Raw genomic sequence first — 68,948 nt, 5'->3', positions numbered from 1 at the left:
GTTATAAATCAAGGCTGCTTGTCTGTCTCAACGTGACAGTGATCCTTCAGGCAAAAGGAGGATGATTCATTCTTACTGATATGCTTTCAAGAAAGAGCAATGTTTCTTATAGTCTGTGACTTTAGAGAACAAAGTTTCTCAGTAAGAAAGCAGTAGTCACAGAAGAGGGTCGTTACAAACTTTGCTGCTCCATAACTTGGGAGAAATAGTGTTTCTTGTTAACTTTGCTGGCTTTCTGTGTCTGTTATCTCAGCTTGAAGAATGGCAGGGCAGAATTTTACTCTCCCAGTCGGAGCTGAGTTTTACGTTCTCAGGGTGTGTGGGAGACCATATTTTTGAGCGTGGGTGGGAAGCTGTTAACTATAAGGGTCTCTCTAGGATGATCTTGCCAGGGCTTCTCCTGGGGGAACCCCCCAACTTCGGGATCTTTAGATCAGATTCTCTAAAGCAAACAAATTCCAGTCTCCTACTTGGAAAGTGTAGTTCTGATTGCTAGCATTCTGGGTACTGAATTGGGGAAAGGGCTGGGGTTCTCAGAATTTAGGATGTAAATTCTTTTTTTTTTTTTCCTGTCTTTTTCTCCCCAAATCCCCCCAGTACCTAGTTGTATATTTTAGTTGTGGGTCCTTCTAGTTGTGGCATGTGGGACACCGCCTCAGCATGGCCTAATGAGCAGTGCCATGTCCGCGCCCAGGATCTGAACGCTGGGCTGTGGAAGTGGAGTGCTTGGACTTAACCACTCGGCCACGGGGCGGCCCCAGGATGTAAATTCTTTTAGTCCTCCTGTTTTCAGGATATTTCTGCCCTCTCTGGAGCATAAACCTCCAGGTTTCTGCCATGGTCGGGGAGGGGCTGTCGAAGAGCTCCACGGAGTGGAGCAGGGGATCTGGGACATGACCCTCCTTACACTGATTTTCAAATAATTCTCCTATTTTTCCCTCCACCGTTATCAGCCCCTTTGGAGGCACCTGGTGTTGTTGATTCCTGATAATCACGGGGATTCTGCAGTGTAAACAGCTTGCTTTTCAACTTTGCCCATTGACTTAGAATTCCGTTTTCTTGGGTCTATCTAGCGAACATTCATCTGCTTTCTAGCTGCCAAGATTTCACTATTGTTCTCTTTTCCATTTTTTGTTGTGAGCTTATGTCTCTTTAAAAATACCTTTATTGTCATTTCAGTATATTTCAGGAAGGAGCAAAAACAAATGAGTGTATGCAACACACCCTCTGTACCCAAAAGTCTGTCTTGCTTTTGAAACCACATAAATTAGATATTATCATTATTGTCATATACAAGGAGTGCTGATTTAGCTTTATCTACAAGTTTACCGTTTTTTCTCACCAATTCTTGCTTCACAGACCTTCTTTCTGAGATAATTTTTTTTTTAAAGATTTTATTTTTTTCCTTTTTCTCCCCAAAGCCCCTCTGGTACATAGTTGTGTATTCTTCGTTGTGGGTCTTCTAGTTGTGGCATGTGGGACACTGCCTCAGCGTGGTCTGATGAGCAGTGCCATGTCCGCGCCCAGGATTCGAACCAACGAAACACTGGGCCACCTGCAGCGGAGCGCGCGAACTTAACCACTCGGCCACGGGGCCGGCCCCTTTCTGAGATAATTTTTATCTTTCCAGAAGTAAATCCTGTAAAAGTTCTTACAGTGAAGATATGTTGGTGGTAAACTCTCTCAGTTTTTGTTGGTGTGAAAATGGGTTTATTTCACCATTATACATGCCAAAGAATGTGGACTCTCGTGCAGGCGACTGGAGGGGATGAAGGGTTTCAAGCATCTGAATATGATTAGTTTTGTTTTATAGGAAACATTGGGGTGGGGCAAGGATGAGGAGTCTGTTGGAAAGAATATGGTGTTGGCTGGAACAAGAGTTGTGCTCGTGGGCTTGGGGGTGAATTTGAGAGATGTTGGGGAGGTGGAATTGACAGGTCTTGGTTGTCGCGGGTGATAAGGAAGAGGAATGAGTAAAAGACACTCCCAGGTTTCGGTGTGTGGGTTAGTGGTGATAACTTTCCCTGAGATGCAAATCCGAGAAAAAGAGACTGTGTGGTAGAAAGCAGTGAATTTGGTTCTCGTCATGGGGCCTCGCAAGTGTCTGTGGTATTTCTGGGTGGCACTCGAATTCAGGTGGATGATCTGAGTGAGTGACACATGTGCAGAGTTGTTAGGCCAAGGTGATAAATGTCTGTGGATGAGGGCACCCAGGGAGAGGGTGCAGGTTAAAGAGGGAGTGTCGGGGTCCGAGAGTGTGAGGACTTTTAGGTTCTAAAGGGTGAGTCTACTGGATGAGAGTGCTGTGGGGTGGGGAGGACGAGGCTGAGGGGCTTGCGGCCGGACTCTGCATGCTCACATACCGGGTTTCTGCAGCTCACTGTTCCCTTAGGTGACAACAATCTAAAACCACAAGAAAGCTTTTCCCTTCTTTGTCACCACAGTCCCACCTACCCTAGAACAAGGCGGCTGCTGGGAAAGAAGAGAAATTTAAGCTCTAGGCAACAATATATGCCACCAACAGCACTGGGGACAAGCCAGATGAGTTGTAAACACAATAGCGAGGGCTTGATTGGTCAGGGTTCAGTACAAGAAACAAAATCCAATCTAGGTATTTTAAGGAGAAAGGAATTTAATTTGTTGAATCAGACGCTTACAGAGTTATTGGGAGGGCTGGAGGAGAGGGCTCTAGTCTGGGCTTCCAGGAATGATTCTCAGAATGTGGCAGAAGCGGTCTGCCAGGGAGGCTGCTATCCTTGCCACGATCAGGAAGTAGGGAGGATAGCAGGGGCTATTGGTTACTACTGGAACGATCTAGTTTAAAAGCACAATACTGGGGCTGGCCTGGTGGCATAGTGGTTAACTTTGCGCACTCTGCTTTGGCAACCGGGGATTCATGGGTGCGGATCCTGGGCATGGACCTACACAGTGCTCATCAAAGCATGCTGTGGAGGCATCCCACATACAAAATAGAGGAAGATGGGCACAGATGTTAGCTCAGTGACAGTTTTCCTCAAGCAGAAAAAAAGAGGAAGATTGGCAATAGATGTTAGCTCAAGATCAATCTGTAGGGCCAATCTTCCTCACCAAAAAAAAAAAAAAAAAGAACTTTGATCCCAAAACTCACACCATATGCAAACATTAATTCACAGTAGATCATAAACCTAAATGGGAAAAGTTAAACAAATAAGGCTTCTCGAAAAAAAAGAATATCTTCTTGACCTTAACCAGGACACAAAAAGCACTAACCATGAAAGAAAAATTGATAAATTGGACTTTATTAAAATTAAGAACTTCTTGGATGAACTTTGAAAACATTCTGCTAAGTGAAAGAAGCCAGACATAAAAGGTCATATATTGTATGATTTCATTTATATGAAATATCCAGGTAGGTAAATTCACAGAGACAGAACACAGATTGGTGGTTGCCATGGGCTGGGAGGGTGGGGAATGGGAGCAACTGCTTAATGGGTACGGGGTTTCCTTCAGGGGTGATGAAAATGTTTTGGGACTAGATAGATGTGGTGGTTACACAACATTGTGAATATACTAAATGCCACTCAATTGTTAAGTTAAAATGTTAATTTTATGTTACATGAATTTCACCACTAAAAAGAAACAAGGACTTATGTTCACCAAAAAAAAATACCGTTAAAAGAGTGGAAAGGCAAGCATAGACTGGAAGAAAATATCTGGAATTAACATACGTGACAAGGGACTTGTGTCCAGAATATATAAAAAACTACAAATCAATAAGCAAACAAAACAAAACAAAACCCAAAGCAACAAAACAATAAAATTCTGGGCAAAAGACTTGAACAAGCACTTTACAAAAGAGGAGATACAAGTGGCCAATAAGAATAATGAAAAAGTGCTTAACACCATTTTTAATCAGGGAAATACAAATTAAAACCACAATGAAATACCACAACATACCCATGAGAACGCCCCCAACTAAAAGGATTGACAATGCCCAGTGTTAGTGAGGATACTGTAGGGCAACTGAAGCAGTCATAAATTGCCGGTGGGAACATAAACTGGAATGCTTAGGAAAACTGCGCCTATCTACTAAAGCTCAACATACACATCCCCTATGACCCAGCTATACGCTCGAGAAAAAACAGAGCGCTGTCCATCAAAATACAGCTACAAGAATGTTCATAGTAGTTACATTCACAATAGCCAAAAACTGGATACAACCAAAATGTCCATCAACAATAGAATGGATAAATTGTGGTTTATTCATAAAGTGAAATACTCCATAGCATTAGAAAAGAATAAACTATTGCTACAACATGATTAGATCTCACAAACAAAATGTTGACAGAAAGAAGCTAGATACACAAAAATTATATATTGTATGATTTTATTTATGTCAAGTTTAAGAAGAGGCAAAAGAGGGGCCAGCCTTGTGGCCGAGGGGTTAAGTTCGAGCACTCGGCTTCGGTGGCCCAGGGCTTCACCGGTTCAAATCCTGGGCGCAGACATGGCACCGCTTGTCAGGCCATGCTGAGGCGGTGTCCCACATAGCACAACCAGAAGGACCCACGACTAAAATATGCAACTATGTACTGGGGGGATTTGGGGAGAAAAAGCAGAAAAAAAAAGAATAGGCAAAACAATCAATGATGATAAAAGCAGAATAGTAGTAACTATTGCCTCGGAAAGGCTCAGAGGGAGCCTTTGGGGAGCTAGAAATGTACACATACACACACACGCACACACTCATGGAACAGTACCTTCTGATTATACCACCCCTTCTTGCTGCACCCACCTCCGTCACTACTTCTGTACTGCTCCTATCATAATTGATTTCATTATCCTTGTAAATGAGCCTTCCAACCCCCTGGCCTCTCAGTCCCTTGATCTCTCCTGGTCCATTCCTTTCTCCTGAGTGCCTGTTTCCTACCTTCTTTCTCCTCAAATCTCTAGCTCCTCCTTCATCTTCAGTCTTAGGGGATGATCTGGTTTCTTACATTGCGAGCACAGAAGCAAGTGAAGAGATCTACAGCGCTCTCGCCATGTCCTCTTCCTCTGCCTTCTCTCTTGTTATTATGGGTGAACTGTCCTTGTTCCTCCTTTTGTGAGCTAGAGCCCATTCCTCACTTTTTCAAGTGTTTGGCTCCAGGAACTTTTCTCTATCTCTTTGCTGCAACATCAGTTTTTCCTTTTTACAGGATCTTTCCTACCAGTTTACTAACACACTGCAATTTCTTCATCTTGAAATAGTCCTTTCCTGACCCCTTCCCCTCCGGTTACCACTTCATTTCTCTCCTCCTCTCCTTTGAAACAATTGTCTATAGGCACTGTCTCCTTTTTCTCCCTCTCCTCCATTCTTTTGAAACCACTACATGCAAGCTTTTGTTGCCACCAATCCACCAAATCTATCCTTATCATGATCACCCATGACCTCCATTTTGCTTAATCCATTGGTCAATTCTCAGGCTTCATCTTATTTGATCTTTTAGTGGCATCTGACAGTTTATCATTCTTTCCTCCTCCTCCTTGAGACACTTTATTTATTTAGTTTCAAGGACACAACACTCTCCTGATTGCCTCCTTCTTCTCTTTGCTATTCTTTCTCAGTCTCCTTTACTGGTTCCTCTTACCTCCCTGACTTGTAAACTTTGGAGCTCCCCATTGCTCAGTCCTGGGACTTTTCCTCTCTTGTATCCTCATACATTCCCTTGGTGATCTTAGTAATGCTGACCTGGATTTTAAATACTATCTATAAACTGATGACACCCAAATTTATATCTCCACTTAGATGCGTCATATGACTGAACATGCCTGAAATTGAGCTACTGACCTCACCCCGGAACCCGCTTCTCCTGTAGTCTTCCCAGTTCAGGAAATGGCGGCATCATTCTTCTATTTCCTCAGGCCCTAAGCTTTTGAGTTTCTTTTTCTCATACCCCACATCCAATCTTTTGAGACAGTAAGTCAGGCCACCATGTCATCCCACCCTGAGAATAAGCCAAAGTCCTTCCAATAGTCCCCAAAGCATCCCACGACCTGACCCTCTCCTCCCACCCCTTTACCTCTGTGGAACGCACTCCCACCTGTATTTGTTCCCTCTCCCTGGAACCTTCTTGCCCCAGATAGTTGCATAGCTCACTCACCAACTTTTGGCCTTTACTGAAATGCCACCTTCTCATAAAGACCTTTACTGCCCCCCCATCTAAAATTGCAACCTTCCCCACACTTCCTGTCCTCTTTCCCTGCTTTAGGTTTTCACTTTAAAAAAAGAACAATAGACTCTATTTCTTAGAGCAGTTTTAAGTTTATAGAAAAATTGAGCAGAAATTACAGAGTTCCCATATACTTCCCTCCCCCTAGTTTCCCCTCTTATTAACATCTCGTTACAATTAACAAACAAATATTGATTCATTGTTATTAACTAAAGTCCATAGTTCACCTTAGCGCTTTTGACAAATGTATAATGTCATGAATCCACTATTACAGTATCACACAGAACAGTTTCACTGCCCTAAAAATCCCCTGTGCTCCACCTGTTCATCCCTCCTTCCATCTGAATCCTTAGCAACCTCTTTACTTTTTATTTTTATTTATTTATTTTTTTGGAGGAAGATCAGCCCTGAGCTAACTGCTGCCAAGCCTCCTCTTTTTGCTGAGGAAGACTGGCCCTGAGCTAACATCTGTGCCCATCTTCCTCTACTTTATATGTGGGACGCCTACCACAGCATGGCTTGCCAAGCGGTGGCATGTCCACACCCGGGATCCCAACCGGGGAACCCCAGGCAGCCAAAGCTGAGCGTGGGAACTTAACCGCGGCGCCCCCGGGCCGGCCCCCTCTTTCCTTTTTAAACAGAACTTTTTACTGTCACCATAGTTTTGCCTTTTCCAGAATGTCATATAGCTGGAATCATACAGTATATAGCCCTTTCAGATTGGCTTCTTTCACGTAGCAATGTGCATTTAAAGGTCCTCCATGTCTTTTCATTATAGCCCTGCTTTATTTGTCCCTTCAGCAATGCTCGTTTCTAACAGGCTTCCACATGTTTTACTTGTCATATTTATCGTTCACCTTCTTCCCAGGAACACGTTTCATGAGGACGGGGATTCTTGTCTGCTTTGTTCACTACTGTATCCCCAGAGCCCACAACACTGTTTTACTCAAAGATGGTGCTCAAGGGGCCTGCCGGGCGAGGGGTTGAGTTCGCGCGCTCGGCTTCCGCGGCCCGGGGTTTCACCGGTTCGGATCCTGGGCGCGGACATGGCACCGCTCATCAGGCCATGCTGAGGTGGCGTCCCCCATGACACAACTAGAAGGACCCACCACTAAAAATACACAACTAAAAATACACAACAATATTGGTTGAATTAAGTTACTTCTTAAATGAACGAATAGTGCATCTAACTGAAGAACAAACTTCTCTCCAGAGCCCTCCTTGCAACGGAAACTGTGAAATACAATGGTTAACCCTCAGGACTTCAACTCCACTGCCTTTGACCTTGGATAAGTCACCTAACCTAACCTGTCTGTGCCGTAGTTTCCTCCACAGTGAAATGGAGATAATAACAGTACCTCCCTCACAGGATTGTGGTAAAGATTAAACGAATTAATATACATAAAGTTCTTATAATCGGTCCCACACGTGTAGCTGAGTAGTAATTATTCCATACAGAAAGACTTAGAGAAGAAGGCGGGAATGGAACACCGGTTGGCTACACCGAGTACGCGACTCCCGAGTTAGTTGTTTAGAGATGGAAGAGCACTGTGAGCTGGAGTCACTGCGCGCAACCTCGAGAAAGAAGGCGGCGGAGTGGGCAGGCACTACTCTCATTTGCCCATCACTTTACTTTTACATAAACCCTTTTAATCTTCACAAAAACAATCATGTCAGGTGGGTATTATAAGCTCCATTTTACCCATGGGAGTACCGGTTCAGGGAGGTTGAGCGACTTGCCCGATGGAACCTATGGTAAGTGGTGACCCCAAGATTCCCATCCAGAAGTTGATTCACACCTCAATACAGTCGCTAGTAGCCACGCAAACTCTCAGGGCACGCTCGAGTCATGGGTGCAGGGGTCTAGTGACCCTTGGGCAGGGTACAGAACCACCTTAATAACTACATCCAGGTTGTGAGCGGCTGCGCGCGGCAGCTGCGGAAGCTCTCCGGCAGGCGAGAGTGTGCGCAAGGCGGCACACAGAGCTTGCAGATGAACTCCGCACGTGCGTGCTGATTAGAGTACCGGTGCAACTTATTTTCCGAGCAACCGCTCCCCTTCCCCCGCCTCCAGGGGGCGGGGCAACAAAGCGCGGGAAAGTCTGCCTCGACTCCACCCCCACCCCGTGCTGGGGGCGGGGAAAAGGAGAGCTCTTAAATGGGAAATAGATGCGTGCGTAAGGGCGGGGGGCGGGTTTCACCCTCCTCGTGCTTAGGAAGCCTACCGGTGTGCCGCTTTAAGATCCCTTTGGGAATGGCCCAGGCCACGCCAGCACTCCTAACGTCACCTCTCCCCTACTTCCGGTCTGTAAGCCAGTCCCAAGCTTCAGGAGCCGGTTCCCTCTACATTCGAAATCCCGCCCCCACTCCAAGCGTACCCGCAGAGGGAGGAGCTGTGGGTGACGTCACCGCCAGGAGCTGGGACCCGCGGGGACCCCATCCATCCAAATTATATGAAGGTTTAGACTGTGGGAAAAACGCGAGGAAATGGTCACCAGATGACGTAATGTTTTCAGTGACGTCCCATTCTGTGACTTTTGCACCGTATGACTGATATTGGGGTTTAGCTTGAGCAAAAAGCGCAAACCGATCTACCCATCCCAGGTCCACTCAGAGTCGGTGAGCTGCTTCTGCAAGTGTTCACCAAATAGAAGCTGAGAGTTCTTTAAATTTGCATAAGTGCACTGCGAGCTTCAAGGATCACGGCCAATAGGGGGTGAGGGGGCGGAGACGCACCTGGGATAGTCACCGCCTCCAGTAGGAAAGCAGGGAACCAGATTGGCTTCTTTCTAAACGACAGTGGCGGAGGCCAGTCGTTTTAGAGAAGCCCCAATGGGGCAAGTGGGCCCTGGCGCAACCAATGGGGAGAGGCATCTTCAGAAGGACTAGGCTCCTTGCCCAATGAGGCTGGGAAGACTGTGCGGGGCTAGTTGCGAGCGGCAGTACTTAAGGCCAACCCGGTGCGGGGCTGGGAGGGGCGCAGTCCTGAACGACGGGGGTATTGGCCAATGGCGAGTGCGAAAGCGGGCAGCTCAGACCGGGAACGCGGAGGGAGCTGAGGGAGGGGGAGGCTGAACGGGAGAGAAGCAGGAAGTAGCGGCGGCGCGGGGAGGGCGGTGGCGGTGGCGGCGGCGGCGGCAGCGGCTGGAGCAGGGGAGAGAGCGCGGGGTCTCAGCCCGCACCAGGAGCGGAACGAGTAAGCGTGCCGGGGGTAAATACCCGCCCTTGGCCCCGCCCCCTGGGGGGGCGGGTAAATACCCCTGCCCCTCCCCCACTTGGTCAACTACCCCCTTCTCCGCGCCGCCCCCCTGGGGTAGCTTCTAGGGAGGCCCCGACGCCGCCGCCGCCGCCGCCGCCGCCTCCTCCATCCCTTGGGGCGGATGGCCGAAACTCCCCGCCTGTTGAAAGCACAGCCCCTAGCCGGGTAACGTGGAGGGAGGGTCGGAGTCCCCAAGTCCTGGCGCCCCCAGCCCAAGAGGCGTCCGAAGCGCGGCCGGGGTCTGGAGACTGCGGGATGTCGCGACCTAAAATGGTGTCCGTGTCCGGGGGTGGGGGCGGGGGAACTGGGCCAGGCCGGAGCGGAGTCTGCACCCCGACTGGACGCGGGTCAGCGTCCGGGCCCGGGCCGGACTCGGGCTCGCGCCCCGGGCCGCCGCGCGCCTTCTGCTCACTCCCCAGTCTCGAGAGAGCCCGGGAGTCCGCGCGAGGAGGAGGCTGCGCCGCGCGGGGAGGGCAGGGAGGAGGTGGGAGTTGGGACGGCCCCTGGCTGGACCGCTTCGAGTCACGCAGAGCCCGTCCCCTCCCCACTCCTCTTTCCTCGCGCCTCCCCCGCTCCCGCGTAGTCCTGGGCCCGGAGGGGCTGCGCGGCAGCTCCCCGAAGGCCTGGCCTGGCCGAGGCCAGCCCTTCCCTTCGCATGCCGGTGGGAGCGAGAGAAGCGTCGCGCGCCTCAGTTTCCCCTCTGACTGTTCCTGTGTACACCCCGCCCCCTCCCCACAGTCCCGGACGTGCTCCCCGCGCCGGCCCTCGGCAGATGGCAGGGACTTAATTCCGCCCGCTGCCCAGCTTGGCGGCAGCCTAATCGCCCCCGGCCGCCGGCCCCTCGCCCTTCTCTGCGCAGCAGGCCCCAGGCCAGGGAAAGGGCAGTGGGGCCTCCGCCCGACTTAGGCTAGTTCACCCTCTTCCTGTTCAGCCCCTTCCTTCGGCTTGGGGAAGAACAGAGGGAAAGGGAGGGCTGGAGCCCAAGAGACAGGGCGCAGCAGCCGCAGAAAGGCCTGGGCGGCGCGCGGGGGGGGGGGGGGGGGGGGGGGGCCTGGGGGGGGGGGGGGAGCCTCTTCTGCCTTGAGCTCTGCTGCTTGGTTGACTGCCCGCTCCTGGCTATCGGATGACCTCTAAGTCACTTGGACGCCAAAGGGGGAGTTGCTTGGGGGAGGCGAGTTTGCAGATGTTTTCTCATAGTCCCCACTGATCTGTGCTCCGCCAGCCCACTTTTCTGAAGGCCTGAGTGGAAGGTAGCTCAGGCCTCTCCAGGTCTGGAGGGAGCCAGGCAGAGGAGGGCCCTAGTGATCCATTAGGCAGAGGCAAGGAGTGGAGGGCTTTGTTTAAACCCAGAGCCTGCAGAATTAAGTAGGGGGGGGAGGATGAGGGGAGGACTCCCCTTTCTTCCTCTAGTTGGTACCCTCTCCCTCCACCCCCACCTTGGTCCCAGCAATGCCAGCTGCCACCTGCTGGGACTATCTCCAGTTACAGGCTAAAGGCTGGAAAGAGGTGAGAACTGGCCTTGGGAAATGGCTTGCATCCTGGGCAGGGAATGTGTAAGGGCAGAGCCTTCTTCAGTTGCTTTTTCCTAGATAGAGAAGCACTTGTAGCGGGAAGCTGGTAGGGAACAGACCTGAGTCCCCTGCAAGCTCTAGGCTGGCCTTCTTGTTAGTTTAGTGCCACGTAAGTCTTGTGGGATTTTTTTTTTTATACTAGGCCAGGTTGGGGTTGGGCGAGACTTCCTGGGCTCCTGTTGCCAAGGGAGAATTAAAAGGGTGAGGAGTGTGAGTTGGGGGATAAACTGGAATGAAGAGCTCAGAGCAGAAATGACAGGGGTGAGGGGCCTGGGTTTTCCTTATTGTGGCAGCTGTGCTGGATAAGCTGGTACCCTGGAGTTTTAGCCCTGAGAGAGCAAGATGGGGAGGGAGGGAGGGAAGGAGGAGGGGTTGGCTGGGGGAGGGCCCCTGGAGGCCTGAGGCACTCTGGGGAAGGGAGGTGAGGGAGCAGCAGGTGTTTGTGTCGGGAGAGGCCTGGGCTGGGGCCCTTGTGCCCAGGCTGCTGTCATGGTTTTCCCCTCTGTCTCTTCCCTTTGTCTCTTTCTGTTCCTGTGTCTTATTCTTTCCATCTTGGTCTCTTGGGCAATTTCCCTGAGTCCACTTCTCCCTGTTAACTAAGCTAGATCTCCAGGTGCCCGTGATGACCCCAAGTGCCCCAGCCTTGACTGTACATGACCCCTAACTCTTGTCTCTAGTTTTCCAGTGCTTACACCTTCCCAGTTCCTCCTTAACCTGACATGTCCTTGTTTGTCCTAACTGTAATAATAAGTCGTGTCTGGGTTCTGATTCTCACGTTTACAATTCAGATCATGCTTAGAATAACCCTATGATATATGGATTACCTACCCCTTCTTTGAAACAAGAGAAGTAAGGCAGTGGAGTAACTTGCTTATACAGCAGGCCATTGATAAAGCTGGAATTAGAATCATTTCTTACATCTTGGCTTGAGTCACTGCCCCTTTGTACACATGGCTTTTCAGATCTCTGTGGACCCCTAGAAGATCCGTGAAGTATATGAATGGATCTCATGCTGCCATGAATGAGCCCTTAGACCTGACCATTGTGTACATCCTCCTCCTTTTAGTAGTATTGATTGATTCTGTGTTGGGCACAGGAGGGGCTGAGGTGGTTTCAACCAAGATGCTCACTCAACTCCCTCGGTCTCTATTACTCTTCTGTCTTATCTGTATTTCTGAGCAATCTCTCTTCGTCCTCTTTCTCTGGATCTTGATGTCTTCCCTGGAGAGTGCACAGTACCTCCCTTTCAATTTTACGGTTTGGCAAACCAAGCAACAGCTCTTTAGGTAATTTCTAGTATGGTAGAGGTGTACCCAAGTCAGAGTGCACGTGGGTTCTGAGAGGGGGTAGATCTGGAGATCCTGAGGCAGGAGGTCGAGAGGTCTCAGTTTCTCCCTCTTTTTCCTGTTTTCATCAGGTCTGGGACCTGCCATCATGGGGGACATGAAGACCCCTGATTTTGACGACCTTCTTGCTGCCTTTGACATCCCCGACATTGATGCGAATGAAGCCATCCACTCGGGGCCAGAAGAAAATGAGGGGCCAGGAGGTTCAGGGAAGCCAGAACCCAGTGTAGGGGGCGAATCTGGAGAAGCAGCAGTAGCCGCTGCTGGGGATGGCTCTGAGGTTCCAGCCCAGGCCTCTGACCATGGCCTGCCACCGCCAGATATCTCAGCAGTCAGCGTCATTGTCAAGAACACTGTGTGTCCTGAGCAGTCTGAGTCCCTGGCTGGGAGTTCAGGAGGGGAAGGGGCCCGGGCTGGGGGGGTGACTAAGGATGGGCCTCTGGGGCCTCGTCTGTTGCAAAATGGTTTTGGGGGCCCTGAGCCATCCCTTCCAGGAACACCCCACTCCCCAGCTCCTCCTAGTGGGGGTACCTGGAAAGAAAAAGCCATGGAAAGCAAAGCTCCATTGGACCTCTTTGCTCATTTTGGGCCTGAGCCAGGGGAACACCCCGATCCCCTGCCTCCCTCTGCGCCTTCCCCACCTCGGGAAGGGGCCATGACCCCACCTCCTTTCCCCTCTCCCTTTGAGCTGACCCGGGAGAATGGCCCAGCCCTGCTGCCGCCTGGTTCACCCCCTCCACTGGGGTCTTTGAAGCCAGGCAGCTGCAGCCCTCTTAATGCCCAGGGCCTAGCCCGGCTAGGCTCGGGCTGTAGCCCTGAGGCCACAGGCATGCCTGCCAGCACCTCACCTCCTCGGGTTGCGGAGATGCCCTTCTTCAAGCAGTCTCCAGCACACCAGAGCCCTCTTGCCTCCCCCAAAGTGCCCACCTGTCAGCCCCTAAAGGAAGAAGAAGAGGACGAGGGGCCAGTGGACAAGTCTTCCCCAGGAAGTCCCCAGAGTCCCTCTAGTGGAGCCGAGGCTGCAGACGAGGACAGCAATGACTCCCCTGCCTCCTCCAGCTCCTCCAGGCCCCTCAAGGTGCGGATCAAGACCATTAAAACGTCCTGCGGGAATATCACAAGGACTGTAACCCGGGTGCCCTCAGACCCTGATCCCCCTGCCCCCTTGGCCGAGGGGGCCTTCCTGGCCGAGGCCAGCCTCCTGAAGCTGTCTCCTGCAACCCCGACCCCTGAGGGTCCAAAGGTGGTGAGCGTCCAACTAGGTGATGGCACGAGGCTAAAGGGCACTGTGCTGCCTGTGGCCACCATCCAGAATGCGAGTACTGCCATGCTGATGGCGGCCAGCGTGGCCCGCAAAGCTGTGGTTCTGCCCGGGGGCACTGCCACCAGCCCTAAGACAATGGCAAAGAATGTGCTGGGCCTGGTGCCCCAAGCCCTCCCCAAGGCTGAGGGGCGGGCAGGGCTGGGGACAGGGGGGCAGAAGGTGAACGGTGCCTCAGTGGTGATGGTGCAGCCTTCCAAGCCAGCCACCGGGCCAGGTGCAGGGGGTGGCACCGTGATCTCCCGGACCCAGTCCAGCCTGGTGGAGGCCTTCAACAAGATCCTCAATAGCAAGAACCTGCTGCCTGCCTACCGGCCAAACCTGAGTCCCCCGGCTGAGGCTGGGCTGGCCCTGCCTCCAACAGGCTACCGCTGCCTCGAGTGTGGGGATGCCTTCTCTTTGGAGAAGAGCCTGGCACGGCACTATGACCGCCGGAGCATGCGCATCGAGGTCACCTGCAACCACTGCGCCCGCCGCCTGGTCTTCTTCAACAAGTGCAGCCTGCTGCTGCACGCCCGCGAGCACAAGGACAAGGGGCTCGTCATGCAGTGCTCGCACCTGGTCATGAGGCCTGTAGCCCTGGATCAGATGGTGGGGCAGCCGGACATCACGCCCCTGCTGGCTGTCTCACCTGCCCTCGGACCTCCAATCTTGCCTGCCTTGGGCAAGGGTGACGGGGCCATCACCTCCGCCATTACTACAGTTGCTGCTGAGGCCCCTGTGCTGCCACTATCAACCGAGCCGCCTGCTGCCCCTGCCACCTCCGCTTACACGTGCTTTCGCTGCCTGGAGTGCAAGGAGCAGTGCCGGGACAAGGCTGGCATGGCTGCCCACTTCCAGCAGCTTGGGCCCCCTGCCCCTGGGGCCACTAGCAATGTGAGTTGCCTTTCACAGCCCTTCCCTGGGAAGGGGACAGCCAGAAGCAGTGGGCATAAGATCTAGGAATATGTTGCGGGCTTGGTTAGGAGAAGTAATGGGGGACAGGCCACTCCTCACTGACTTACATTGTTTCAACCTCCTTGACAGGTGTGCCCTACCTGCCCCATGATGCTCCCCAATCGCTGCAGCTTCAGTGCCCACCAGCGCATGCATAAGAACCGACCTCCCCACGTCTGCCCTGAGTGCGGGGGCAACTTCCTGCAAGCCAATTTTCAGACCCATCTCCGGGAGGCTTGTCTGCATTTCTCTCGCCGTGTAGGATACAGGTGCCTCACCTCTCCTCCCCAGGGTATCTTGACACTTTTCCCCTGCACTTCATGGTCTCATGGCTCCCAGCACCAGCCTTTTAGATGGCCTCTCAGGGAGAGCCCCCTCTCTCCTGCTGAACCTTTCAGCCTTCGTGTGTTGGCAAATGCAGCGTGAGATGTACCTGCCTTTCCATCATTCCCCACGGAGAGCGGGGAGAGCAGGGCCACCTCTGGAGCTCCAGCTCTGCCTCAACAGGCCTGCATTGGGGAGTTGGGTCTCTGCAGCTCCCTTCTTTTCTCTGCCTTGCTTGTGCTCCCTCACTGATGAACTTCTCGGAGTCCACCCAGTCCCTGAGAATGAGTGTCAGGTGGGAGAGTGGACATGGAGATGCCCTGCACCTCATCACAGCGTCTTCCACTTCCTCCCCAAAGGTGCCCCAGCTGTGCAGTGGTGTTTGGGGGTGTGAACTCCATCAAGTCCCACATCCAGACGTCACACTGTGAGGTTTTCCACAAGTGCCCCATCTGCCCCATGGCCTTCAAGTCTGCGCCCAGCGCCCACGCCCACCTCTACACCCAGCATCCCAGCTTCCACGCGCAGCAGGCCAAGTGAGACATGGGGAAAGAGCATGAGGGCGGGCGGGCGGGGGTTTGGGCCTTGATGGGGCAGGGTGTCTGCACTGTCTTCTCCACCCACACAGGATGATCTACAAGTGCGCCATGTGTGACACGGTCTTCACTCACAAGCCCCTCCTCACCTCACACTTTGACCAGCACTTGCTGCCCCAGCGTGTCAGCGTCTTTAAGTGCCCATCTTGTCCTCTGCTTTTTGCCCAAAAAAGGACCATGCTAGAACATCTCAAGGTACAGGAGTCAAGGGATAGAGGTGGGGTGCTGAGCTTTGTCGACCTGGGGCCAGGGTCACATAACCCGAGGAAGTGGGGGCAGGGGAGAAATGAGGACTCTGGCAAAGCTAGGCCCTCCCCAACAACAGCCATCCCCTTTGTCTCCCTCTCACAGAACACCCATCAGTCTGGGCGCTTGGGGGAGGAGACTGCTGGGAAAGGGGCCGGGGGTGCCCTTCTGACCCCCAAGACTGAGCCCGAGGAGCTGGCTGTGTCTCGGGGAGGAGCAGCTCCCCCTACTGAAGAATCTTCTTCAACCTCAGAAGAGGAAGAACTACCCAGCTCCCCTGAGCCCCCTCGCCCAACCAAACGGCCTCGGCGGGAACTAGGGAGCAAAGGCATCAAGGGCGGGGGTGGGGGCCCTGGAGGCTGGACCTGTGGCCTTTGTCATTCCTGGTTCCCTGAGCGTGATGAGTATGTGGCTCACATGAAGAAGGAGCATGGCAAGGTGAGTGGGCCCCCCCCGGGGGGAGCAAGGGAGGCTGGGGGTGCAGCATTGGGATTGACCTGTGAGGTAGTGGGGTTGGGGTCCTGGAGCCTGGCTCTGAGATTGCCCACCTCCTGCTCTCCTAGTCAGTGAAAAAGTTTCCCTGTCGCCTGTGTGAGCGTTCCTTCTGCTCCGCCCCCAGCCTGAGGCGCCACGTCAGGGTCAATCACGAGGGTATCAAGCGAGTTTACCCATGCAGGTAACCCTTTTCCCCTCACCCCCTTCCTCTTTCTGCCCAGCAGGTGACCCCCTGCCCCTTCTCTGGTCCCCCAGAATACCATCCCACCCGCCTCTTGTCTGAGTGGACTGAAGGTTGAGGCCTCCAGCTGCTCTGGTCACCCCCCTCCTCTCGAGCCATGGGCCTTGGTCTTTGGGCTGTGCCCCTGGCGCCCATCCCGCCCACTCTCCCCCTCTAGGTATTGCACAGAGGGAAAACGCACCTTCAGCAGCCGCCTGATCCTGGAGAAACACGTCCAGGTTCGGCACGGCTTGCCGCTCGGGGCCCAGTCCCCTGGCCGGGGGAATGCCCTGGCTCGGGGCCCCGGTGCCAGAGCCCAGGTAGGCAGAGGCCCAGCCTACTGTGTTAGGGCCGTGGGAGTGGGAACCAGCAGGGTTATAGACCCTGGACTCAGGAAGCTAGGAGGGGATGCCAGGGACAGTGGGGGGTGATGGTGAGGCCCAGTTTCTTCACTCTCTTCTCCAGGGGCCAGGACGGAAACGCCGCCAGTCCTCTGACTCTTGCAGTGAGGAGCCTGACAGTACAACACCTCCAGCCAAGTCCCCCAGGGGCGGACCTGGGTCGGGAGTTCCCCTGCGCTACCGGAGCAGTGGCTCAGCGGAGCAGAGCCTCGTGGTGGGGCTGAGGGTGGATGGCGGTGCCCAGCAGTGCCTCGACTGTGGCTTGTGCTTTGCCTCCCCTGGCTCCCTGAGCCGGCATCGTTTCATCAGCCACAAGAAGAAACGGGGTGTGGGTAATGCCAGTACCCTACGCCTGGGGGATGGGGAGGAAGAGCCCCCGCCTCCCTCAAGGTCTGATCCAGAGGGTGGAGATTCACCCCTGCCTGCTTCTGGAGGCCCACTGACCTGTAAGGTCTGCGGCAAGAGCTGTGACAGCCCTCTCAACCTCAAGACCCATTTCCGCACACATGGCATGGCGTTCATCAGGGCTCGGCAGGGGGGCAGTGGAGACAACTAGGCCCCAGGCCTGGACTGACCTGACCCCTCCCTCTTCCCCAGAAGCCTGGGTCACTGCTGCTGCCTGGTCCCTGGACTGGGGAGTTTCATTGTAATTCACATTTTGTTCAACTCCTCTCCTCCTAACCCCTGAAGACGAAAAGCTTTTGAGGATTATAGTTATTTGCAGTCCCCCCTTTGGGTTTGCTCCTTGGGTCCTAGTAGAGTGGGCCCTCCATTCCTCCTTTCTGAGCCCAACACTAATTCTTCTCCTGCTGCAGACCCTCGTGTGGGACTAGGGGTGGGAGGATGGGACTTTCTTAGGCCTGCTAGACAGGCCCAGGAGGGCCCCCTGCTGGGGCAGTGAGGGACACTCTCCTCAACCCCTGCAGGCACAGACTGTGAGCCTGGCCCTGCCCTCGCACCCCCCCACACCCCACCCTGGCACTCAAGCCCCCAACCCCTGCAGTGCCTTTCACTTGTCTTTTTTTTCCCCCAGGAATCCGTGGGGGGGTTGCTGGGGACGAGTCCTGTCAAGGGGGGCCCGAGGAGAGGAGGAGACAGGCTCTCAGGAATCCTTTATTCTTGTAGTAATAATACTACTAACAACAGTGGGGGAAACGGGAGGGAAAAAAACCAGACCATTAAAACTGCTCGTGGTTTAATCCCCATTCAGGCTCCTCTTTTTATGTGACTTGGACAATGTGGACTTGACAGGGATGGGGTGAGAGTCAAAACTGGGGAGGCCCGTCTCAGGAAAAAGATGGCACTGACAGAGACAGGCAGCGAGAAAGCAGGCTTCACCTGGTTCTGTGTGGTGTCTCTTGTGTCCTGGACACTGAGGCATCTGTTCACTCCTCACCCACCCCCCCACAAAAATACAACTCAGAAATGACACAGATGGCTAACTAAGGACTTTATTTCAAACAAAAATTAAGAATAAAAAGTTGAGAGCTATTTCCCTGGGTGTGGGGAAGGGATCAGGGCAAGGAATTCCCTGTGGCTAGCCCAGTACCCTCATATCCTGGAGGGGCTGTGCTAATTCCCTTCCTCGCCCCTGTGATGGGGAACCTCAGCAAGTGTGGGACCCTATGCCAGAGCCCACCTACCAAGGGGAACTTGGGCTATGGGTCAGTCCCTGGGAAGGGACAGAGTCAGGCAGCAGCATGGCCAAAGGCCAACCACAGGATCAAGTCCTAAGTACCAAGAAACTACTCTTCCCCCCTTCCTGGGACCCAGAACAGATTAAGAGGATGGGCTGTGGAAAGACCCTCTCAGACCCTGGCGAGAAGAACAAAGGTTCCAGTGTCCCTCACGTTTATCACCTGTTCTCTGGAGGGCAGTGAGTCCTGGAGTCTCTCAGGTGGTAATACTGACACAACTGGGCAGGGAGTGCAGGGAAGCCCCAGCAAGTCTGGACCCCATGGCTGGCTCTCCCAACCCCCCAGCAAGCTCCACAGTTACCACATGATCCTTTGTATTTCTTGCCTTCCACTTCCCTTGGGTGGATGGTTGGGTGGGTGGGGTTTCCTGGTTTGGAGTTTCTCTGACAAGGACCCCCCACCACTCCAGGGCCTGAGAAGGAGGGTGTCGTGTCACATGATGCCGTTGGTGAGGTACTGGAAGCCATCATAGAGTTTGGTGGTGATAGACCGCATGCTGCCGTCCACCATCTGCTCCACCAGCAGCTGGAGCTGCTCCTCAGTCATGCTCATGTGAAACCTCTCTTTGAGGTTGCGGATGGTGCTGGAGCCATGGAAGCAAGGAAGCTGAGAACCTGAGGGAGGCAGTGAGGGCAGAGGGTCACGGATGAAAAGGAGGGAGGGGCAATGGCGACTGCACAGCAAATACAGAATCAGGGGTATCTGAAGTGCCCCTTCCCTCCCACCTCAGAGAGATTCCTGACAGTGTGAATGCAATTCTGCCTGTGTGGAGAAGGGAGAATTGGGAGGCCCTGTCTTGAGCCCATCTTCATCCCAAACTCCTAAGTCCCTGTAGGTGAGGGCATGAGGGCAGAGAAGGGAAGAGGGCCACCACATCTCTCCCAGTAAGGGCTGAGGGACCAGAGTCTTAGGACCCAGAGGGAAGGCTGGGAAGACGTTCTAGGAAATGGGCGCTGAGCTGGTCACTTATCTGGTTGCAGGCCTCTGCCTATGCTACGTCTGACACTCACAGATGACCTGGGCCACCGTCATCACGGGGCCGGACGGGGATGCTCCTGAGCAACGGCGACAACCTGCGGGGTAGGGGCAGGGATGGGGAGGAGGAGGAGACTGGCAGCTCAGACTGGGTGTACACTGCAGCCTTGAGGAGGGGGATGGGGACAAGGGCCCAGAGGAGCTGGCAGAGGAAGGATCCTGGACAAAGACTGTAGATGGCAAGGCAGTGAGGAAACAGCACAGTGAGAGTAGACAAGAGGAGAGACAGAGGAAATACTTAGCTCAGAGCAGGAGGGGTGAGTACCAAGACAGGGAAGGGGCCTGAGACAGGGCAATCAGAAGTCAGCCCAATGGGGAGGAAAGTAGTGGCTGGAAACACTGGAGTTGGTAAAGAGACAAATGATGGAAGGAGGAGACTGAAACTCAGAGTTGGACAAGAGATGGGGAGATGCGAAGGGACCAGGAGGCTGGAGATGGGACTGTTCTCTCCCTGAGTGCACCCAGGAGGTAGTTTTTGCTTCCTTTGACCCGTGCTACTCCGTGGACCTAGCTCTGTCAGGTGTCAGGAGGAATGTCCTGAAGGAGAAATGGGGTACTGGATCAGAGCTGGAAACCCTCTGGGAACTCCTGCCCCCAGTCTTGAAGTGGAATCAACTTTTTGGAAGTTCCATGCTCCAGGGCCCCAACATAAGTGGGAATCCTAAGGCACTATGGGCATCGCCCTAGTCCCAAACACCTGGGCTCTCCCCAGCCTCACCTTGCTGCATGATCTCCACGATCTGCACCACTTTATCCATGTGTTTCCGAGCAGCGATCAGCCCCTGCAGCATCAACATCTTGTAGTAGTTGAACATGTCACCATCCAGGCCGCCCATCACCTGGAAGAGGAGAAGAGTTGTGTGCGCAAGGGGGCTTAGCATCCCACAAGCCAGCCAGGACTCCTTCCTCCATGGAGGGCAAAGATGCCAAACTCCATTACTTCCCCACTCTCCTATCAGGCAGGAAGCCTCCCAAGACATCCAGCCTCACCCTGACTTCCTGCCATTTCTGTTCTGTTCATCCCTAATTTGGAAGGAACCCATCAGCTCCCCTCCCACGAGAGAGAAAGAACACAGTGAGGCACCTCTCCCTCCTGACTCACGTCCACAAACTCTGTGGTCAGCTTAAAGGCTGACGTCTCAAAGCCCAGGTTTCGGGGTGAGCTGGACAGGATGAAGCCAAAGTCGATGTGGATGATGTGGCCTTCTGCATCCAAAAGGATGTTCCCATTGTGCCTGAGGAGGGGGCAGAGGAGAGGGAGGCAGTAGAAAATCTGACCGAGGTGGAAGCCTCAGGCTGCAACACACTGACCACCGGACACCAGGCAGGGCAGTCCTCTGCCACGTTTCCTACTGCCTATAACTCTGGGTCCAACCTCCTAGGGCCAAACGCTAGCAGTGGAAAGAGGAAATTAGAAAAGTAAACTGCTAACAAAGGCTCTGGGGTCTGAAATTGCTATTATTAGCAACTTAATAAGAGAGTTTTCCTCTCAATTTCCCAAAATCATACTTGTAGCCCTCAAAACATCCCAATCTAGTAGAGAACCCAGAAGCAAAGAAAGAAGACCTCTACAGCTCAGCCAGCTGTCACGGAGGCTAAGCGCCTGGCTCAGTGGGAGGCTGCAAGTCAGAACATATTTACCTGTGTTTTATTTGTAATTCCTATCAGCCTACCGCAGATCAGAAGCCCCACCAGAAGGGAGCAGCAGGCTGAGCGGAGTTTAATGTAAAATAGTGTGGGGGCTTTGAGGGGTAAGTTTTAACTATCTCAGGAAGGAATTACTGCAGGCTGGTGGCAGGAAGAAGAGCTAAAGGGAGATAAATCCCAGGTCTTTGTGATTCCCACATGAAAGGCCAGTAGAAGGGGGAACAATTAACATGCTAAGCATGTAAGGCCTGGCCCATTCAGCATAACCGACCTCCTCAGCGTCAACAGAGGCTTTGTTAGGCTAAGAGCTCATGCTCTGAGGGCCACCTTCTCTGGGGTTGGTCCGACTGGCCAAAACGGGGGACAGAGAGAACTGAGTCCCACCTGAGTCCTTCCCACTCCAGGAGGGCATTACAAATACAGCAACAGAGGCTCAACCTTGTGAGACAGAAAGATTCTAGGAGATGTCCTAGTCCAACCTCTCCTTTTACAGGTGAGGAAACAAGCCCTAAGAGGAGAAGTGATGACTCGCCCAAAGTTCCAAAGATAGTGAGGGGCAGTGTCCTTGTTTTCTTAACTGTTAGAATTAGTTCCAGCTGCAAAGCTGGTGGGGCCTCGCTCTGAAGCAGTTAAAGAGGCTTCAACCTGCTTCCAGGTTGGAGCCCATGCACTGTTGCCACTTCTTTCTAGGGGCTGATTCCACTGATGGCTTGACTACATCTATTCTTTTTTGAGTTATTATGAAGGGTTTTTCAGCTGCCTGCCCCTCCCCGCCACCCCTTTTAAAGGATGGACTCTAATCTTCCAAACACATCAGGTTCCTAAAGGAAAGCCCAGAGGCCTGCTTAGCACCTGCCTTTCTGCCACCCATCCACTCCACCCTGGGGCCCAGTTCTATGCTCTCTGGGCCCTGGGTTCAAAATCCTGACTCTTCAGGGACAGTCTAAAGCTTGTAACCAAATTCCTTATAATAATTACATTTCCCTTCAGCCCTCAAATGCAGAGCCTCCCCTGGGTTCACTTGTAGGGCTGGCAGCGTGGAATGAGCACAGGTTCTGAAAGCTCCCTAACCCTTATTTCCCTCATGAAGAAGGGAAATAACGCCAAACTCCATTACGTGTCTGACAGGGTTTCCATCTCGTTTCAATATAAGAATGTCAGGCCATAGCAGGGACTTAACAGATACTAGATTTCTGATAAACTGCTCTGTTAGCTCGATCTTAATGTGTCGCCATGTCACTGGGAGCCCTGGAAGCAGAGGCCACTTCCTTCCCAGGGCAGCTGCCCTATGCCCAGTGAGAGGTGCAACTCACAGGAGACAGTGTGGAGACAGTCTTGGAATGCAGGGCCTCGGTGGTGTAATTATCTTTGTACGATATGTTGTTCACCTATATGTGAAGTTGGGCCTCATAAAGGTCATGTGATAGTAGAAGAAATGACAGCTCTGGACAAAACAACAGATACTTAAAAGTTCTGGAAAGCGTTGTTGGAATAAGAAGGACAGTTCAAGACTAGGAGTTTCAACTTTCTCTCTTCCATGTCTCTCTTCTCCATCTTCTCCTTTCTGCTCTAGTAACTACCACTACCCTCAGGCCAGGCCTCAGCACCTCTTGCTTTGTTGCTAAAGGTCCAATAACATCCAACCTCACCCACAGTGCCACAGGCTGCATTCACTAAACATAGACTGGATCATGTCATTCCTCTGCCTGCAAAATAAAACTCCTCAGCCTCATAATGAAGGCCCTTCTAACTGGGCCTCAACTTACCTGTCTGAGGTCACCACCTATTATTCTCCTGCCATGTAGTGCAGCCCAAGTTGTAATCACATCGAGTTGTCTCCTCTGCCTGGAGCACCCTTCTCCCACAACTTTCTCTGTCCTTATTCTCCTTTGTCTTTTAAGACCCTGCTCCCTCAAAGGCTTGCTCCTCTCACAAATCCTTTACTTCTCTGCCCCTTTACCTAGTACTTGTCAGTCTGCCTCCTTGGCTTAATGACATGTGAACACATCTGTCTCTGCTTAAAGCATTCTGTCTGTTTCATCCTTACATCTCGGCAATGGAAGGTGGTGATTAAATGAGAGCTACACATGAAGATACAGAGGGAACCCTGGAGAAAAGATCAAGATGAGGAGCAGGAATTTACCTACCTGTCCTTGACTTGCAGCAGGTAGCAGACCAAGCAGTAGCCAGCGCAACTTTGCACAAAATTGCGCTGGGCACTGAGGAATGCCTCAGTGGTGTAACTGCCATGCTCCTGTAGGAAGTAATCGAGCAAGGAGAGCTGTGACTGTTTCTTCACCTGGTGGATGGACACAGCGTTGACCACTGGTTCAATCATGCCACTGTCAGCCGAAATCACAAGAATCTTGTATGGCTTGATCCAGAGGGGTACTCGCTCCTGTTCCCAAATGGACTGGAAGGAGACACAGAGGCACCGGGACTATCATCTTTCTCTAGACTGCGGGCAGAGGCTCAAATCCCTCTGCCTTCAACTTTGGACAGTGTCCTCCTTGGTAGCCTTGGATTCTATGCCACCAAGTGAGTGAAACCCACTGATCCCACTGAGGGGCAGGAAGTTTTGAAAGGAATTCCAGGGCCTAAAAGAAAACCATACTCAGAGGTGTGTGGGAAAAGGCATCTTATAGACAGAAGTCCGAAAAAGGCAAGAACAGGAAATCACACTGTCACCTCGCAAGCAGGGAGAGTGGGAGCTATTAATCCAAGTTCAAAGAATAGGGAAAAAGACTGAAAAGGAAGCTTCTCTAGAAAATGAAAATATTTATAAAAAGAACTGGATTAAACAAGTGAAGCTGCTTGCAGGTGACCAACCTAGGGGCTCAGGGGACAGACGTCTCAGCACACTGCAACCCACTTGCCGCAGATCAGAAGGGAGTTTTGATCTAAAGGACAAACCCCAGCACCCCCAAGTTCAGTATCAGAGCAGGTGCAGTTCACAGAAGGGCCACAAGAGGTCAATGTGGAGCTGTTCCTGTGCTGTACCTCCTGGAAAGGAGACCAGCTTTAGTTTAATCTACCTTGGATTGAGACCTGGGCAAGAAGCTGGTCTCCAGCAGAGCTCCCTGCAGAACAACCTGTGTGGTCACCTCAGGTGGGCTGGAGCTGGGCTGAGGTCCCCTTCTTTCTCCCTCCCTTCTCTTACCTGCAGTTGCTTCAACACCTGGAAGGCCAGCAGCTCCTGCCGAAGGTCATCCCCACACTTGACAATGACTGACAGGAGCCGCCAGTTGGGGAGATGGCCATAGGGGGAGCCCTCTCTGATCCGCCTGTGAAGAGAGAAGCAAAGCTGTCAAAGGGTGAGAACAGAAACACAGCTCCTACCAAAAATCCAAATCAAACTCCCCACAAGGCAAGACTCAGAAGGCCAGGGAGGCTGATGGACAACATGGGTGGTGGAGTAAGTACCTCCAGTTGCGTCTGAGCTTTGAGAGGGGTATACAGACCACCCCCACCCAACTCACCGCACTTTCTCCTGCCAGGGCTCTTTGAGAGCAACTGCAGAAGGGTCTTCTGGGTCTCGTTTGAAGGCTGTGGGGGTGTGAGCCAGCTGCTCCGAAAGGCGCCGTCTAGCAGGAAGAAACTCTATCATTTGCTTGGAGGAGTTACCCCAGAGCCTCACGTCCCTGTCTATGCCAGCATTTCCTGCACTGTTTCCTTGGTTCTGGGCACACAGAGATAGAAACCTGGGCTGAGAGACACTCATGGATGGAAACACACCACTGATACCTTTTTGCTAAGCTGGTGGTTTGTAAGCATGTTAAAATGAAGACTACCAGGCCTTCCCCATTCCTCTACCAAGATTCTGCTCCAGAACAGGTGTGGCTCTAGTATCTGCATTTCCAACGAGATCTTCTCCCTCTCCCTTGATTCTGACACATGTGATCCTCAGACGCACTCTTGAGAAACTCTGCTAATTCCTTCCTGTGGTGCTTTCATCCCTTTGGCATCCTTTTAAAATTTAATTTCCTTCTGTAGTAGCCCAGTAATTTCTCAACCTGCACTTTCACTGCCTCAAGTCTGGTGACCTCAGGACAAGGAGAGAGAAAAGGGAAAGACCCTGGCTGACAGGAAGGGGACAAAGAGATAACGTGGTCTGGCCATACCGGATGTCCCCTGCTGCAATGAACACAGGCTCCTTGCTCTCCTGGCTGGTGATGCTGTCCACGGAGAACTGGGAGATGTTGTCACAGCTGTTGGTGTGCACTTCAGGGAGCTGGGGAGAGCAGGGGATTGCAGGTCAGAAGAGCTAAGTGCAGGTCTCGCTTCTTCCACCTTCTTAGATCACCTGTGTGCTTGGCATCTCCATGTTATGAACATCCATCCCTTCCAAACTCTGTTCCCAAAAGCCTCCCCTCCCTGGGGCCAGCCTAGTGGCGCAGCGGTTAAGTTCTGCTCTGCTTTGGCAGCCAGGGTTGCAGGTTCGGATCCCCGGTGTGGACTTACACACCGCTTGTCAGGCGTCCCACATATAAAGTAGAGGAAGATGGGCACGGATGTTAGCTCAGGGCCAGTCTTCCTCAGCAAAATGAGGAGGATTGGCAGATGTTAGCTCACGGCTAATCTTCCTCAAAAAAACCCCAAAAAGCCTTATCTGCTTACACACCATCCTGACCACTTGGACTCCAAAATGCCGATGCACTCACATAGACCCTCTAGCAGTGTTTCTCAAAGTGTGAATTTTGCATCAGAATTACCTGGAATGCTGCTAAAATGCACATTCTCATACCTCACCATCAATCTGGATTAGAATTACTAGGAATGGGATCTGAAGTCTAAATTTTCAGCAAGTTCTCCAGAAGACTCCCAAAGCATTCAAGTTTGCCAACCACTGCCATAACCATCACAGAAAGCTGAGCTTTCAGCCTGATACTGAGACCACTCCCCAAGGCTAGGGATGGGGTCTCCCTTAGCGTCCAGGACAGACCCTGTCCAGACTAGGTACCTCTGACCATTTCTTCTAAGTCATTCAATCTTATCTCCCCATCTCTGTCTCACTATAAAATATTTTACCAGACTCGAAGGCCCATATCAAGTCCCTTCTTGTCTCCTTCTTTTGTACCAGAGCATTTCTTCTCAATTCCATTTGTCATTTATTGCACACTGCCTTGTTGTATATCTTATAAATAGATTTTTTCTTTTTTTTTGAGCGAACATGCCACCAATCCTCCTCTTTTGCTGAGGAAGACTGGCCCTGAGCTAACATCCATGCCCATCTTCCTCTACTTTATATGTGGGACGCCTACCACAGCACGGCCTGCCAAGTGGTGCCAAGTCCACACCTGGGATCCGAACCGGCAAACCCCGGGCCACCGAAGCAGAACGTGCGCACTTATCTGCTCCGCCACTGGGCCGGCCCCTAGATTTTTTCTTAAATGTCTGTGTCCACTCTCCCCAGTTGGACTCAGGGACAGAGATTCTGTCTTTTCATAAAGTGAAATCTGGCTGTGTCACAGCCCTACATAAAACGCTGCTCTGGTGCCCTAGACTCCAGAATAAAGTTCAAGTTTCTTTCCACAGCTTATAGGGTCCTTCCTACAGTCTGGCCCATGCTGGCCTCTCTAGCCTCCTTCACCACTTCTTACCTCACACCTACACACGACAGCCATACAAAATTTCTTTCAGTTCCTAAAATGCGCCAAGTTCCCTCATCTTCCAGTCTTTGCACATGCTATTCCCTCTGCCTGGAATACTCTATCCAGCTATTTCCAACCCATCTTCAGGCCTTGGCTGAGATATTACTGCCTCAGAGAAATCTTTTGGGGTGTGTCCAACCCCAAATCTAGAGCAAGTACTATGCCTAACCTCAGGTGCTCCCGTAAGACCCCATCTTCTCCAGCACAACCTGGACCACACCATACTACAACTACCTGCTACCTGGTCTTATTCTCTCTCTCATTAGGTCATAAACTCTTTGCAGGCAGGGGGCTAAGTGCTGTTTACAAGCACACAGCAGTCAGGGCTGGCACCAAGCAGACCGTCAATAAATATTTCTGGAATGAATGAATGAATCTATGACTTATATCCTCTGCTTTCCTGAAACAGCTTTATATGGCAGGTGTTCAACAAATATTTTTACTAAATTTCTTTCACTTCCCTGGGCTTATAAGTTCCTCTTTACAACCTAAATTCCTCCTACAGGAAGACAAGCTCTACCTGAATCTATTCCAGAGCAGAGCTGTTCAGAGCGTTTCCCTCTCATATCCATTTACTACCCACCCCACTCATTTGGGCACTTGCCTCAGCCTGCCTCAGGGTATGTTGCCTTGTCTCAAACACACCGAAAGCTCCAGGAGAACAGGTGCTGTGCCCCAGTATTACCTCCTTGGAGCTCCCTCACCTCCACCTGCAGCTCGCCTATGTCGTCCACCGACCAGGCCTCATCATCGTTGTCATAGTTGGGCACAGTGCTGAAGCTGCCTGCCCGCTGCTCGTGGGTGATACCGCATTCAGGCAGGTTCTCTACAGACCGCGTGCTCCGAATTCGGTTCTCGGGGATCCGGGCGGGGACGTTGGTGGTGTCGAAGTTTTCACATTCAAGGACTTCCACATAGATCAGATAGGGAGCCTGGGGGGACAGTGAGAACAGTATCTGTAACTTCCACCTCTCTTCCCCAAATCTCATCTCTGTTAACATAGTTCTTCCTGCTGCCCACTCCTAGCTCCAACCCTCATCTATCAGTCCTCTGACACTATGAACATCATATTTAGGGCAGGAACTTATCCTATGAACACCTATATAAAGAATTTGGGTAAGAGAATGTATAAGGTTTCAAGATGTTTCACTGAGCTTCAAAATGTATAGATGATGCACTTGGGCAAAAGCATTCTAAACTATCAATTACAACCCATCAGAGGCCTAGAGGCCTCTGGGGGCTTATCCTAAAGACAGACAGAAAGACTGGGAAAAAGCTGGGCACTGTTCCAAGCAGGGTTCTAATCTTCCGTTCTTCTTTTGAAAGAAAAATCTGAACCATTAGTACTCATTCCAACCAGGAGACAAATTCAGCTAATTCTCTCCAGTGTGAATCAGGCAGCCTTCTCTCCTTCTCCCCACCCACTCTGATCAGAAGAGGTCTTAGAAACAAAAGATTTCTCTCCTCTCATTGCTGCTGTACCTGGAAAGCCTAAGCGTTAGAGGAGGGCTGCAGAAGAGCTACCAAAAGCACTGTAAGGACGGGTGGAGAGCAACTCTCTCCTGGGATATGGCAAGAGGCGAGCTGAAACAACCAGGCTCTTTGGTCCAGAAAAACAAAGCCCAAGATGGGGGACAAGAGGGCCCTAGAATCACAGCAGCACTGAGGTAAAGTCAAGGCTGACACACGCACGTGAACTATGCAGGAGTCTAGGATGTTGGTGGGGCACCCTGGGCATATACGCAGACCCCGGACAACCGTGGGAGCGGAGTCAGGTGAAAAGCAGGGTTTGGGCCAGAGTCCACCCACCTTGTCCTTGGAGTTGAGGACAACAGCTTGGGTGTGGGGCACGCGGACCACGTGGTGGTCAAAGCCGGCAGTAGGCAGCCAGACTCGGGCAGGGAGCTTATGGTTGAGCAGGGAGAGCTCTGAGATCAGCCGCTGTGTTTTCTGCTCTTTGGTGGGGAGCGTCGCCAGCCGCTTGCCAATCGCCATCAGGGACTTGATGAATTCTCGCTCAGGAGCTAGTCTGACGGGCTACAGGGAGTTGGGGTGAAGTAAAAGATGGTGAAGAAATCATAGAAAAAAGTGGCCCACCCACTCAGTCACTCCTGGCCACAAAGGCCAGGGATCTCAGTGTCTGGAGAACTCCAGGGAAAGAGCTACCTTTTCGCCCTAGTAGGAGACCCCACCCCACTCCTGTCAACTTGAATTGGGAGCAGGTAGAAGAGCAAGCTCATTCCTTCTCCTCAGGCTGTTTCTTGGGGTTAAGGGGAGTGTGAATCCAAGTCACCGGGAAGCAACCCACTTATCTCGGACCAGAGCTCCTCAGGAACTGTCCCAAGGCTTCAAGATGGGCAGGTGGACAACATCCAGAGAGGTTAGCCAGGGCACCAGAGAGATGAGCTGTTTACACCTGAAGTGCTTCACTCATCTCATGTCCCTCTCTCTACCTGGATCCTCGGCTGGGTCTCTGCCCAGAGGCTCTGCCTGGATCCTCAGCTGGGTTTCTGCCCAGAGGCTCTGCCTGGATCCTCAGCTGGGTCTCTGCCCAGAGGCTCTGCCTGGATCCTCGGCTGGGTTTCTGCCCAGAGGCTCTGCCTGGATCCTCGGCTGGGTCTCTGCTAGGGAGGGGTGCTCTGAGCCAATACCTCCCCTTTCAAAGGAGGAGGACCTACTCTATCCAAATGAGTTTTGCTCCTTTCCACGGCATCCCCCTGTCCACCTGATGATCTCTTACAAGGAAGGGGTCAATGCACATGCAGGGGATGAGAAGAGGATGAGCAGACTTGGCATTAATGAGGGAAAAATCAATGGGGAAAGAAAAAGCTGATGGAGGGAGGCAGGTGTGGGCAGGTGGGTGGAGAAAGCAACAGTTCCTTTCGGCCCTTGAAGATAGCCCTGAAGGCCTGTCTCTTTCAGGGATTCCTCCTTGGATCCTCTTCCCCTACCTCTCAGGGACTGGGCTCCCCATATTAGCTCCCTGCTGTGAGCCTGGCTCCTCTCGCTGGGTACTTCAGGCATTCCCAGAAAGGGCAAAGTCAGTCTGGGGAGTAAGGCAGGGGTGGGAAAAAGATGGACTCAGCTAGACATGAAGATGGGCTCTCTTCCCAGCCTACATCCTCTACCATAGGGGCATTCAGTCAAGACAGCCACCCAGCTCCCTGTCCCATCTCCCCTCAGCTAGATATAGTGTCTCCTCCTTTTACAGACATAGTATTCCACTCACCAGGCTTTTCTCTCCCTCTCTGTGTGTCTTGCTTAGTTTCCTGATTGAGAATTTCTACCCTCACTCCCCTACACTGCAAAAAAGAGCTTATTTTGAAAGCTGTGCAGTACCAGGCCCACTTCTGCATGTACAACAGAGCCAGGGTTCAAAGGAACAGCTCATCTCTCGGCTCCTACCCCAGAGGGGGCTGCCTGGCTGAGGGCCCCACAAAATAATGAAACAGGGTGTCTGAATCAGTCAGGAATGCTTTGGGTGTCAGGGTTGAAAATAAACAAAGATAGGAAGACAACAGAACTAGGCTTCTGTGATCCCTGGAAATACCCAGGGGCCTAATAGAGAAAGCAAGGAAGAGGAAATTTGAGACTCACTCCTTCATTCATTCTGATCCCCTAGTCCATCCACTCAGGTGGCAAATGGTCACTGTCCCAAGGACCCTCCACCCCAACCAATTCATAGTCACCTCAGATTAGAACGGCAGAATTCCTTCCCAACCTCAAATCAGCATTTGGCTGGGAGCCCCTAAGTTATGTGAGCATGGTGGAAATGTGACCCCAGGCCTTGAGCGAGAGGTTCTGCCACATGGGAGGAGATAGGAATCACGACTGAAAGGGGATCAGCACAGAACAGAGAAAACTGATTGGGTAGACAAATAAAAAATAAGATGTTAAAAAATCATCCAAACTCCCAGAGGGTCCAGCATTTCCTCTCACGTCTCTGCCCAGCAACAAGGTCCAAGACTCTGTGGGACCAGAGGGTCGGGGTTAGTCCAGAGGGAACAAGAAAGGAGAATGAGGATTAAGAAACAATCTGGGCAGTGAGCTGGGAAAGGGAAGAACTCAGACCTGGAAGAAATGTGGTTAAAGTTAAAAAAGAAAACTGGCTGCGAGGAGAAAAAACTTTCCTTGAGGCCAAATCCACCCAGCACAGGGCCTAGCATTTAGAAGACACTGAATAAATATTTGATGGTCTGATGGCAGAAGCCATGGGGGAAAGGGTTCTGGGTGGGAGAAACAGGATCCTGGGGGTTTTTGCCAAGCAGTTCTTGACTCCAGCCCAGGGGTAAATTCTACCTCTCTCCCAGCTGTTTGCTGGGACCAAGAGTTGGATGCTGAGTCGCACTGCATCCCAGCTGTCTCTGGGAGAAGGATCAACTGAGCCTGATTCAGCCTGGGCTCAGGGCACTGGCAGCAAAGGGCAGGGGACTCTTCCAGCTCTGAGGGGCCTCATAGGCCTGGGAGGGAGGAGCTGATCTCCCAGGAAGAAAAGGCACCTTTTAACTCCAGCCTTGGCCTGGAGACTCAGAAGACCTGGGGACGGAGAGGAAATGCGGCCATGGGGGGAGCCTGCCACCCCGTCCCAGCCTGGCCCCACTTACGGAACTGAATGAATTATCAATACTCTCGGTGCTGGAGGAGAGCTCCTGGGAAAGGGCCAGAGGGCAAGGGGAGAAGGAGGGGGTGGGAGGGAGGAGAGAGAGACAAAGGCAAAGAATTTAGCTCCAACTTGGATCATAACTGCTTCTCTTGTGCAGCTCTACCTTTCTGCTTTAATAAAAGAAAGTCAACCCAGAAGCACCACTTGCCCAGATTCTTGACACTTGTAGGAAATGCTGGAAGATTAGCTCAGACCTTGAGGTCAGAAGGGTTGAAGAGACAGTAGCCTCTGCTTTTCACTTTCTTCCCTTGTATTCTTGCCTGCATAGGTCTTCCTTCTAGGACAAAACCCTTAAGCTGGGTCCCTTAGGGAAGTAACTCTGCTCTGCCAAGCTTCCCTGCTTTCTCTTTACCCACTCACATGCTCTCAAGCAAACCCTTCTCCGTAGAGACCACCAGAGAGGGACAGAATTTAACAAGTTGCATGGCCCCTATACTGGAAACCCCATGTCCCTCCAGCTTCTTGGAAACGTGAGGGAGGAAGCACAAGAGCTAAACTTTCAGTGCTAGGTATATCTCCTCTCTAATCAGCCTCATTATCACCTGGGGAATCCTAATCCCAACCTTGAATCTGTGTGACAAGGGGTACCCAGACCCATAAGCATGAACCCTCTGGGCTAGATGCTGGTGGGAGTAAAGGATGAATAACTCTCCTATCTACCAAAACTCTGCAGTTTTTCCTAGGAGCCTATTTCACAGGACACTCAATAAACTAGAATTTTTTGACACAAGTTGGGGAGCAAGATCGTAGCTGAATCCATATGAGAAAGCTGAGTAGCTGAGTAGCAGCTGTCTTAGTCCCACCCCAAGGGATCTATCTGAACCTCACCCCATTCTCGTGTCTTACTGGTGTCTGTGAGCAAAGGAGAAGGGCTGGAGGTCAAACTCTCCTTCAGTGGCTCTGCTGCAGCTCATGCACAGGCCCATCCTGGGTTCTGTCCACCAAGGTCTCCCAGGGTGGGGAGAAGGGACAATACGTGTGCACAACCCTCCAGTGGGGGAGGGGCCCGGGACTTAAGGGACAAAGTCCTGGGAGTGTCCAGGATAGAAAGGTAGCATTCACTGAGCTTCTACTCTGCGACCAGCATTTCAAGGATCTACTTAATTCAATTCCATGGTTTAAGTTCTATTCTAGCTGGTGGTCTTAAAGTCAGGTCTTTCCTTGAAGAATCTGGGGAGGGGGGCACTTTGAGGGAGAAGCCAAGCCAAACACTCTCCCGAGGTAATGACTCTTCTGCTTTGAGGCGGGGGCAAGAATTGAGACAGTGAGGATGCCAGAGTCTATTATGACTCAATGGTTCAATTTCTAGCCACGAGCTAGTTTGGGGAGGAACAGCAAGCAGGATACTGGCTCCATGAGCAACACTCCAGCTGATTCTCCCACAGATGGGTCCTGTGTGACTCATTAACAGCCCTGGGGGAGGGGAGGTATATCATAACCTGCTCCTCTCTCCTACTCCATGGACTTGAGTCACTCATACTGAGTCAGCTCCAAGGAGAAAAGCTGAGGCCAAGAAGCTGATATCACACCCTATCAGGCTGGAAGGCCCACTGGGGGCTTCCAGCGTGACATGCAGCAGATTTCACTGCACAAAAGATACGGTCCTGAAAAGACAAAGCTGATCTACTACAAGTGCCATTATGTGAGGCAGGGTGTGGAGTGGGGGTGGTACCCACATCACCCTCTGCTCCCTGTGCCCCAACTCTATGTCAAAATATTTACATTTGGTTACAAACGGGAAGGAAAACTGCCTGAGCAGAGTTCCCTGACTAGGCGGATAAAAAGTGCTTTGAAGGGGTGGGCTCTGGGTAGGTGGGGAGAGTGGTGGGGGTGATGGGAGAACTGGGTGCTAGAGCCCTCTGATTGTAGGGGAGAGTGTAAAGGACTCCTCATTAAAAGAAAACAGATGCCTCTACGAGATCTGGGCAGAGAAAGCTCTGCAGGGAGACTCGAGGGAGAAAGAGAGCCGTACAAGCAGCCCCTGCGCCTCTTCTCTGAAGCCTCACTTCACCCTCCAGAGCTCCTCTACTGGCAGTAAGAGCGCAGGATTAAACTTAGAACCTAAAGGGAAAGCAGGAGATGGGGAGCAGAGTGTCAGGTCTCACCGAGAGACTCTCTTTTAGAGTCTCTGCTCAGACCTTAGACAATTACGTGCTTGTTTTAGTAAGCTGTACACTTCCTCCTTATATGCAGGAAACAACTTTTCATGAGAGTCACAAACTACCAAAACACTGTTAGAACTAATAAATTCAGTAAAGTTTCAGGATACAAAATCGAGAGTCACAAACTCAACAGTTCCCTAGATAATGGGGTCTCCATATACCTTATAAATTCCTGGAGGGAAAGGACAGCATTTTATCCTCCATCCTTCACTGCCTCGAGCACAAGGTTCTGGCACAATGTACAAGCTCAATATCTATCTGTCAAGTGAATGAGTGTTGCATGACTGGGGAGAAAGAGGAAGAGAAGAAGGAAAACCAAATCCCTTGGTATTTGGGGGACACAGGCCTTGACAGATGTTTCCTCAAAATGCCACGGGGGCTGGCAGAGAGACCTCTGTGCTGAGACTCCAAGGCTTAGATGCCTAGTGATATTCATTTTTATTCTCTCTCCTCTGGCTCTCACATTTCCTGAGGAGCCACAGTGGATTCACGTGTCTCATTCTGCCAGCATCAGGTAACCTAGGAGTGCCTGGGGATGTGGCATCTCCTTCCTTACCTGGATCTACTGACCCAAGATAAAGGAGCCAGGTTGGGAAGAACGGCAATTGGACAAGCCACCCTGGAGGATTTAAGGAGTCACAGAACACCTGCCTCTTAGTGTCATCCCTATCCCATCCTGGGCAGGAGTTAGATGCAAGGAAGAGGGACCAAGGACCAGCACAGAGTAAGAAAAGCCCCAAGGCCTCAGCTTTTCTGGCCCTAAGATGAGGACTACAAAATACATCCAGAGAAAAGCCAAGCCCGACAAGAGGCACCAAGGGATTCACTTCCAGCCGCACACACTCATTCCGCTACAGGCTTGACCCCCAGAGGAGGAGCTCCCAAATCCTTCATGACCCTAGTCCACCAGATCTGGATGATTGTTCTTACTCCGCAACAACCTCCCTTCATGACCCTGGGCTTCCCTGTAAGCTCAACAGAAATGAAAACAGTCCATTCTGGTTCAGAGCACAGCCTCGGCTCTGCTTGTGCATGCATGTGAAAGCCTAGAGGGCCAGGGCCTAGGTCATTCTTCCCCAAATGGACTCTGACAGCTGAGGACCTGGGAAAGCAGATGCTAAGAAATAACCAAGACAGCTCAGTTCAATGACTAGGAGCACCAGCTGTGATCTGAGGCCTGGTCTGACATTCATTAGTTGAGAGACCTTGGGCAAATCGTCTAACCTCTCCAAGCCTGTTTCCTCAGTGGGAAAATAATACCTGTCTCTCAGGGTTGCGAGGATGATTTCACACGTAATGTACTTTTCAAATGTAAAGTACTTGACATGACACTTGGTACATAAGTGCTCAATAAACGTTAGCTCTTTTAGCTTCATGATTATTAAATTATCACAACAAAATGTTGAATTTCCAGAGAGAGCAGGCTCTGTGGTCTCCCATCTGCCTGCCTTCCCCCTTCCTTAGTCACTCTGACCTCCTTCTTGAAAGAAGTCCCATTGTATCAAAAATGTGGGTGGGTTATGTGTCCCACAGAGGCAGATGCCAGCACGATGGCTAATATGCATTTCCCAACAAGTGCAAATTCCTCATTCTTTTCACCCTTCCTTCCTAGGCTGGGCTGGCAGCCAGGATGGAGCTGGGCTGGTGGTGAGTCAGAGGTGGAGACTGGGGCACCACGGTCTGGCTGGGACACCAGATCACTGACACTTGGTTGTCCACTGGGCAACTTTCCCTGCTATCTCTCCAGATGTGGAACGGCAGGTGGGTATAACCTAGTGACACGCTCATCTCCTCCCTGCTCGGTATCCTAAATTAGATAGCCCCAACTACTGCTGTAACTTTTTCTTTTTAGCCTTCAGGTCCTTGTCTAGACACTAGGTATGCCTGAGATTTACTCTATACTAAGATTGCTTTCCTCTTCTCTTTGTACTTCTCCCAAATGATATGGGAAAGATACCAGAGGGACATCCCTTCCCCCAAGGAAAGGCAGGCAGGAGGGCATTCTGCAGATGCCGCGTGATAGGGAATGAACTTTACCTTTACATCAACAAAAGCAGGATCTTCAGGGAGTTGGGGAGAGGGATTATGAGAAGGAGTAGCCAGGAGAATGGAGCTGAGGTTCTATTTAACATCTCCCTTCGCCCAGCACACACAAACTTCACACCCATAGTCCCTTTCCCTCCCCACGGTTGCTCTGAGAGGTTCTGGTAGATATTCCAGGACTCAAGTCAGGGTGGGGAGGGTCTCTACCACAGTTCTCAGTAAGTAAGTAGTTAACGGATGGCAGTGCAGTTTAGTAAAAAACATCAGATAGAGTCAGGAGTATCAGCCTTGCTATTAGCTATATGACCTGAGGCAAGTCACTTTATCTCTCTGGGTCCCCAAGTTCTTCCTTTGTAAAATGACGCAGTTGGAATACATGAATTCTAAGGGCTTTTTCCATTCTAACATTCCATGCTTTTATCGGTGAAATGAAACAGAGGGAAGGAAAGAAAAGGATAAAGTGACCCTATGTCAGACATCCTGTCTCCATGCCAACTGGCCCCTCTGTCCCTCCCAGAAACTTTACCTCATCCTCATTCTCCACTTTAGGGTTGCTGGCTGTTCGTTTCAGGTTGCTGCTGAGACTTATGCTGGCGGTGGCATCTGACTTAGAGCGCTGGTGAGTCCTTTTAGAGGGAGACAGCCCTGTATCAGGGGCGGGGCTCAAGGAGGGCAGCTCCCTCTTTCGGTGAGCTGGCTTCAGCTCATCTGAGAGGATCAGCTTCCGTAGCTTGGTCCCACGGGAGTGTCGTTGAGTGGAAATGTGCATGTCTGAAGAGTAGGCCCCGAGCAACAGGGCACATTGGAGGGAAAAGTTAATGCTCTGGCGGCAACGGTGGACTATGTAGGGCTTGATGGCATCACCCACGTCCTCATCCATGTGGATGTACATGTTAAGCAGCTGGGGCAGATAGAAGTCCACGTCCTCATTGCGAAAGCAGAAGAGCCGGTTGCCGATGTAGGCCTGCACTCCAGGCTCCTTGGAGTTATACAGGTATGAAATGGCCATGGAGATGTCAAATAGTTTTGACTCAAACAGCCTCAGCAGCCAAGACTGTTTGGCTGAGTTGTTCTGCCGCCGCCTTCTTGCTCCCTTGGTTGTGCCTGCGGCCACAGAGGCCCCCATCTCATCTTCCTCCTCCCTTATCTGGGCAGGTGGATCATCCAGGCAACGGATCTCACTGTCCACACCATCCCCATTGACCAACTCCAGTGGGGTGCCTCTGCTAGAGATGGCCACGCCTCCATGCAAAAGCTTGACTTTCTCCAGCACCTCCTGGCAGGCCTTCTGGGCCACCTCAGGGTCAATCACTGATAGTTCCCCGACCCCCTCCGTGATGACGCTTAGCAAGGAGCCCCCATTATTCCCTGGTGGACCAGGAGTCGGCTCAGAAGTTGGCTTCAGGAGAGCAGGCTCCACTACCGTGTCTCCCATGGCCACAGCCAGACTTCGAGCTTCCAAGCTACAGGAGGAAGGAGGGGGAAAGGAACAGAAAGGGAGACAGACACACACTGGTTAGTTGCAGCATCCTCAGGTCTTCCTTTCATCATGAAACCTTCCCAGACACCTCCTCTCTTTTTGTCTCCCTGGACTCCTTCAAAATCAGATGAAAAGTCATTTCCTCCTAGGAAGCCTTCCCTGACTACCTCTACTTCTGGTCACTACATTTCTCTTCATTCTTTTCGCACTTAGTTACTCAGTTTAGCCTCTGTTTTCAACTTGTATTTGCAAAATGTTGCTTTATATGTGTTATGTTTATATAGGTTTGCAAATTCTTCAGGTAGACTGGAAGCAATTATTCCCTTGTCCCTAACTCTTCACATTCTTTTCTATCCTTGTGCTCTTCCCAGGTCTTCCTTTAAATGCCCGCCAATATCCTTTTTCTTTTCCTCTTTAAACTGTATTTCCTTACTCATATAACACTCCATATACAGGTCCTGAGCATCTCACCTTGATGTATCTTTCTAGTTATAGATACTTTCCTTTTATTTTTTTTCCTGCTTTTTTTCTCCCTGAATCCCCCCAGCACACAGTTGTATATTTTAGTTGTGGGTCCTTCTAGTTGTGGCATGTGGGACGCCGTCTCAACGTGGCCTGACGAGCGGTGCCATGTCTGCGCCCAGGATCTGAACTGGTGAAACCCTGGGCCACTGAAGCGGAGCGCGCGAAGTTAACCACTCGGCCACGGGGCCAGCCCCTATAGATACTTTCTTACCTTCCCTTTTAGAGTCAAAGTTCCCAAGGAATAAGGGCCAGCAAATACCATGCTAGGCTTCACTTAAGAAACAGCTCTGAACAAGCATCATCAACCCTGCTGAAGTTGTGCCATTTCTCTGCTTGTCTGACTTCATGACATTGTTCCCTCTTTCTCCAGTGCTGTTGCAGCTGAGTATAGTGGAAGGACTCCTGAACTTGGAGTCAGTTGGGCTGGGGTTCAAAATCCTGGCTCTGCCATTATGAGATGTGTAAGCTTATTCAAGTCACACATCTCAGTTTCAGTTTCCTCAACTGCAAAATGAGAAAAATATACCTGCTTCTCATTGTTGCTGTGTGGAATAAATAACTTCACGTATGTAAAAAGATCTAGCACAGTCCCTGGCACATAGTAGTACTCAATAAATGCTAGTTGAATCTTAATCACCTAAAAGGTTGGTAAACAGTGTGTCTGTACATGTGTGTGCATACACACGCATATACTGTTTATAAGGGAGGTGAATTACAGTTACGCTCACTTGAAAATCTTCCGAAATATTGACAACAGCCCTCTCCTATCCCAACACTACTTTCATCATTATCATACATAAACTGCAAGAACTGGAGGGGCTGTGAGAAGGCAACAAGAAATCAGCTTGGAATTCATGGGTCTAGAACATCCAAAGAACAGGGAGGAGCAGGAATCACAAAACTAAGAATCCCTCTCTGAAGGAACTCTCAGAAGGAAATTCAGTGAGAGGACACTGCTGACGAAAGCTACTGCCCTCCTAGAATGATTCTTCACAGCCTCCCCAAATTCAGATCAGGAGAATCAGTGCAGAACAGGAGGAAATTTCAAAGAAAGGACTGGGAGAGGCACATTGCTAATGTCAGATCAACCCAGCTCCAGAGTCTGGCTCTAGTTAGCAACGGGTTCAGAGGCCTCTTCACAAAAATGCAAATCGAGGGAGTGTAAGACACACTCAAGAATGTGAGCAAGAGGAAGGCAGAATCTACTGTAGAGCTGGAAGGCAAGTAATTTCCAACTATTAGTGACATCACCTGACCCTAGTGAGCCTAGGTGCATAGACTTTGGGTGGGGGAAGGAGCCCTGAGATACAGATTCTCCAGTCACTCTGGAAAGCCCTGTTTTCCACTGCCACCCTTCCAGGGCCTCTTCTTGCACCTCTGAAATAGTCAAGGTTACTCTGATCTGCCCATTATTATGGAGTCTAGCTCCCGGCTTCCCAGCGGTCACCATTAAAGTCTTGCAGAAAGACAGATGGGAAACTCTTTTGTTCTCAGAGATTACCAAAAAAGGCTACTTCAGTTTATCTTTCTCCCAACTCTGTCAAGCAAGAAGTTCATGCCCGAATTTAATTTCCCTGACGCAGTTTGAGCTTGGTGTCAATAAAAAAGGTGGCAACTCTTTCACTATGCTCTCTCCCCAAATTAGGCAGTGCCCTCTAGCAGTAGAACCGGCATCGCTGCCTGTGTGGATCTGTCTCTACTTGCAACCATGGGTTGCACAGGGATCTGTCTCTACTCGCAACTATGGGATTAAAGGGAAGCTTTACTCATTCCCTGCCACACCTTTGTAGGGCACTCTGCACAACAAGGTCATTCTTATTCAAGGGGGACCACTACCTTTTAGGTCTACTTACAAACTAACACGATTGCCTTAATCGTTTTATACAACCAATTCTTTTTTTCTCAACCTCTCTGTGCTTGGCACATCTTTCCTTTTTCCTCTACTCCAGAGACTTCCAAGACACCACATGCTCTTAAAAGCCCAGTTTTCAAAACTTCCAAGGGAAATGAAGTTCAGACCTTCTCCCATTCAGCGTTTCAGACCTCATGAGGAAATGCGGCAGATGCCTGCCCCAAGTGATCACAACTGGGATTATTACTAGCACCAGGAAGGGAGGTAAAGACACTATCATTTCTTTTATTCCAGGGCTCAGCTAGGAATCCCACATCACAGTATTCAGGGGACTTCTCCACTAAGAGATCCCCCATTTGGCAGCCTTTACTCCCCAAGGAACCAAACGATGTCAAAAGGTGCAGGAAAACCAGACTCCTCTCCTGTATATGCAGCTCTGCCACTAGAAACTACAGCTGGGTCTCCCTCTTGGCCTCTCTGAGCCTCTGGGACTGCCTGCATCTGAAGGAAGACATGGCAAGAAGGAGGTACTGAAGGAAATTTAGGTTGTTTTGGCAATTTAGACAATAAGAAATAGGAAAAGGATTCTCCAAAACCTAAATCCAGATACGGTCCTTAACGTCAATTCATTTACTTTAAAATGCAAAGAAAATATAGCTTTGATAAGTAACCCTTCAAATAAAGTGAAAGGACTAGAAAGCAGAAAAAAAAAAAAAAGGAGGAACAGGTCCTATATTCACCATCCTTCCCCTTGTAAGTCAGAGAATAAGAAAAAAGAGAGAGAAGAAAATCCAAACCTTTATCAAATGACACCTATGGCTCTCAATGACATTCAGACAACTGAGGCTCCACATTTCACACTGGGAGCCTAAACTGACCTTCTAGTGAGACTGGAAGGGAAATGAAGAGGGGTCCCCTGCCCCAGCCTACCAGCTGGCTTCTAAGAAACGGGTGGAGTGGGGGCACACTGACAGCTAACCGGGCTCCACAGCTTGTGTCTGGGCAACATAGGGGCTCCTCATCTGAGCATCAGGGGGGTGTTCAGGGCACAGCAGAGCAGAGCAGTGGCTGCAGAGGACAGAGAGAGTTAGATGCATGTATTCTCTGTGACTGAGCATTTAAGTAAATGTCTCCAGAGGACTCAATCTGGCTTCCCGCTTCTCATCACCTCAAAAGATTCTACGCAAACAACCCTCTAGAGGCCTCCATTAAAGAACTTACTAGATTGGTCTCTGCTAGGACAGAACAGTAAAGAGCCCCAATTCAATCCCCTCACCCAGTTAATCACCATACCCTTAGAATCTTTTTCCACAGACTAGATAAATATGGATTGGTTCAGACCAATCCTCATGTTTTTATATGTTCCTGTATCTTCACAGAATGGCCTTCAAGAGAGCATCTGATTTAGTGCTCTGCCTTCAAGCAGACAGGCGAGCTCAATTTTCCTCCTCCTTTTAAAAGATCCCTTTCAGATAGATCATGTAAGTTGGAAAAAAGGGTAGTGGAGCCAGTTATCTTCATCCTACAAGGTGGGCAGTTAAGAGAGACTGTTAAAAATTAATGCAAGAGAAAGGGAGGTCCAAATATGTTATTTAAGGTTTCCAGTAGAAATAAAAATAACATAATTATATATACAAGAGGTGTAAACCCTCTAAAGCTAAATCCTCTTTTGTAACAATTGATACATCAGGTAACAGAGGCACAAGCATTTTATCTAAAGCTATAGCGATAACCTTCAGAAACAAACACTGAGATAATTAAGAGGTTACCTCTAAAGGAGTAGGAATAGGACCGTTGATTTTCATCATAAACTCTTAAGTATCATTGGATTTGTTTACCAAGTACATATGCCTTTAATAATGATTTTTAAAAAGGAGTTGCTCTTCAAAAGAGACTCTACATCACCCTAGGCTGCCTGCTCTGCTGTTGAGAAGCTCCTCCCCAAGTCTTAAGGTCTAACTCAAACCTTTCTTTAAGGAGGTCTCAGCTCATCTTTCCCCTTGATCTCAATGATAAAGATGGAGATGGAGTACTACTTTTTCTTTGTAGAAACACAGGACTGAGCTGTCAAGCAGGCTCAAGCCCTCCTAGGAACCAGGTAATGCTTACCCAAGGCCCCAAGGTGGGTTGGCATCAGGGGGGAGGGCATTCTTAAGCTACGAGCAGGAGGTAGGGAGGGCAGTGGTCTCAGGATAGTTAAGTCAAGATTGAATCAGGCTGAGAACTCTGTGCAGGGCCATGGAGCTGGTATAAGCAGATTCCGGCCAGACAGCCCAAGCCAGCTCTGGAAGCCCCTGCTAAAACAGACAGGTGGCAAAGAAAGCAACCTGTATGCTCACCTCCTCTCTCTGAACTGTTCCTCCCTGCTGTAAGCCCCAAATGCACTTGGACTAGGCCCTCTCTTGTCTCATGCCAATTACTGAAAGGTTCCTCCCAAACTTCTTCCCCAAATCAAAGAATCTCAATTTGCTGCTTTGGATGGTGTTCAGCAAACACGTTCTCATGCAGTGTGGTCTCAGCTCTGAGAAGGAAGCAGGGAAACTAGGGAAAATATGATTTCTCTTTGGGAATGCTTCCAAGGAGTGAAGCTGCTCCTAAAAAGGGGGCTTATGAGTTGACTGCATTCTGGCTAACAATGAAGGAGACAAGGGACAAGTGCGATGAGGTGGCACGATTACTTTCAAACAGGCCTAGAGCCAGAAGGTGAATGGAACTTCACGTGCATTCTTCTTTATTGCAGGCCGAGAGAGACATGGCATAAAGGGAGCAACTAGTTTCCTAAGTCCCAACTCACTCCAAGTTCTCTTTTCTAGCCAGCTTCACCAAATGGCTTTTCCACAAACCTCATTTCCACCCAGAATCTGGAGTTGTGGATCAAGTACAAGAGGAACAGCACAGGTGCTCAGCAACTTAATGCAGTCGGGGAAAAAAGCAAGGCAGATGAGAGAAGCAGGCCTGGAGCTTGTCTCTCAAACTGACTTACTCCCATGGTTGCAGACTAGAAAGACCCAACAGAGAGACTAAGATGAAGGAAAATTCTCAGGACAACTAAACCACTACTAATAAATACCTTTTGTCTGAAGAATCCCAAAAGTTTTGTAAACAAATAAACCAAGTCTAATTTTCCCCTAACCCACATTCTGCTATTACCCTATTACTACACTGATGCCTATAGAGTTTTCCCAAAAAGGTCACTCTGGAAGTCAAGTGAAGAAGTTGCATGCTGAACCTAGGAGTCCTGATTCTGAATGTACAAGCTCTTTCCATTGTCTCATGTTCCTTTTTCCAGTTAACCCTCAACCCCATACCAGGCCTAAGCTCTTATGGAATCAACCAAAACTATTCTAGTAAGCCACAGACAGTAAACTGATTCCTCTTGGTTCTGGACAGGGGTGGGAAGACACTCTATTCTGTGAGCCCTTTAAGCCAAGCCCAAAATTAAATAATCCAAAACAAAATTTCTCACAACCTCATTCAGTCCTCATGAAGGCCTGTTCATCCTTCGTAGTGGCTGATTCTCAGTAGTCAACAAAGTGTAATCTGATAGGGATTCCTTCAAAACTCACTCCATCCTTCAGAAACACCCTCTGTCCAGAAAAGCCTGAGACAGCTGAGGCTCCCCCTCCTCCCAACACATTTTCTTCTTAGTTCAAGGTTTAGCTGATCCTGAAATAAGTCACATGTGGAAACAAAGAGTGTGACAGAGAACACATAAAGGCCATAAGGGAAAACAGAACCAAGTGTCACAAGGATCAGCAAAATCCTTGAAAATCGAGGGAGAAGGTGTCAAAGTTGGAAATCTTTAATGGGAAGGGACAGTGTCAGACCTTCTCTATTCTACAGGAACAAATCTACAGAGGTGGGGGGATTGAGGAAGGGGAAAGGGAAGCTAAAGAAAGTTCACAGGGATCACAAAGCACTCCTGAGAAAAAGCGTAAGGATTAAGGTCAAAGTAGAATGCAAACAGTACTCTGGAAATGATGAGGAGGGCCTGAGATCCCTTAAGGGGCGGGGAATAGGCAATTCTTGGAAGCCAGGAGCAGGGTGGGTGGGTGACAGTGAGGTAATGGAATCACAAGCAGCAAAGGAAGAGAGGGCTACGATCCTTAGCTCAGGGAAATGGGAACCCAGTCCTGGGGTTGCAGAGACAGGGGAGGAAAGGGGCAAAATAGGAAAGGGGATAAAGGCGGAGGCCAGGGGAAAGTTTTGGGGCAGGAGCACACACGACGAGGAAGGACAAACGAGGATGGACATTATCAAAGGCGTCCTGATGGGGAAAGAGTTCATGACTTAAGATAATTCGGGACCGAGGCAGCAGGGATAGAAGGGAGGGAGGGGGGAATCCCCGGGGCAGAGGGCGGAGCTAAACAGAAGAGGAAGCCAAAAAGCAGAGGACCCCAGGCTTGAGAGGAAAGGGTGGAGAAGGAACCCGGGGTGCAGCTGCCACCGGGAGGGCAGTTTTGTAGTCGAACACAGGCGTGGGGGCGGGGGTCAGCTGTGCGGGACAGGGTGGGAGAGGGACCCCCCCACGCATAGGGAAAGCAGGCCGCACCCGGTAGGAGTCACTTACCTCCGGGGGACCCCTGCGGAGGGGGTGCGGGCGGTCGGGGTCGGGCTGCCGACACCGCCGCCTCAGCAGCAGCAGCGACTCCCGGGTTCCATTGGCCGCCTGCGCTTCCCTGACAGCGGCCGCGGCGGCTGCACCAGGCCCCGGCTGCGGGGCTGCCCTCGGCGCCGCCTGAAGGGTCCTTCGCGCTGCCTCAAGTTCGACTGGGCCGCAAAACCTCCTCTTCCTCCCTCTGCACAAGCAAAACCGAAAAAAAATCCCCAGCAGGGCTCGATCCTTCTTCCGAAGCCAAGCCCTCCTTCTTGGGATATGCTTTCCGGCTTCTCCGACGCTCAGGACCCTACAGATCCCATAGTAATCTAAGGAGTCGGGTGAGCTGCCTGGAACATGCCTGTTCAGAAATAGAAAAGGGGGCGGGGAAGAGGGATTTGGAAGCTGGGGAGGGAGGAGAGGACGAAGGGAGGAGCCTACGGGTAGGAGGAGGGGCTAATCTTTGGAGGCGGACCTAAGAGAGAGCGTTTGAGAGGCTAAGGAAGCCGACAGGGAAGTAAAATTTGCTGGATAAGGGGCGGGGGCTCCCGTCCTAGAGTAGAGAGCGGCAGGAGGGCAGGCGCGCGTGGGTGCCGTGTTAGAGGAGAAGCACAGACATACTGCGGACTTCCCTAAGTGCACGAACATGCAAATTATATGTAAATGAGCCCCTTTGAGTTAGCAACCCAGTTATAATTGCAGTCAGTGGCTTTTTCCTCTCCCCTGTTCCACACGACTCCGCTAGTAAACAGGCCGTGGGATGGACGCTGGAGGCCCAGCGGGGAGAGGAGAAAGAGAGAGAGCGGGCGGGGAAGATAGTCACCCTCAGTACTCTTTTCCTATTCATCTTTAAGGACGATGCCAAGATTAACGCCTCTTCCCTCTCCGGGAATGGCGTGGTCCAACCGCGTCAATCTTTCGCCGTTAGCGGCGCGACTCGAGGCCGCGGTTCTGCCTCCGAGGTCACCACCTGTCTGGGCAGCATTTGGCCTCCAGCCTCCGGGACATCGATCTCTCCGGGGAGGGGGTGGACAGAGCCAGGTTGGGAGAGGTGAGTGAAATGACAAAGGCTTGGAGGGCACAACCCCTCCTCCCAACAAAACCATATAAAACTAAACAAATAAGCAAAAACATACCCTGTTCACGGATCTCTCTTATGGGTTTTGTGTACTTGTCAGTTAGCATTATTGATTGGGAGCCCTCTCCCTCAGAACCTTTGTCCCAACCCTCATGGGCCTTACTTAATATTCTACATTGAGGCTAGTTATTTGGGCCCAGATCTTGGATGCCACCTTCCCTGCCACTTAAAGGCTGTTTGATTTGGGATGACTGATTTCACCTGTTTGAACCTCAGTTTCTATGTCTTCAAAGTGGATCCAGGAATATTAACACTTTCTGGGGTTTTGTGAGGATTTAAAGAGAGGAGAGATTACTACCATAGTACTCTATTACTATTATTGGGACAATAATATAGGATAGATGATGAAAGAAAAGAGGTGCTTCTGTGTTTAATTGGGAGGCAGAATAAAGAGTAATAGCTTGAAAATATCTATGTAAAACATGCATTATGTACAAAAGTAAAACAAATGGGGTACCTAATTGCTGAAGGAACATACGGGAGTATGGTTAATTAATGCAGAAGGCCTAGCCACTCAGTATATGGTGAATGAATGATGGGAGGTTTCTCAAAAATATGATCCAGCAGAACAAAAAAGAGGGGAGAGATTTCTGAAGGCTAAAAAATTGTATGTATGTTGAAGAATAGAAATGGGAATTTGCTCAAATCACAAGAGGGCAAGCTGATAAGCTACGTTAAAGCAGGAGTACAGTAATGAAACATGAGCAGAGAAAGAAGCCCAGAGTGCCAAAGATAGTTTAAATTTGTCACCACTGGTCTGGAGTGGGGAATCACCAGTCCACCTGTCAGGCCCAGCAGCTCTTGGCCAGCTCCCAATCAGCTGTCAGGCAACTATCAAGAGGTGATGACCCTGCTTTAGCCTAGAGTTTAAAATGTCACACATCCAGCCCCTCAAGGGGTAGGGTTGCAAAGGGCCGTAAGACCAGCTTTTTGAAACATTGTAAAGAGATGTGATGGCCCCCCCCTTTTTTTTTTCAGTGAGGAAAATTGGCCCTGAGTTAACATCCTCTTGCCAATCTTCCTCTTTTTGCTTGAGGAAGATTATCCCTTAGCTAACATCTGTGCCAATGTTCCTCTATTTTGTATGTGGGTCCCTGCCACAGCATGGCTGCCAATGAGCAGTGTAGGTCCATGCCCAGGAACTGAACCTGGGCTGCTGAAGCAGAACATGCCAACTTAACCACTAGGCCTCGGGGCTGGCCCCAGCTCCTGTTATATTTTAACCACTTTTGTGGTTAAAGAAATTAGAGTGATTTTTTTCCCTGAACCATAGTTACTATGGGCTTTTTTTCAGAGGAAAGAAAAAGAAGCTAGCAATTGTGCCTCGAGCCCCTACTGTGTATGAGTACAAATGCCTCATTTATTCCTCATTACAACCTGCGAAAGAGATTTTATCCCGTTTTATGGAAACTGAGCTTCAGAATGGGTAAGTCATTGTTTTTCAAAATTGTTTTCCTTTAACCCACAGTAAGATATACATTTTATATCATGACCACTGAAGAACACAGAGATATGTCTTCGCTGAAATAAAAGTTTCACGAAACAATACTTACCATGTGTAACGCACTCTGATATTTTTTATTCTATTTCATTTTTTTTTTTCCTGAGGAAGATTAGCCCTGAGCTAATGTCTCTGTTGCCTATCTTCCTCTTTTTTTGCTTGAGGAAAATTAGCCCTGAGCTAACATCTGTGCCAATCCTTCTCCACTTTACATGTGGGTCACCACCACAGGATGAGTGACAAGTGGTGTAGGTCTACACCTGGGATCCAAACCCATGAACCTGGGCCACCGAAGTGCAGCATGCCAAACTTAACATGGCCCACTGTGCCATGGGGCCAGCCCCTTATTTCACTTTTTAAACATACTGTTTTACATCCTGCTAAATCAGTCTTAGAACTCACTAATGGGTTGCAATCTACAGTTGGAAAAAACTGGACTAAATAAATGTTCAAAATCATATGGCAAGTGGTAAAGCTAAGATTTGGAATGAAGTTATGCTCTTTCCAGTAAACAAATGCCTCCTCATGAACATTTCTTAAGAAATTCTGCATTATATATATGTTATGCTTAGCTTTATCTCATAGGATGGAGCCAGCAGGATGATCCTAGACAAAGACGGAATAGGCCTACTGAGGAACCATACATGAGACAAAACACTAAGACAAATATATGGCATTAACTCCCCTGTTCAGTATGTGAGTAAATGTGGCAACTGCTTTGATTTCTAAAGAAAGTTGATTGTTATCCACAAAAAATAAACAAAGTTATTTATTTGGGGTCATAGACTAGACATGTGAGTTTCTCTTGGTTTAATAGCAAAAGATTATTTCAAGTTTTAGTAAATTATAAATTATCTTTAACTTAATTTATGATAGGGCTTAATTTATGAAATGAAAAAAGACAACATGGGGGGAAAGGTAATGGGACTGGGGAACAGGGTACTGACGAGAGAAAGAGGAATGGCAGAGGAAGGAGTAGGGAGTCCCTGCATCTTAGTTTAGCCCTTCATCTCATGAACTGAAGATTGCCTGAACTACAAAAGGGTAACTTGTTTCACGTTAGATTTTTAAAATAGGGTAAAATTTTAAAATAGGCTACTTAAAAACCCCATAACATTCAGGCAAATCTCAAAATCATCCAGTGGCCTGGTCTCCCACAGTGAATGGGTACATCCCCAGAGCCAGTCGTGGTGGGGACAATATTTCCTTGATGCTTCTATCGATTCTATCACCAGTGGTTTATTTTCCCATATGCGTTATCACCTCTACTATGTCAGCAGCCTGGTCCAGTTCCTCATCTCCTCCCACACGGATAAGAGCAAAAGCTGCCTGGCTGGTTCCTTTTGATTCCAGTTCCTCCATTCTCTAATGCAAACTGCATACCTTTCATTCATTCATTTATTCAATCAATAGATAACTATAATGGTTGTATATTCTTCTTTTACTTTATTTCTCACTATTGTTCATACACATCCCTTCTGCCAGACAAGTCTTTCACATCCCACATCCCCAAACCCCTGCTTTTCCTGGAACGCCCTCTTTTTCATCTATCCAAGCTCTACTTACCTTAAAGGCTTAACTAAAGCCTACCTTTTCCATGAAACCTTCCAAAATTACTTAGCCCAAAGTGATCTCTCTGAATTTACAGCTCTTATGCAGTAAAATGAGTATGATTTTGTTTTTTACTGTAAGCCTTTTGTTATTCTGTCCTTGCTTTATAAGTTAGACTTATCCAGCTAACTCCTACTCACCTTTACTGGGAAGGCATCCCTGAACCCTATCTGACCTATACGCTCTTCCTCTGGGCTCCCACAGTTCTCTGTGCTTACTGCTAACATAACTCACACTGTGCTGTGATCATTATTGACTTGAAAACAAAGCCTAAGTCAACTAACTTCTAACAAGTGCCTAGCACTTAAAAAACAAAGAAAATATCAAAACCACAGTAATGGACTCCTACTTCTGGCAGCATGGATAAGAGAAAGGGCTCACCCCGTAAAATACAACTTGATCCTGGATAAATTAACATAATGTTTAGCATATTGCTGGGCTCATTAGAAAGTAAGAAAAATAAGTAAAGGAAGAAAAAATAACATTAAGCTGAAATCTATATGAAGAATGAGCAACATGTTGAAGGAGAAGCAGGTCTGCCTTGGGGACAAACGCCAATATCAGTATTGTGAACAGAAACTAAACTTTGGGCCTAGCCAAGGAAGGGGAGAAAACCCAGGGCTTCTGAATTCAACCCCAGGACTCTTGAAGGGGCTAACATGGTCCCAGGCCAGGAGCACCTTTGGCTGCTGGCAGAAGCAAATGCAAATCCTTTCTCGAGGAAGGTACCCCCAACTTAGGCCCTCTAGATTCCCATGGATTAAGTTTAACAAAATATGAGCTCAAAAGTCAAAAATAAAAAATATACAAGGAAGCAGGCTACCATGGGCAAGAGTCAGCAGAAAACAACAAAACAGATTTAGACCTCTAAGATAAGTTACAGAATCTAAGATAATCTCAACAAATTTCAAAGAATTGGTATCATGGAGACCACATTCTTTGAGCACAAATGATTAAACTGAAAATCAGTATCAAAAAGGTAAAATTTTAAATATCCAGACATTTGGAAATTCATAAAACTTTTATAAGTCATGAATCAAAAAAGGTCATAAAGGTAATAATAGTCTAAATATTCCTAGAACTAAATAATAAGTACTTTACAACAGAAAAACTTGGGGAATGTGGAAAAGCATGTCCTTAAAAACTTACAATAGAAAAAAAGACACCTTGAAAATTAATTAGATAAGTGTCAAAATTAAGATGTTAGAAAAGAACATAAAATTAAATTTAAAGAAAGCAGAAGAAAGGAAATACTATAGATAAGATCCGTAATTAATGAAATGGAAAACAACTACATAAGGGAGAGGATCAAAAAGCACAAAGTAGTAGCTAAAGACAGACAAGTGAAATAATAAATTTCTGGTGCAGCTGATCAAGGGGAAAAAAGGGCAGGCACAAGTAAACAATAGAAATGTAAAGGAGGTCATGACTACCCAGAGAGCAGAGGCAAAAAGGAAAATAGAAATTTCATTAAAAAAAAAAAAAAGACACGGAATGCACAAAATCCTAGAAAAACATTTTACCTAAATTGACTCAAGTAGAAATAGAAAGCCCAAATAGTCTATGATTATTAAAGAAATTGGATCAATAGCTAAAATTTTTCCCACAAAGAAATGCTAGGCTCAGATGGCCTAACAGGTGAGTTTTACCAAACTTTCAAGGGACATTTCATTTCAATCTGATGTAAACTCTTCCAGAGAATAAGACAGGAGGGGACAGTCCCACCTCAGAGAGCGTACAGACCACAGGGACCATCGTAGGAGTTTTTTTAGATATCTTACTAAAAACAAAGGCACTGACATGTACAAGAAGTTCATAGAAGCATTGTTGTAATAGCAAAAAACTGGAAAGAACCCAAATGTCCACTGATAGGTGAATGTATAAATAACTTGTAGTTTATACATTTGGTGGAATATTATACAATTGAAGGTGAACGAATCATAGCTATCTACAACATGGATGAATCTTAGAAATAACGTGAAGTGAAAAAAAGCAAACTGCAGGGCACTAACAGAGTATAAAATTTTTGTAAAGCTAAAAAGCAAAACTGAACATTTTTAAAAGATATATACATTTATGATTAAATACACATATATAGCAGTTAGTTAATAAACACAAAATTAAGGACAGCAGTTACCTCCAGGGAAAGGCAGGGAGATAGGATAGGGGAGGAACACAAGAAATTCAATGGTATTTCTAATGTTTTTATGGGTAAATTGGGTGATGGGTCAATGATACTCATTTAATTACGGTGCTTCATAATTTATTCATTTAAATATATTCTTTATAGATATCAAATATTACATATTATAATTTTTAAAAATCTGCTGTGGTGGAAAGAAATGAACAAATGCATGAAGTCTCCCTGAAAGAAAATCTGTATTTCTTGGGAAGAACCAAGATTCCCTGACAGAAGCTACCTTATGCAGAAAACAAAGTAGGTCCTCAATAAATATTGGTTGGCTTACTGCTGTCCCCAAGGATACACCTGGAGGGTCTGGACTCCCTCCCCACTGGTGCTCCCTGACATGCAGAGCCACCTCCTTCTGTATACCAGCCTACACCCCACAATCCTGGCTAAGTCCTGACACATGTATGACAAGAAACTGACACCTGGTGGATCCAGAGTGAATTTAATAAAATGACTAGGAAGTAAATCTTTCACTCGGTGAAAGTGACAGTAGGGTGGGGGATAAGGAAGCAGGAATCAGGAAGAAACTAAAATTCAGAAAACAGGAAAAGGAAAGAGCTCCATCTCTGAACTATAGGTGAAAAAATTTAGACTGTCATCTAGATGAGACTAAAGAGATATTCCCCAAAGTAGAGTGACTTCCCTCTCATTCCTTCTGAGACTAGAATGAGAGGAAAGAACTTACAGTTGCAGTAAGGAAAATGCAAGACTATGAGGAAAAAAGGAAACAGGTATAGCTAATCTCAACCTAGCAAGCTAAAACCACATGTGCTTCATAGTAGTGGCAGGTGTTAGCTGCCTTGGCAAGAACTCCCCTCCCCCCACCTCCCCCAGTTTCCATTTGGGGATGGATGTGATTCTAAGGGAGGCTGACCCCGCCCTTTTTTCCACAAGTGCAGTCCTTGATGTAGACTAAGCAAATTAGCATTTACCAGCCCCTGGCCGCAGTGATTGGTTAGGGGTGGACATGTGACCCAGGCTGGCCTAATCAGAGTAAATCTTAGGGTTTTTGCTAGGATCCCCGGCACAAAGATGCTCTCTCTTTCTGGTTGGACATAAATGAGGAAATGTAATACTAGGAGCGCTGGCAGCCATGAGGTGGCCCAGGCTTAAGATGAAACTACAGAAGGTAGAGTAGCGGGAAAAAGCCAATCAGGTATTTAGAGACATACTGAGCCACTGGATCAGCTTTACTGGAGCCAGTACTACCGCTGGACTTTCCAGTTACATGAGCCAATAAATCTTTATTTTTAAGCCCGTTTGAATTAGGTTTTCTATGACTTAAAACCAAAAGATTCCTAACCTATACATTCATCATACTTATTCCATCCCTATCTTCTCACAGGATAGCACAGGGGTCCAGGTAAAATGGTCACTACAGATTTATTAGTGACTCTAAAGCCAAGGGTATTGAGCTGGAAAGGTCAGAGGCAGGAACCAGGCACTGAGTAAGACAGGGTGCCTCAGCTGTCTATACAGAAGAGCACGAATTCTCTTTGGAAAAGAAGAGCCAAATGAGAAGCAAGTGCAGAGAAGGGCCTCTACCAGGCGGACAGGTAGAGTTAACATATGCATATAAACACTTCCCCACATTCCCATCATGGGGGTGTTGCTTTGGGGTCTTTCCGCTCATGGGATAAGGAACTTTGAAGCACATGCCCCTTTAAGTCTTTATTACCCTGTGCTGCAGTGTCTAACTCTCCCTTTACCAAATGAAGAGCCTCTTTTTGGCTTCTGCCCTTAATGACACTCACTTTTGGGGTGACAAGAGGAATTTTATCTTCTGCTTCTTTGGCATGCCGGGAACTGGGGCCCCTTCCTCCTCTGGAAACAGCACCGACTTCCTGACCTTGGGCAAGCACCATCCCTTTCTCAGCCTCTCCCATTGGCCCTGGCCTCTCTGACCCTCCAGCTGACCCTCCAGAGGCCCATGTTTCCCGTGGTAACCTTGAGGACTGGGCAGAGTCCATGGCAGCTGCTGACTTGTCAGGGGTAGAATTCCTTTCTTTACTTCCACATGATTTTTTTCGGGGGCGCCCCCGTTTTCTTTTGCCATCACTTCCTGTATCCTCTATATCCTGCTTTGCTGCTTTAGCTGGTGGGTCATGCCCACTGGCCTCATTCACAGGTACTTCAGCTGTCCTCTTGACACCCTTGTCATGAGGTCCTGGGTCACCACCTATGCCTACCTCCCTATTCTCTGTGCCCCGTGGCTGAGTGAGCCCTGCAGGTGGAGCTGGTAAGATCATATTAATGATGGGCACCGCTGCCTGGGGTCCCCCAGCCCTACTGGGCAGAGGCAGCGTAGCCACTTTCAGAGCGCTTGAAGAAAGCCTGGGGGCCAGGATGGGTGGAGAGACTCGGATTGGTGGAATGAGCGAGCGAGGGGCCCGGGGCAGAAGCGGAGGCAGCCGGGCCACCAGGGCATTAACCTGCGGGTTATTGGCTGCTGGGGCTGGGCTCTCCACTACACCCTTCTTCCGCTCTCCGCGTGTTGGGGGGCCAGCCCCAGCCCGGGGTTCCAGCTCCTTAGGAGGCTAAACGTAAAGAGAGGAACACAGTAAGTGGGAAGACTGGGCACTGGAGGAAACACAGGTCTAGGCGGTGAAAAAGTGCAAGGCCCACTGGGGGAAGGGTACACTAAGCCCCCAGCCTAGGGCACCAAGGTCGGGGCATCAACTCCTTACCTGGGCCATTCTCTCTGGTTTCTTATGGGCTCCACCCTCTAGGTTCTCTACACCATTCTTGGATTTAGATGACCGTTCTCGAGGGGCATGTTCGTCCTCTTCTGCAGAGGTGCCAGAAAAGGTAATAAGGTGAGGGTGAGGAGGAAAGAGAATGGAGGAGTGAGGCGATTCTGATTGACTGGTAGAGGCAGGTGAAAGAAGGTAGTCTAAGGCATGTCCTAGAAGGGTCTCTGGGAATAGAAGGCAAATCCAAGGTGTTTCTATCCTAATATGTGGGAGGGCCTCTGAAGACGAAAGTGGCTGGTAGGGTTTCTCAGGACATAAGAGAGGGTCCACCCACCAGCAAGCCCCACGGCCTTGAGCACATGTGCATGTGCAGATCGGGCAGAAATGAGATGCTGCTGTAGCAGGAAGCGGGCGACCTCAACGATGGAACTGAAGGACCGTTTCAGGATTCGCTCTGCCCAGTCACAAGTGAGGGCACAGGCTGCCTCGACCAGTTCATCCCGAGGTGCTGGGGTTACTTCTGGGCCCATTTCTGGCTGCAGTGGGGAAGGACATGCCCAATCACACTCCAAACTTAAGGACCCTTGTCCCCTCCTGGACACCAGTGTTGACGATAGTAAGTTTAGACTGGGGAATGGGAGTTGCTTCTACCATCCCATCCCAGAAACCCACAAATTCTCTTCATTCTCTGCCTCAGCCATAGAGTAGGCAGAAGGGTATATCTGATATACCCAGAAGCTATGTGCAGAATGACTTAGGCTGTATCAGCCCTCAAAACATGACCCAAAGACCTCTGACTTCTACCTAGGAGAGAAGAGTGCAATCAGAAGGTTGTTACTTACACTCTCAGAGCCCTTTAGGTCAAGTCCAGGCAAGGGTGGCATAGATACCAAAGTCTTTCTTCGTATGCCACTGTAGCAATATCTGATGCAAGTTAAGGAGTGGTCAACACATGGGGATCTCCAAGCCCCTTTGGAAGGTTCGGCCATTTCCACTCCTGGCTCTCTACTTCCTAAAGTTTCCTCCCCAGGTCTCCCAGCCCCAACCTCTCCAGTCAAGGATACTTGGACTGGCCCCGGCCACCAAGCCTTCGGGCCTTGATGTCGGGGAAGATCTCTCTGATGATTTTGCCAAAGTTGGCTGTGCTGAGTGGGCGGCAACAGGCAAGGCTCTCACAGTACTTCCTGAGTAGGGGCAGAGTGGGAAAATATTCAGAGAAGGAGGCCATGGGTGGGTTCAGAGGGTCCCTGGGGATCAAGTTTGGGAAACCCTTCAAGAAATCAGGCTCTCTCAAGGTGGGGAGCTCTTTAGGGATGAGGGGGTAGTCCTATGCCCACCAACCCACCCACCTACTCCCTATCCACCCACCGATAGGCATCATAAACGCTTTGCTTTGGCAGACAGGTGTCAGTATGCTCCTCTAGGTGGTTGCGGATCCACCTATAGGCATACATGTATTCCTCATTGCTGAGTGTACTTGGCTCTGAGCTGCAAGAGAAGAGAAAGGGACAAGCATGACTAAGATCCCAACAGTTGTCCTGGTTCTATCCAGAGTACCACTTCAGTAGCACTGGACCAAATCAGTCCACCCAGAACCTACCTTTCCCTGGTAAACCAAGGCAGAACAGGGACTTTTCTTCTTGATCAAGGACAGCCATTATGAGTATTCGTCCTATTCCCCTACTCCTTCCCAGTGAGCCTTTAAGAATCAGCACCTTTGACATCTGAAACTCTAGCACCAAACCTACCTTTTGTCTCCAGTACTCGGCCCTGAGGGGAGCTGAAGGTAGAGATAGAGCTTGTCGTTGTCTGAGAATTTCTGTACATCTTGCTGGGGTAGGGAGGAACAGAGGCAGGAGAAATAATAAGGCCAAGAAGGACCCAAGGTAGGACCCTCTGACCCTTACCAAAAGTCTTGCTGACTTAGAGCCTGTCAGACTGAAAAAGGACCTTAGAAATGATTTGAGGCTGGTGCTCACTGTGCTCTGAGGAGCCCTTATGGGCTACCACAGTGAGAGGGGCAGCGGAGGGGATCAGCTCTGATTTTATTTCTCCTGGGCATCTACACAAGAGGTCACAGAGAGATGAAGTGAGATGCTCAAGGTCAAATTGGTAGCAAGTTGCAAAGCCCGTTATCTCCTGATAGTGTAGACAACACTGCCTCTCCCACATAAACCTTTCATTGACCTATATCCTTAGCATCCCCATCCTCCACCAATTCCATCTCTCTGTTGCCCTCTTCCCCAAAATACTTACCAAGATTCCCTCTACTTTGTTCTGCACGGCCTTGCTGTGGAGAAGAGGAGAAAACTGGGAGTCATACTCAAGATTTTTCCCCTTCCCTGTGTCTGATTGCTAGGCAGCAGAAGAGGACTGAAATGCCTAACAGGTGCTCAAGAACCGCTACCATGATGAAGACTCTCCCCCTGGTCAGATGTACTTGTTTGGGGAGAGGCTGTTCATCTACAGAGGAAGTGAAGTGCTACAGGGATCTCTACCCGGGTCTGGAACAAGATTTGGAGGTGGTGGTGAATACTTACGAGATGGTACCGCGGAGCCTCTGAAGAAGGGTGGTAGGTTCCCCCGCCTCTGCACTACCTGAGGAGGCCCTTCCCCCAGTCTTCGGGCTCTTAGCATCAGGTTCATCTTCTGCCATCCCGGCATGAGGGCTAGAGTTGAGAGGAGGCAAGACAGGAAGATTTAACATCCTTTCCCTTGGAGGCCCCAGGGCATTCCTCATCTCTCTACCCAGAAAGAGCAACAGAAGGAAAGCCTCCGAATTTCCCGAGTGGTCTTTTTCTCACCACTTGCCTTCTCCAAAAATTAGAAATTATTCCATTACTTCTCCAGGCCCATATATACCCCCAAAGAGCTTTGCCATCTCCATTCTATCTGCCCCACCTTTCTGCAGTCTCCTAAATGTGGAAAACTGTAAAGGAAGAGATAGGGGGATTGGGAATCCACGTTAGAAAGAAATTTTCATTTCTGCCTCTGACCCCATACTGCCCTCCTCCCCGTCACAAACAACAATAACCACCACAAAACAAAGTTCTCTAATTTTCTAATATACTCCTCACCACTGAATTCTCCTGGGAAGTCAGAAAGGATACGAACATATTCTGCCCTTCCAGGCTTGGAAAAAACTGGGCCCAAGTTCTCATTACTTAATCTCGCCATGGCTTCCCCCGCTGCTCCCTTCCCCACGCCGCCGGCCCCTACGTCATCTCCCTCAACACCCCATCCTGCTGCGCGCCCCCACCTCCCTCCCTTCCCCCACCTTTCAATCCTGCGTTGCTGCAAAGCGGGGGTTCAGGGTAGCGGAACTCCAGGGCTGGGCGTAGGAAACCAGGTTGGGGAAATGGGGTCCCAGATTATGGGCACGTGCACATGGGTGAAGAAGCTGTTGAAAATACAGCCAAAATCTTTTTCTGCTCTCCTCCCAACTCGTATTGCCCCCTCCCTACCTTTGAACAGTCGCCTTCCAACAGAAGCAACAATAAAGGTAAGGGAGGAAGAGAAACTACCTCGTAGCCACCTTCACTCCAGCCCAGCCCTACGATCCCGGCCCAGCGGGCTCGTGCGTTGCTTTATTTTCTTTTTTCTGAATGGCTGGCACGGCCCCGATCTGCCTAGATACTCGGGCCGCCTGCTCTCTCATTGGTCGTTGCTGCCACCCGGAGACAGAAGGCGCTGGGCTTGCACCGGCGGCGGCTAAAGTCTGCCTGGTAACAGAATCTGATTGGTCAATAGGGGAGGGAAAATCCAAAGTTGGTCTTATTTGAGTCAAGAGGGGGAAGTCCGGGTTAGGTTTCGGTTAAAACTGGGGTCGGTTGGGACTGCCGGTCCCAAGAGGTTCTTCTCTTAAAGGGACCGCAGGATGAAAGACCGGGCGGTCGGCTTCCTTTGGAGCTTTTTCTTTTGCCCTCTCATTCCGTGTTTCAGTTTTGCCTTTGGTCGTCAGAGCTACTGGAAGGAAAGAATCAATGGATGATAGAATAACTAGAAAATTATGAATAGTAGTGATGGAAGTTTGCTGTAAATTCACGTAACCCCCTTTTGATGAAAAACAAAGTTGAACCATTCCGCCCCACCCCCACCACTCGCATACAGGCACTTAAACCTGCAAACAGGCTCGCGTTCCTCATTGACAGGCGTCGAAACCTCAACAACTGTACCACATTAAGCTAAAATGCTCTTAGTATTCCTTGGTTTCCCGTGTGTACTTGATTTCCTTCCAAACAGTTGCTAATGCATTTGCATCCCCACAGTTCTGCACTCAGCGAACACGAATTTTGACTGACTCCCCCAGGGGATGCTGGACGCCCATATGAACTTTTTACCGTCAGAGAACATTGTACCGAATAGGTCGTGGGTTCTTCCCCCCCCCCACCCCACCCAAAGATTGGCACCTGAGCTAACATCTGTTGCCAAGCATTTCTTTTCTTCTCCTTCTCCCCAAAGCCCCCCAGTACACAGTTGTATATTCTAGTTGTAGGTCCTTCTGGTTGTGCTATGTGGGATGCTGCCTCAGCATGGCTTGACGAGCGGTGCTAGGTCTGAGACCAGGATCTGAACCGGTGAAACCCTGGGTCGCTGAAGCAGAGCACATGAACCCAACCCCTCGCACACGGGGCCGGCCCCAGGAGTCTGTCTTCTCTATCTCTGTCTCTCTGGTCGTCACACCACCCCTGACGAGCAGTGCTAGGTCTTTGCCCAGGATCCAAATTGGCAAAACCCTGGGCCACAGAAGCAGAGTGGACAAACGTAACCACTCGGCCACAGGGCCAGCCCCTCATGGGTTCTTAACCCTTTTTAGTTAAGGTTTTTTTTTGTTTTTTTTTTTTAAAGATTTTATTTTTTCTCCCCAAAGCCCCCCGGTACATCGTTGTACATTCTTCGTTGTGGGTCCTTCTAGCTGTGGCATGTGGGACGCTGCCTCAGCGTGGTTCGACGATCAGTGCCATGTCCGCGCCCAGGATTCGAACCAACGAAACACTGGGCCGCCTGCAGCGGAGCGCGCGAACCCAACCACTCGGCCACGGGGCCAGCCCCTAGTTAAGGTTTTTTTAGGTCATGAGTCAAATGGAAGCAATGAACGCTCTGCCATGAAAAATGTACATACAGACCAAATTTTGCATCTAATTTCAGAGGTCACGTCCTTCAAGTTAGCAACCTCTTGAATAGATATATTTTATTTTACACAACAGATATGTTACACCCAAAACTGTATTTGCAGTCTGACTTCTGATACATTCTCCAGTGTCATCATCAATAAACTTTTGTAGGGAGGACAGCAATGCTGCCTTATCTCGTCGCCATTGCCCTTTATAGCCAATTTCCCCACTACCAGCTTTTGTGGGTACTGGGGGAATTCAGGGGATTGCAGAGTTGGGGGACTAAGGATATACTGGCAAGAAGGTTTTCTAATAAGAGCTAAAATTTGTTGGTGTATGCCGTGTGCCAGACACCACATACCAAATGCTAAATGCCTCACTTAATGTTCACAGCAACTCTTTTGAACCAGGTACGACTGTTGTCTCCACTTTACAGACATGGAAACTGAGATTTGGAGAGGTAAAGAGGCTTGTTCACAGTTACATATGTAGCAAACTAGTGCTGGAATCAGGATCCAAAGGCAGGCAGTCTGCTTTCAGAGCCCATTCCCTTGAACACTGCCCTAGACTGCGTGTATGCATATTCGTAGGTGCTTATATACAAATATAGGCATAGATTGATGGAAAGATACTCCAAACACCACTGTTTGGTATAAAGGTAAATATACAGCACTTTGATGGGAAAAAGAGTTTGGGGTAAATCAGGCTGGTTTAGGCATTTGCAGGTTGCAGGGAATAATCGGCAGCTTTAGTAAAGGGAGAAACAGTACATAGCTGTGTAAGGGAGATTCTTTTGACAGCACTTTAGAAAGGTGAGGTTGAAGTAGGGGGAAAAGCTAGAGATGGGAAAAACAGGCAACTATTCATTTATGCCAGACATTGTGCTAAGAACTGGGCATGTGAAGGTGAATAAGGTATGATGGTCCTTGCCCAGAGAAATTATAATAAAATTGTCTGATAAGCATCCTTATAATAACAGCAAATATTTATATGCCCCTTGGTATATGCTAAGGATTGTTCTAAGGGTTTCACATATGTTACCTTTTTATCTCATAGCAACTCTATCATATAGTTGCTATGACTATCCCCATTTTATAGATGAGGAGACCGAGGCATTGAGAGGTTAACAATTTTTCCAGCGTTACACAGTTAATAATTGATGGAGCCAGGATCTGAACCTAGGCTATCTGGATTCAGAATATGCTCTTAGGCACTATTGTACATTACCTGCTAGTATTGGGAATGAATTTCTTAAACACAAGAATACAAACCATGAAAGAAAATATTGATAAATTTAGATATATTAATATTAAAAACTTTATTTTTAAAACTGTAAAAAAGAATACAAGTCAAGCTACAAATTGGGAGAGGATATTTTCAAGACATATAACTGACAAATGATTCTTTTTTTTTTTAAAGATTTTATTTTTTTCCTTTTTCTCCCCAAAGCCCCCTGGTACATAGTTGTATATTCTTCATTGTGGGTCCTTCTACTTGTGGCGTGTGGGACGCTGCCTCAGCGTGGTTTAGATGAGCAGTGCCATGTCCTCGCCCAGGATTCGAACCAACGAAAGGCTGGGCCGCCTACAGCAGAGCATGCGAACTGAACCACTTGGCCATGGGGCCAGCCCCCTGACAAATGATTCTTATCTGGAATTTATAAAGACCTCCTACAAATAGAAAGGTAAACAACCAGCTAGAAAAACGGGCAGAGGAAATGAACAGGAATTTCATAAAAGATGCAGAAATAGCTCATAAACATATGAAAAGTTGTTCACTGTCTATAGTAATCAAGAAAATGCAAATTAAAACCACAATAAGATCCATTTCATACTCACTGAACTGGCAAAAATTTAGAAGTCTGGCAACATTAAGAGTTGACATGGTTGCAGATCCACAGGGGCTCTCATTCACTGCTGGTGGGAGTGTAATTTGGTATAACCATTTTGGAAAATAGTTTGGTATTATTTGGTAATGTTGCATATGTGAATATCTTATGAGTCAGCAATCCTACTCCTAGACATATGCCCTAAAGACACAGGCAGTAAGGTTTATGTAGCATCTATTAGCAAAAACTGGAAACATCCCCAATGTCCATCAAGTAGAATGATAAATTGTTTTTATTCATGTCATGGAATGTCATAGAGTATAAATGAATGAGCCACAGCTACATGCGTCCACATGGATGCACTTTAGAAATAGTGAAAGAACTAAAACAGAAGAAAACATAGAGTGCAATGCAATTTATAAATATGTAATGACAGGCAAAACTGAACAATATATTGTTTATGGATAAATACATATGTGATAAAAAACAAATGAAAAGCAATAGAATTATTACCACAGGAGCTGGCTCCATGGCCGAGTGGTTAAGTTCGCGCACTCTGCTGCAGGCGGCTCAGTGTTTCGTCGGTTCAAATCCTGGACGGGGACATGGCACGGCTCGTCAGGCCATGCTGAGGCGGCATCCCACATGCCACAACTAGAAGGATCCACAACTAAGAATATACGACTATGTACTGGGGGGCTTTGGGGAGAAAAAGGAAAAAAAAAATCTTTAAGAATTATTACCATAAAATTAAGGATAGATGTTACTTCTGGTGGGCAAGGGAAAAGAGGTTTGGGAATGGTTGCACAGCAGCCAATAAATAATGTCTTCCATAAGATCTAACTTAATTTGTTTTCTAAAAGGATGGCCAGTCATTTCAAAATATTTATCATTTTCTTCTTCTTATAGCTGTTTCCTCTTATAGTTTTATTACATACTTTTGTCATATACTAAATTCCCTTTTATAACTGGGCCTATTTCTGGATCTTATTCTCTTCTATTGATTCTATTTGTCTATTTCTTCACCCATATCACACTATTTTAATTGATGTAGTTATATAGTGTGTTTTGTTATCAAATGCTGAAAGTTTTCCATTATTAGTTTTTTTACTTTTTAAAAAATTATTCTTACATATGGAAGATTATATTTCTGGTTCCACATACTATTCCAGAACCTTGCCACTTCCCCATCAAGAGGTGGAATCTATTTCCTATCCCCTTGAACCTAGGAAGGACTTTGTGACTGTCTCAATGCTTACAATGTGGTGGAAGTGATGCTGTATGACTTCCAAGTCTAGGTTAGAGTGGATGATGCAGTTTCCTCTTTGTTCTCTCTTGTGACACTCACCCTTAGAACCCAGCCACCGTGGTGTGAGGAAGCCAAGCAGCCACATGGAAAGGCCATGTGTGGGTGTCCTGGCCATAGGCCCAGCTGAGGTCCCAGGTGACAGCATCAGTCCCCAGTCACGTGAGTGAGTGAGCTGTCGGATGATTCTAGCCCCTAGCCTTTAAGCTGCCCTGATTGACACTGAGTGGAGCAGAGATAAGCTGTTCCCAAAGAGCTCTGTCCAAATTACAAATTTGTGAGCAAAAACAATGTTGCTGTTGATTTAAACTACCAAGTTTTGGGGTGGTTTGTTACATAGCAATAGATAACCAGAACACTATGCATTTGCATTTTTCCAGACTACTTTTAGAAACGGCTTGTCAAGTTTCATAAGAAATCTTCAGCCCTCTGAGATAACATGCTCTGGTAACTATCCTCCGACACACGCTTCCATGTTCTTACAAACACAAGTCCACCTTAACAGAAGTTTTTGTTGAATTTCTTCTTAAAAATTGGGATTATACTATTCTGTTATACATATAAGTCTGCAATTTAGTTTTTTAACTTAACAAATGTTGTATATATTCCTCTTAGTCAGGTATTGTTTAGAGCAGAGCGTCTACTAGGCATCAAAACCAGTAAGCCAGGGAAGGGACTCCTAGTAGCATGCTAGAGAATGGGCAGGAGCAGATATTTAGAGAGTGGAGCCAGGCAATTGAACACTTGGAAGATGCAAGAAGGAGGATGGAAGATGGTCCTCACTCATCTCTGAGATGAGTGCATTTGCCTGAAGTTGCCTTTAAAGACTTACCCAGTTGTAGTGTGTGGGAGGGTTAATCACACTTAAAGGACCAACAATGGAGTGGACACCTCCCAACACTCTCTCGTGTCCTTTGTCATGGTGGATTGGGGCTACAGCTTTTCTGCGGATGTCCTTGAGCTCAGCAAACTCTCTAGAACCTTCCAGATGGCCTCATAGGCCAACTTGTGGAGCTGACCATGGTGCTGGCAGCAGATCCTAGATGATATACTACACTACACTTTCCACATGGCACACTCAGCTTTGCTATTTTGCTCCTAGCCTGGTGCTGGGGCATGGGGTGGAATCTTCACAAGTACAAAGACAGAGCTCTTGTCAGGCTGGGTACCGCAGGGATTGGGGAAGATTGGGTCACAGATTGCTGGTGGCTGGGTTGTTATGACAGGAGGACCTCTCTTGTTTTTGGAGTATCTGTTTCAGTGATGTAGGGCCAGACGTAGTGAGATGTGGCCATGATCAGGATGAAAGTGAAGAGGATTTTTAAAAAGTTTTTATTATGAAAATTTTTCCAACATACGAAAGGGAGAGAAATGTGTAATAAACCCCCACATGCACATACTCATCATCCTGGCTTAAGAATGATCAATGTCTGGTCAATCTTGCTTTATCTATATTTCCTCCACTGTCCAACTCACCCACTCGAGATAATTTTAATGCAGACGTTCATTATATCATTACATGTGTAAATAATTCAGTATTTGTGTAAATATTTCAGTATGTCTAAAAAATAAGGAGTTTTAAAAACATAGCCCCGATGCATTATCACACCCAAAAAATTAAAAATGATTTCTTACTATCATCAAACATCCAGTCAGTGTCCAAATTTCTCCAGTTTTCTCAAAAGGTGAATTTTTCTGTTGATATGTTCAAATCAGGATCAACAAAGTCCACATATAGCATTGCATTTTGTTTTGGTTGATGCATTTCTTAAATATTTCTACTCTATAGGCCCACTCTCTCTTTCTCTCTCTCTCTCTGTTTCTGAATTTATTTATTGAGGAAACAGTTCATTTGCTTTATAGAACTCCCCACATTCTGGATTTTTTGATTGCATCTTTATAGTGTTTTTAAACTTAAAAAATTATCTTATTGAAGTCATATTAGTTTATAACACTATGTGACTTCAGGTGTACATTGTTATATGTCAGTTTCTGTGTAGGCTGCATTGTGCTCACCACCAATAGTCTAGTTTTTATCTGTCACCGTACATATGTGCTCCCTTACCCCTTTTGCCCACCCCACCACCCCCTTCCTCTCTGGTAACCGCTAATCTGTTCTCTTTATCTGTGTGTTTATATATCTTCCACATATGGGTGAAATCATACAGTGTTTGTCTTTCTCTGTCTAGCTTATTTTGCTTAACATCATACCCTCAAGGTCCATCCATGTTGTTGCGAATGGGACGATTTTGTCTTTTTTATGGCTGAGTAGTATTTCATTGTATGTATATACCACATCTTCTTTATCCATTCATCAGTTAATGGGCACTTGGGTTGCTTCCACGTCTTTGCTATTGTGAATAATCCTGCAATGAACGTAGGGGTGCATAGATCTCTTTGAATTCTTGATTTCATGTTCTTTGGATAAATACCTAGTTATGGGCTAGCTGGATCATACAGTATTTCAATTTTTAATTTTTTGAGAAATCTCCATACTGTTTTCCATAGTGGATACACCAGTTTGCATTCCCACCAGTAGTGTATGAGGGTTCCCATTTCTCCACATCCTTTCCAACATTTGTTATTTTTTGTCTTAATTATAGCTATTCTAACATGTGTAAGGTGATAGCTCATTGTAGTTTTGATTTGCATTTCCCTAATAATTAGCGATGTCGATTAGCTTTTCTTGTGCCTCTTGGCCATCTGTATATCTTCTGTGGAAAAATGTCTGTTCGTATCCTCTGCCTATTTTTTTTGCAGCGAAGGATTCACTATGAGCTAACATCTATTGTCAATCTTCATCTTTTTTTTCCTCCCCAAAGTCCCCCGGTACATGGTTGTATATCCTAGTTACACATCCTTCTAGTTCTTCTATGTGAGCTGCCACTGGAGCATAGCAACTGACAGACAGATGGTGAGATTCTGTGACCGGGAAACAAACCCGGGCCACCGAAGTCATGAGAGTGCCAAACTTTAACCACTAGGGCCATCAGGGCTGGCCCTCCTCTGCCCATTTTTCTATTGAGTTGTTTATTTTGTTGTTGTTGAGTTGTATGACTTCTCTATATATTTTGGAAGTTAACCCCTTGTTGGATATATGATTTGAAAATATTTTCTCCCAGTTGATGGGTTGTCTTTTTGTCTTGTTCATGGTTTCCTTTGCCTTGCAGAAGTTTTTTAGTCTGGCGTAGTCCGATTTGTTTGATATTTCTTTTGTTTCCCTGCCTTAGTAGACAAGGCATTCGAAAAGATGCTGCTAAGACCAGTGTCAAAGTGTGTACTGCCTATATTTTCTTCTAGGAGTTTTATGGATTCAGGCCTTACATTCAAAACTTTAATCCATTTTGAGTTAATTTTTGTGTAAGATGTAAGATAGTGGTCTACTTTCATTCTTTTGCATGTGGCTGTCCAGTTTTCCCAACACTATTTATTGGAAAGGAACTTTCCATTTATTGGAAAGGAAGTTTCCAATAAATAAGGAAAGGGACTTTCCTTTCACCATTATATGTTCTTGGCTGCTTTGTCGAAGATTAGCTGTCCATAGATGTGTGATTTTATTTCTAGGCTTTCAGTTCTGTTCCATTTATCTGTGTATCTGTTTTTGTTCCAGTACCATGCTGTTTTGATTACTATAGCTTTGTAGTATGTTTTGAAGTCAGGGATTGTGGTGCCTCAAGCTTTGTTCTTTTTTCTCGGGATTACTTTGTCTATTCGAGGTCTTTTGTTGTTCCATATAAATTTTAGGGTTTTTTGTTCTATTTCCATGAAGAATGTCATTGGGATTCTGATTGGGATTTCATTGAATCTACAGATTGCTTTGGGTAATGTGGACATTTTAACTATGTTTATTCTTCCAATACATGAGCATGGAATATCTTTCCATTTGTTTATGTCATCTTCGATTTCTTTCAATAATGTCTTAGTTTTCAGTGTATAGGTCTTTCACCTCCTTGGTTAAGTTTATTACTAGACATTTTATTATTTTTGTTGCATTTGTGTTTTTGACTTCTCTTTCTGCTAGTTAGTTATTAGTGTATAGAAATGTAACTGATTTTTATAAGTTGATTTTGTACACTGCAACTTTGCTGTGGTTGTTAATTATTTTTAATAGTTTTCTGATGGATTCTATATATAGAATCATGTCGTCTACAGATAGCAAGAATTTTACTTCTTCCTTTCCAATTTGGATACCTTTTATTTCTTTTGCTTTTCTAATTGCTCTGGCCCAAACCTCTAGTACTATGTTGAATAGGAGTGGCAAGAGTGGGCACCCTTGTCTTGTTGCCTCAGAGAGATGGCTTTCAGTTTTTCACTAAGTATGGTGTAGGCTGTGGGTTGTCATACATGGCCTTTATCATGTTGAGGTACTTTCCTTCTATACCCATTTTATCGAGAGTTTTTGTCATAAATGGATGTTGGATCTTGTCACATGCTTTCTCTACATCTATTGAGATGATCATGTGATTCTTATTCCTAATTTTATTAATGTGGTGTACCACATTGATTGATTTGCAGATGTTGAACCATCCCTGTGTCCCTGGTATAAATCCCACTTCATCATGGTGTATGATACTTTTAATGTATTGCTGTATTCGATTTGCCAATATTTTGTTGAGGATTTTTGCATCTATGTTCATCAGTGATATCAGCCTGTAATTTTCCTTCTTTGAGTTGTCCTTGTCAGGTTTTGGTATCAGGGTAATATTGGCCTCACAGAATGAGTTAGGAAGCATTCCATCTTCTTCAATTTTTTGGAATAGTTTGAGAAGGATAGGTATTAACTCTTCTTTGAATGTTTGGTAAAATTCTTCAGAGAAGCCACCTGGTCCTGGACTTTTGTTTTTTGGGAACTTTTTGATTACCATTTCGATCTCTTTACTTGTAATTGGTCTATTCAGATTCTCTATTTCTTCTTGATTCAGTTTTGGGAGGTTGTATGAGTCTAAGAATTTATTCATTTCTTCTAGGTTATCCAATTTGTTGCCATGTAGTTGTTCATAGTATTCTTATAATCCTTTGTATTTCTGTGGTATCCATTACAATTTCTCCTCTTTCACTTTTAATTTTACTTATTTGAGCCTTTTCTCTATTTTCCTTAGAGAATCTGGCTAAGGGTTTGTCCGTTTGTTTTATCTTCTCAAAGAACCAGCTCTTAGTTCCATTGATCCTTTCTATTGTTTTTTCAGTCTCTATTTCATTTATTGCTGCTGTAATTTTTATTCATTCCCTCCTTCTGCTGACTTTGGGCATTGTTTGTTCTTCTTTTTCTAGTTCTGTTAGGTGTAGTTTAAGGTTACCTATTTGAGATTTTTCTTCTATTTTGATGTATGTCTGTATTGCTATAAATTTCCCTCTTAGTTCCACTTTTACTGTATCCCATAAGAGTTGGTATGTTGTATTTTCATTTTCATTTGTCTCTGGGTATTTTTTGATTCTCCTTTGATCCGTTGGTTGTTCGGTAACATATTGTTTAGTCTCCACATATTTGTGACTTTCCCAGTCTTTTTCTTATAGTTGATTTCTAGTTTCATAGCTCTGTGGTCAGAAAAGATGCTTGATATGATTTCAATCTTCTTAAATTTATTGAGTCTTGCCTTGTTTCCCAATGTATTTTCTATCTTTGAGAATGTTCCATGTGCACTTGAGAAGAATGTGTATTCTGCTGGTTTTGGATGGAATGTTCTATATATATATCTACTAAGTCTATCTGGTCTAGTATTTCATTTAATGTTGCTCTTTCCTTGTTGACTTTCTGTCTGGATGATCTATCTGTTGATGTAAGTGGAGTATTCAGATTCCCTGCTGTTATTGTGTTGCTGTCAATTTTTCCTTTTAGGTCTGTTAACAGTTGCTTTGTATTCTTTGGTACTCCTGTGTTAGGTGCATATATATTCAGAAGTATTATGTCCTTTTGGTGGAATATCCCTTTTATCATTATATACTGCCCCTCTTTGTCTCTCATTGCCTTTTTTATCTTGAAGTCTGCTTTTTTTGATATAAGAATGGCAACACTCACTTTCTTTTGCTTGCCATTTACTTGGAGTATCATCTTCCATCCCTTCACTCTGAGCCTATGTTTGTCTTTAGAGGTGAGATGTGTTTTTGGGGGCAGTATGTTGTTGGGTCTTGTTTTTTAATCCATCCAGCCACTCTGTCTTTTGATTGAAAAATTCAATCTACTTGCATGTAGAGTGATTATTGATATATGAGGGCTTAATACTGCCATTTTATCTCTTGTTTTCCAGTTGTTCTATATTCCCATTGTTTCTTTTCCCTTGTATTTCTGACTGCCATTTTGGTTTAGTGGTTTTCTGTGGTGTTTTTCTGTTTATTTATGATTTGTGGCTCTGCTCTGGTTTTTTGTTTAGTGGTTGTCATGAGGTTTGTATAAAGATCTCATAGATGAGAGTCCGTTTTCTGATAGCTTCTTATCTCCATTAGCCTAAGCAGTTTCCATCCCTTTCTTCCTCCCCTTCTGAGTTCTTTTTGTCACAAATTGTTGTTTTTTGTGTTGCAATTGTGACTAAATTGAAGTGTTTATAGGTTTTTTTCATACTTTCCTTCCCTTTATCTTTTATATTATAATTAAGTTTTTGCTAACCTATTCTGATATGGAGCTGCAATTTTCTGATTCTTACTATTTATCTCCTTTCTCAAGGTTTTGTAAACCTTTGCTTTTTTAGCTTCAGATGGGTGAGCTCCTTTCAACATTTCTTGTAAGGCCAGCCTAATGGCAATGAACTCCCTCAGCTTTTGTTTATCTGGGAAAACTTTTATTTCTCCATCATATCTGAAGGATAGTTTTGCTGGATAGAGTTTTCTCGGCTGAAAGTTTTTGTCTTTCAGTATTTTGAATATATCATTCCATTCTCTCCTAGTCTGTAAGGTTTCTGCTGAGAAATCCACTGCAAGCCAGATAGGGCTTCCTTTTTAGGTTATCTTATTCTGCCTGCGGCCCTTAATATTTTTTCTTTGTCATTGACTTTTGCCAGTTTTAATATTGTATGCCTTGGAGAACGTCGTTTTGTGTTGATGTAATTAGTTCTATTGGCTTCATGTACTTGTAAGTCCAGTTTTTTCCACAGGTTTGGGAAGTTCTTAGTTATTATTTCTTTGAATAAGCTCTCTGCTCTGTTCTCCCTCCCTTCTCCCTCTGGAATACCTATTATCTTTATGTTGCTTTTCCTAATTCAGTTGGATATTTCTCAAAGAATTTTGTTATTTAAAAAAAAATCTTAGTTCTCTCTCGTCCTCCACCTGAAGTGTTTCTATATTTCTATCCTCTAAATCACTAATTCTGTCCTCCAT

The 68,948-nt window shown here is 47.9% G+C and overlaps 3 protein-coding genes and 1 long non-coding RNA gene across 18 annotated transcripts; 2 read left to right on the top strand and 2 right to left on the bottom strand.

Moving 5' to 3' along the window:
* The first annotated feature begins 9,315 nt into the window (after positions 1–9,315).
* ZNF687 (zinc finger protein 687) lies at positions 9,316–18,111 on the top strand. 7 transcript variants are annotated; one of them, XM_046683679.1, is made up of 10 exons: positions 10,517–10,956; positions 11,044–11,130; positions 12,439–14,564; positions 14,715–14,893; positions 15,308–15,484; positions 15,577–15,739; positions 15,896–16,228; positions 16,354–16,466; positions 16,684–16,825; positions 16,971–18,111. In XM_046683679.1, the coding sequence occupies exons 3-10, from the start codon at positions 12,456–12,458 to the stop codon at positions 17,460–17,462; spliced, it is 3,708 nt and encodes a 1,235-aa protein (XP_046539635.1). In that variant the 5' UTR covers positions 10,517–10,956; positions 11,044–11,130; positions 12,439–12,455; the 3' UTR covers positions 17,463–18,111. The 7 variants fall into 7 exon arrangements, with proteins under 7 accessions (XP_046539633.1, XP_046539637.1, XP_046539634.1 ...); XM_046683680.1 differs by having other exon boundaries at positions 11,040–11,130; XM_046683677.1 differs by lacking the exons at positions 10,517–10,956; positions 11,044–11,130 and adding an exon at positions 9,316–9,387.
* A 228-nt stretch (positions 18,112–18,339) lies between these two features.
* On the bottom strand, positions 18,340–44,599 carry PI4KB (phosphatidylinositol 4-kinase beta). Of its 3 annotated transcripts, XM_046684333.1 has the most exons (12): positions 44,232–44,599; positions 36,331–37,267; positions 31,541–31,585; positions 28,746–28,973; positions 27,641–27,868; positions 25,407–25,516; positions 24,765–24,869; positions 24,446–24,569; positions 23,433–23,698; positions 20,741–20,873; positions 20,357–20,477; positions 18,340–19,217 (listed from the first exon to the last, which is right to left on the bottom strand). In XM_046684333.1, exons 2-12 carry the CDS (start codon positions 37,237–37,239, stop codon positions 19,036–19,038), a joined length of 2,451 nt encoding a protein of 816 aa, XP_046540289.1. In that variant the 5' UTR covers positions 37,240–37,267; positions 44,232–44,599; the 3' UTR covers positions 18,340–19,035. The 3 variants fall into 3 exon arrangements, with proteins under 3 accessions (XP_046540289.1, XP_046540290.1, XP_046540291.1); XM_046684334.1 differs by lacking the exon at positions 31,541–31,585 and having other exon boundaries at positions 44,232–44,596; XM_046684335.1 differs by lacking the exons at positions 31,541–31,585; positions 36,331–37,267 and having other exon boundaries at positions 44,232–44,592.
* Positions 44,600–45,084: 485 nt separating this feature from the next.
* Positions 45,085–55,918, top strand: LOC124251485 (uncharacterized). The gene is made up of 3 exons (XR_006891768.1): positions 45,085–45,309; positions 46,691–46,822; positions 55,752–55,918. It is a non-coding gene; the product is annotated as an uncharacterized LOC124251485 (long non-coding RNA).
* RFX5 (regulatory factor X5) lies at positions 51,126–56,977 on the bottom strand. Of its 7 annotated transcripts, none has more exons than XM_046684338.1 (11): positions 56,670–56,971; positions 56,204–56,321; positions 55,933–56,061; positions 55,649–55,682; positions 55,141–55,223; positions 54,761–54,880; positions 54,457–54,576; positions 54,235–54,316; positions 53,727–53,928; positions 53,387–53,487; positions 51,126–53,236 (listed from the first exon to the last, which is right to left on the bottom strand). In XM_046684338.1, exons 3-11 carry the CDS (start codon positions 56,046–56,048, stop codon positions 52,298–52,300), a joined length of 1,797 nt encoding a protein of 598 aa, XP_046540294.1. In that variant the 5' UTR covers positions 56,049–56,061; positions 56,204–56,321; positions 56,670–56,971; the 3' UTR covers positions 51,126–52,297. The 7 variants fall into 7 exon arrangements, with proteins under 7 accessions (XP_046540294.1, XP_046540295.1, XP_046540296.1 ...); XM_046684339.1 differs by having other exon boundaries at positions 56,857–56,965; XM_046684340.1 differs by lacking the exon at positions 56,204–56,321 and having other exon boundaries at positions 56,670–56,792; positions 56,917–56,950.
* Between the last annotated feature and the right edge of the window lie 11,971 nt (positions 56,978–68,948).

Source organism: Equus quagga, chromosome 13 (genome assembly GCF_021613505.1).
Source record: "Equus quagga isolate Etosha38 chromosome 13, UCLA_HA_Equagga_1.0, whole genome shotgun sequence".
NCBI lineage: Eukaryota > Metazoa > Chordata > Mammalia > Perissodactyla > Equidae > Equus > Equus quagga.
The sequence above is the reverse complement of the archived record's forward strand: the minus strand, read 5'-3'. Positions and strand labels throughout refer to the sequence as shown.

Coding starts and splice junctions, on each gene's coding strand:
- ZNF687 (XM_046683677.1), top strand. CDS start 12,456: ATGGGGGACATGAAGACCCCTGATTTTGACGACCTTCTTGCTGCCTTT. Junction 14,565..14,714: donor CCCCTGGGGCCACTAGCAAT/GTGAGTTGCCTT, acceptor CCTCCTTGACAG/GTGTGCCCTACCTGCCCCAT. Junction 15,485..15,576: donor TTCCACGCGCAGCAGGCCAA/GTGAGACATGGG, acceptor CCACCCACACAG/GATGATCTACAAGTGCGCCA.
- RFX5 (XM_046684336.1), bottom strand. CDS start 56,553: ATGAGAACTTGGGCCCAGTTTTTTCCAAGCCTGGAAGGGCAGAATAT. Junction 55,224..55,648: donor ACAAAGTAGAGGGAATCTTG/GTAAGTATTTTG, acceptor TCCCTACCCCAG/CAAGATGTACAGAAATTCTC. Junction 53,488..53,726: donor CAAGGCCGTGGGGCTTGCTG/GTGGGTGGACCC, acceptor GCACCTCTGCAG/AAGAGGACGAACATGCCCCT.
- PI4KB (XM_046684333.1), bottom strand. CDS start 37,239: ATGGGAGACACGGTAGTGGAGCCTGCTCTCCTGAAGCCAACTTCTGAG. Junction 31,586..36,330: donor AAGTGGAGAATGAGGATGAG/GTAAAGTTTCTG, acceptor GCCCTTTCCCAG/GAGCTCTCCTCCAGCACCGA. Junction 23,699..24,445: donor AGGTGTTGAAGCAACTGCAG/GTAAGAGAAGGG, acceptor GTCTCCTTCCAG/TCCATTTGGGAACAGGAGCG.